This window comes from Miscanthus floridulus, chromosome 13, assembly GCF_019320115.1.
Source record: "Miscanthus floridulus cultivar M001 chromosome 13, ASM1932011v1, whole genome shotgun sequence".
Taxonomy (NCBI): Eukaryota; Viridiplantae; Streptophyta; class Magnoliopsida; order Poales; family Poaceae; genus Miscanthus; species Miscanthus floridulus.
The window spans coordinates 57212046-57283514 of record NC_089592.1 but is presented as its reverse complement, the minus strand read 5'-3'; the positions used below and the strand labels follow the sequence as shown (position 1 = coordinate 57283514).

General features: G+C 49.0%; 4 protein-coding genes across 4 annotated transcripts; all 4 read right to left on the bottom strand.

Moving 5' to 3' along the window:
• Window positions 1-26991: 26991 nt before the first annotated feature.
• On the bottom strand, window positions 26992-28981 carry LOC136499858 (uncharacterized). The gene is made up of 5 exons (XM_066495366.1): window positions 28444-28981; window positions 28179-28305; window positions 27877-28058; window positions 27378-27754; window positions 26992-27285 (listed from the first exon to the last, which is right to left on the bottom strand). The coding sequence occupies exons 1-5, from the start codon at window positions 28979-28981 to the stop codon at window positions 27091-27093; spliced, it is 1419 nt and encodes a 472-aa protein (XP_066351463.1). The 3' UTR covers window positions 26992-27090.
• Window positions 28982-46244: 17263 nt separating this feature from the next.
• Window positions 46245-48468, bottom strand: LOC136499857 (uncharacterized). Its single transcript, XM_066495365.1, has 5 exons — window positions 47697-48468; window positions 47432-47558; window positions 47130-47311; window positions 46631-47007; window positions 46245-46538 (listed from the first exon to the last, which is right to left on the bottom strand). Exons 1-5 carry the CDS (start codon window positions 48466-48468, stop codon window positions 46344-46346), a joined length of 1653 nt encoding a protein of 550 aa, XP_066351462.1. The 3' UTR covers window positions 46245-46343.
• A 187-nt stretch (window positions 48469-48655) lies between these two features.
• On the bottom strand, window positions 48656-49390 carry LOC136499856 (secreted RxLR effector protein 161-like). Its single transcript, XM_066495363.1, has one exon. The coding sequence runs from the start codon at window positions 49388-49390 to the stop codon at window positions 48656-48658; it is 735 nt and encodes a 244-aa protein (XP_066351460.1).
• Window positions 49391-56545: 7155 nt separating this feature from the next.
• Window positions 56546-61766, bottom strand: LOC136499855 (uncharacterized). Its single transcript, XM_066495362.1, has 2 exons — window positions 61226-61766; window positions 56546-56553 (listed from the first exon to the last, which is right to left on the bottom strand). The coding sequence occupies exons 1-2, from the start codon at window positions 61764-61766 to the stop codon at window positions 56546-56548; spliced, it is 549 nt and encodes a 182-aa protein (XP_066351459.1).
• Between the last annotated feature and the right edge of the window lie 9703 nt (window positions 61767-71469).

Below are 71469 nucleotides of genomic sequence, written 5' to 3'. Positions count from 1 at the left end.
ACAAAGTACATCCAGATCGCTCTCTCCAAAGAGATGATGTTGGACTTGTCCACCCTCACCATTGAGGATGTGACAGGCCATCTACGGGCGGTGGATGAGCGCCTAGAGCAGGCGACAGCAACAAAGGATAGCGGGAAACTCCTGCTGATGGAAAAGGAGTGGGCTACTCAAAGGAACTCCTGGGAAGGCAGCCTCCTCTAGCCATGGTGGCGATGGCAAGCGTCATGGTAAGGCTTCTTCGGAGAAGAAGCAGGTCGACCCCATTGCCTGCTGGTGTTGCGGGAAGATGGGCCATTGGGCATAGGAGTGCCCAAATTGCAAGCAGGAGAAGAAGGCTCAGGCTCATCCGGCACAAGCTGATGATGAGGATGAGGCCACTATCCTAATGGCGACGTTCTGTGCACTGCACGATGTCGAGGCCGAGGAGAGGGAAGAGGTGATGATGGTGGAAGGACCTGGGAAGGCCCTAAAGACCATCAACCTCGACGAACCATGCGCCCAAGTTCACCTCGGACGTGTGGGCGCTGACCAGGAGCAGCGGTGGTATCTAGACTCTGGTGCCTATAACCACATGACAGGCTCCAGGGCATCCTTCTCCAAGCTCGACTAGTGATGTTACCGGTACGGTGAAGTTTGGTGATGGCTCAAGGGTGGCTATCCAAGGGCACGGCACCATTATCTTCAGATGCCAGAATGGGGAGCACCGCGCGCTAACGGATGTATATTACATCCTGCAGCTGCGTTCTAGTATCATCAGCATTAGTCAGCTGGATGAGCGCGATAGCGAGGTACTGATCAAGGACGGAGTCCTTAGGATCAGGGACCGGGAGTAGTGACTTCTTGCCAAGGTGAAGAGGTCCCTGAACCGGTTGTACCTACTCAACCTGAAGGTAGAGCAGCCGATGTGCCTGACAGCAAGGCACACCGAGGAACCATGGATGTGGCATGCCCGGTTCGGACATCTCAGCTTCGACACGCTTGGTTGGCTAGAGAAGATGGTCCGAGGGCTACCCCACATCAAGCACGAAGGCGAGCTGTGTGATAGCTGCCTGGCCAGGAAGCAGAGGAGGCCCAAAGGCGGCCAAGTATTGTGCGAAGGACGCTCTTGAGCTCGTTCACAGCAACCTCTGCTGGCCGATCACGCCTGCTACAAACGGTGTTCGGCGGTACTTTCTCCTGCTCTTGGATGATTGTAGTCGCTAAATGTGGCTACAACTCCTGACGGGACAAGGATGAAGCAGCGGTGGCGATCAAGAAGTTCAAGACACGTGCAGAGGCCGAGAGCGGCAAGAAGCTCCGTGTGCTGAGGACTGATCGCGGCGGACGAATTCACTTCGGTAGAGTTCGCTGCGTACTACGTGGATCAGGGTGTGGGGCAACACCACACCGCGTCGTACTCGCCACAACAGAATGGCGTGGTGGAGCGACAGAACCAGACGGTGGTCGGCATGGCCCGATCCATGATGAAGGCCAAAGGCATGCCAGCAAGGTTCTAGGGGGAGGCGGTAACCACGGTGGTGTTCATCCTCAACCGCGCTCCGACCAAGGCCCTAACGGGCAAGACGCCGTTCAAAGCTTGGTATGGGCGCAAGCCGAGCGTGTCCTTCCTCCAGACATTTGGCTGCATCGGCCACATCAGGAAGACAAAGCCGAACCTCACCTAGCTGGAGGACAGGAGCACACCCATGGTGTTTCTAGGCTATGCGGAGGGTACCAAGGTGTACCGGCACTATGACCCAAGCGGAGACAAGGTGCTTGTCTCGAGCGACATCGTGTTCGACGAGGAGGCAGCTTGGGACTGGAGCAGTCCAAGCACAGGGGAAGCTGGCAGCTTCACGAACACCTTCGTCGTCGAGCACTTGGTCATCCACGGTGGTGGAGACGCTAGGGAAGAGGTGCCGAGCACTTCGAGGAGGAGTGTCAAGCACTTCTGGAGGGATGCTGAGCATGTCAGGAGTGGTGCCGGGAGGTTCTACAGTGGTGGCGACCACTCCTAGACGGGTGCCGAGCACTCCCATGGTAGAGCCAAGACATCTTACAGTGGTGTCGACCACTCCAAGACTGAGGCAGGGCACTCCTATAGTGTGGCCAAACACTACAGGAGTTATGACGAGCTGTCCAGAAGTATTGCCGAGCACTCAAGGTGCTATGCCAAGCACTCTGGTGGAACAGGGAACTCCATCGACGCCGATCGAGTTCGCCTCACCTCCAAGTGACATCACAGAGTTCATGGATGCCTTCCACGAAGGTGAGGAGGTGTGGTTCCGCAGGCTAGACGACATCGTCGGCTGGCACAGGTCCCTCAAGTCTGGCGGGTAGGCTGATCAATGGCGTAGAGCTACTACTCGTCAGTGCTGAGGAAGCACCCACATTCGCGCTTGCCGAGCATGATGGAAACTGGCGATGGGCGATGCTGGAGGAGATGAAGGCGATCGAGGAAAATGAGACTTGGTAGCTCGTCGATCCACCTCCAAGATGCCGTCCGATCAGCCTGAAGTGGGTGTACAAGGTCACGCGGTACGAGCTCGGTGCCATTGTCAAGCACAAGGTGTGTCTTGTCGCTCGAGGCTTTGTTCAGTGTGAGGGCATAGACTTCGAGGAGGTCTTTGCGCCAGTAGCGCACATGGAGTCAGTTCGTTTGCTACTAGCTTTGGCAGCAGCAAAGAACTGGTGCGTCCATCACCTGGACATTAAATCGGCCTTCCTCAACTGGCGAACTGGCGGAAATGGTCTTCATCAGGCAACCTCCAGGTTTCACCGTCAATGGAGAGGAGCATAGGGTGCTCCGACTGCGCAAGGCGCTCTATAGGTTGCGGCAAGCCCCTCGAGCATGGAACGCCAAGCTTGACGCCACGCTGGGTGAGTTTGGGTTTCAAAAGTGCGCAACCGAGCACGCACTCTACACGCGACGATAGGGGAAGGAGGAGCTCATCGTCGGCCTATATGTGAATGACTTAATCATCACCGGCGCGCACACGGAGTACATCAACAGCTTCAAGCATGAGATGGCGCTCATTTTCGAATGAGCGATCTCGACGCACTCTCCTACTGCCTCGGCATTGAGGTGAGACAGGGGAAGGAGGAACTCACGCTCGATCAGAGTGCGTATGCCTCCAAGCTATTGGAGAGGAGCGGCATGGCTGAGTGCAAGCCATGTGTGATTCCAAGAGAGGAGCGGCTGAAGCTGACGAAGGCCAGCACCGTGGCGAAGGTGGATGCGACACTCTAGCCGGAGCATCATCGGCGGTCTACGCTACCTAGTCCACACGAGGTCGGACATTGCGTTCGTCGTGGGCTACGTCAGTCGGTTCATGGAGGATCCCAGAGAGGATCACTGGGCTACGGTGAAGCGGCTACTGCGCTACGTCAAGAGGACGGTGGATCATGGGATCATCTTCCTAATGACCGGTGAGAGTAGTCTGCAGCTCACTGTGTTCAACGATGCAGACATGGCGGGGGACATCGATGGACGACGGAGCACCTCGGGTGTGCTCGTTTTCCTCGGGTCGGCCCCTAATTTCATGGCTGTCACTGAAACAGAAGGTGGTGGCACTATCTACGTGCGAGGCAGAGTATGTAGCAGGCGGTCACAATGACTTGTCAAGTTGTGTGGCTACGCCGGCTGCTGGGCGAGCTGACTGGCGTGGAAGCTCACCCACCAGCACTGATGGTGGACAACCAGCCCGCCATCGCCCTCGTGAAGAATCTAGTTCTGCATGACCAGAGTAAACACATCAACGTGGCGTTCCACTTCCTCAGGGACTGTGTCGATGGAGGGCAGATTATCATCGAGTTCGTCGAAACTGGTCGGCAACTCGCGGACGTCCTAACCAAGCCGCTCGGACGTCTTCGACTCACGGAGCTGAATGAGATGATCGGCATGGAGGGGTACAAGGGTTAGCAGTAGGATTAGGGGAAGATTGTTAGCTAATCTACTGCTACCTTGTGTGAACACAGCAAGGAAAGGCGGCGCCAAAAGACCCTCTGTTGTGATACTATAGCCGCTGCAGGTGTAGGCATCGTACGGCTCACCAGCAACACTGTAGGAACATGCAGTGGCCAGCGTAGAGTCAGCCCTGTTAGTGTTATCTAGTTACTGTTACAGCATGTACGCTGTACTAGGACTAGATAGATAGAGTCGAATAAATAGACATACACGGCAACTCAGTAAAGAGAATTCAGATTTGCCATCTCGCAGACAGGGCTTCGGCCAATGCTGGTGTCTTGTATTGTGTGTGCTTGCTCTGTTCTCCCTTCTTCTTCTAGCTCCAGCCATAGTGTGTGGGGACGGACAACGCTTGGAGGGCCGCCACAGCGAGATAGGTTCGCCAACTGAGGTTTGTTGAGTTCGATGTGTGGTTCCCTCCGAGGAGGGATGAGAGAGTAGTCCGAGGGGTTCTACACGCCGCTCCTGGAGGACTTCTATAATGCATATCTAAACAGTGGGGCAGTGTTCAGATCTTAGAGAGTCTACAGTTTAGAGTCTATTGTGGCAGCAGTCGGAGAGCACATCCGCCCCTACTTGTCATATTTGTCGGGGCTCATAGATCTGATTGGCCGAAACAGGAGTATATGTACCATCTTGGGTCCAGTAGTTTTATGCTTCACTCTACGTTGATCCGCATCACAACTTCATTCACTTTGCATTCAACGGCAGAGATTACAGGGTGATGAGTTTCAGGGCCTGGGAGATACTGAGGCTATAGGATCAGCCTGTCAAATTGCATGAGGTGTGTTATGGATAGCAGAAGCCTCCTAGGCAGTCCTCATGGAGGGTTGGTGCCTCCTACAGATCTGGTGCGACATTGCTTCAAGGAGCCCTTTGGTGAGGGGTCGAGTAGGAACCCCAGTGACTTGACTCCTACAGCTCGTGTGCTAGAGTCCATTATCAGGAGGACACTACTTCCTAGGTTGGGATATAGAGAGGGTCTGACTCGCCTACAGCTCTGGCTCCTTAATGCCCTAATGCAGCAGACCGTGTTCGACATTTGGGACCTCCTTCTATCAGAGATGGAGGATACTATTGCTGAGGGCTTCAAGGGTCGCAGACAGCTTCCTTATGCACATTGGGTCACATTCTTGATACTCAAGTGTGTGCAAGTCAGGACCCCTGAGTTAGTTGTAGAGTACAAGGCTGCCACCACAGAGTTTCCCGCATATAACATGGCATAGAGGATCAGGCACAGCACTCCACAGGCACCCACTCAGTCCAGTCATTGTCCAGATGTTCTAGAGTCAGCAGCTCAGCAGGACGAGATCATTAGAGGCATAGCCACTATAGAGGAGTAGCAGCTTGAGGCACATCAGGGGATGACCGAGTCCAGTGATAGCTCGGATGATGACTATCTGCCGATTCCTTAGATGCCTCCATGCAGACATGATGCAGAGGCCGGCAGTTCCAGCTCTGCTCCACCAGCACCGTAGACGGACCCCGCATTGATTGCCATTCTTGAGCGGATGTAGTAGGATCAGGCATGACAGGCACAAGAGACCGCTGCCAACTTCACATAGTTCCAGGCTCGTCAAGACGAGTTCCAGAGGCAGCAGCAGCTTCTCTAGTAGCAGCAGCAGCAGATGCATCAGCAGCAGATACTCATGCAGCAGTAGCTTATGGGCTTTATGCAGCATGTAGTGACAGCACTTGGAGCCCCACTGCCATAGCCTTCGCCCCAGATTGCTCCGCCTGCCTCCACCACGATGACTCCAGCTGTACAGCCCAGTGGGCTTCAGAGTCAGGGACTGCCTTCGGCTCCATTTGCTTCTCCTACAGTTCAGGTGTCCCAGTGGTTGTCCTCACCGGTGGTTGCCCCGCAGTTCACTCCATATCACATGGGTTTCTCATCGGAGCAGTCACCCTTGCTATTTGTGCCTGACACGTCAGTCTCCAGGAGTCTTGGAGCATCTTTCAGCGAGTTGACCGGCATGCCTACACCGCCTCATATGCATACCACCGGTCCTTCTACAGCAGCCCCAGTCGTAGTGACTACTCAGAGGCTCCCCTCGTCTGTCGCCTCTTCAGATCCTACGACAGATGTACCAGTAGCTTCACAGGTAGCACCTGCCCCAGCTCAGACCCAGACCGCTTTAGCTACACTTCCTGCTATAGAGGGTCAATCTATTCAGAGTTCAGGGTCAGATAATGATGGTGCCCAGTTCCAGCTTGCTCCATGTACGTCAGCGCCTGACTCATCCGCTGCAGCCCCGCCGACCGACCCTTAGGTTTTGGTGTTTGGCGCCAAAGGGGGAGAGGGTTCGAGTATGTAGACTCAGGGGGGAGCGAGTTTTAGGGGGAGCTAGTTATCTAGTATTAGCTTATTATATACATTTGGAGTTTTTATCTGTGTGATACTCTATTACTATTATGCATTCGTGTGTTACTTTCATGCATATTATTATATCTATGTGTATCTATGTGATTGTGATATATGACATGTGTGCTCTCTACTTTGCATTATTTATTTGTCATATCACTTGTGTAATGCTCATTTGCCTTTGCTTCCGCGTTTATACTCTGATGCAAATGAGCTTTGTTACTCGTACTCATGCTTAATTCATATCCTTTGAGTACATTGTGTTGGCTTGGGTCATATAAGCTTGACTAACACTTTTGTTCTTATCGACAAAAGCTTATATGAACCAAGCCCATCAAAAACCTCACTCTTTCACATACTCGAGGTGGTATTGTCATCAATCACCAAAAAGGGGGAGATTGAAAGCATCTAGGTCCCTAGTTGGGTTTCGGTGATTAATGACAATACAAGTTACTATGACTAACATGTGTTTTGCAGAGACAAGTAAGTTAGGTCATGGTAATGGAGATCAATTGGGCAATCAAGGTTGTCATGCCCCTACGATGGAAATCATTTCAGTTTTCAAAGGATGGACGAAAGGTTAAGGATGACTAGTTCTAAGTATCGATTGGAGTTGGAGAGACACTTAGAGTAGTTTAGGACTTTGTTTTTCCTTTGGCCGTACTATTAAGGGGTGTATGAACGGGTAGCTTGATCTAGTTGAGTCTAGTGAGTTAGGTTTGGTGCACACTTGTTAAACCTAGCTCTAGGTAGCTCCTATGAATGTCTAAGATCCTTTGGAGCAAACTTCATTCACATATGTTCGAGAATTGGAAGTGAATGGAGGGTCAAATGCCGACTAGACGCTGGCCCCGGTGCGACCGGACACTGGCCGCAGGGTCCAGTCAGTTCATTTGATCAGCAGTTAGTGTTCGGTGTGACCTAGCGCTGGAGAGGTCAAGTGACCAGACGCTGAGAGGCAGCGTCCGATCGACTCCAGTAAGGTTCTAGAGAAGGGAATCTGTGACTGGACGCGTCCGGTCAGTACTGACCGGACCCTGAGGGTTCAGTGTCTGGTCGAGTCCAGTAAGGTTCCAGTAAGGGTTTAATGTGACCAGACGCATCCGGTTAGTGCTGACCGGACCCTGCCAGCGTCTGGTCAACTTATTTTCACTGGTTCGCGGGTTGAACTGACCGAAGCGTCCGGTCAACACGACCGGAGCGTCCGGTCACCCCATAGAAGCTCATAACGGTTCATTTTTAGGCTGCCTTATAAATAGAAGCTCCACTCGTGTGTGGAGTTACTTTTGCTCATTCCAACAGCTGAGAAACACGTTTGTGAGTGCTAAGAAGAGCAAGGTCCTAGTGAGGTGATTGAGATTTGAGAATCCAAGAGAGTAGCCTCATTAGTGAATCAAGAGTAGCAAAGTGCACATCCATCTTCTCATTAGGCTTTGCATGGTCAAGTGAGAGTTCATGCTTGTTACTCTTGGTGATCACCATCACCTAGACAGCTTGGTAGTGGTTGGGAGCTTGGTGATCACCTGATGGAGCTTGTGGGTGACCCAACTCAAGTTGTGAGCGGTTTTGGGTGATTCGCCGTGACGGAGTGTCAAAGAATCAACCTGTAGAGAGCACTTGATCCTTGCGTGGATCAAGGGGGAGCTACACCCTTGCGCAGGTGCTCCAACGAGGACTAGTGGGGAGTGGTGACTCTCTGATACCTCGGCAAAACATCGTCGCGTTCCTCTCTCTCTTTACTTTGCGCATTTACTTTGAGTATTTACTTTGAGCAATTCAAAACTTGTCTTTACATTCATAGAATTGCCATGCTAGAGTAAGTTTGGAACATAGGTTGCAAGTCATTTGTGCGTTAGTTTGATAGAAACACTTTTCTAGGTACAAGGGGTTAATTGGGCTATCCGTAGGATTTGATTATTGCAAGAAAATTTAGAATTAGCCCAATTCACCCCCCCTCTTGGGCATCTTGATCCTTTCAACTAGGACTAGATAGATAGAGTTGTATAAATAGACATACACGGCAACTCAGTAAAGAGAGTTTAGATTTGCCATCTCGCAGATAGGGCTTCGGCCAACGCTGGTGTCTTGTATTGTGTGTGCTTGCTCTGTTTTCCCTTCTTCTTCTAGCTCCAGCCATAGTGTGTGGGGACGGACAATGCTTGTTCATGGTCGGCATGACTAGTGGGTGCTCGGCAATACTAGCGGGTGCTCGGCAAGACTGGTGAGTGGTTCACTCACCAGAGCCGGTGATCCTGTGGGCCAACAAGTGGTATCAGAGCCGTACAAGCGCCGTCGCCAGACTAACCATTGGCGATGACGGGTGGTTCGGAGATGGTCGACAGCAGTGGCACTGCTGTGGCTGCCCAGCCATGATAGGAGGTCGTTGTTCGCACGGTGCGGGAGGTCAGCGGCACCAGTTGGCCGACACTGACTCGCATCAACTATGGAGAGTGGTCGGTGACCATGAAGGTAAAGCTTAGAGCCCAACGGCTCTGAAATGCTGTTGACAAGGGCACCGACAATGAAGAAGATGAGATGTCAGCGCTGGAGGCTATCCTCGCTGCTGTACCAGCAGAGTACAGGGAGCCATTGGGGACGAAAAGCTCGGCTAAGAAGGCGTGGGAGGCTATTGCGGCGATGCACGTCGGTTCTGACCATGCAAAGTAGGCGATGACCTAGCTTCTAAAGCAGGAGTACGCTAACCTCAAGTTCAAGGATGGTGAAATGGTGGAGGACTTCTCCCTCTGCCTGTAGACGCTCATTAGCAAGCTGAAGAGCCACGGTGTCACCATCGACGAAGAGGAGGCGGTCTCCAAGTACCTCCACTCTGTGCTGACAAAGTACATCCAGATCGCTCTCTCCAAAGAGATGATGTTGGACTTGTCCACCCTCACCATTGAGGATGTGACAGGCCATCTACGGGCGGTGGATGAGCGCCTAGAGCAGGCGACAGCAACAAAGGATAGCGGGAAACTCCTGCTGATGGAAAAGGAGTGGGCTACTCAAAGGAACTCCGGGAAGGCAGCCTCCTCTAGCCATGGTGGCGATGGCAAGCGTCATGGTAAGGCTTCTTCGGAGAAGAAGCAGGTCGACCCCATTGCCTGCTGGTGTTGCGGGAAGATGGGCCATTGGGCATAGGAGTGCCCAAATTGCAAGCAGGAGAAGAAGGCTCAGGCTCATCCGGCACAAGCTGATGATGAGGATGAGGCCACTATCCTAATGGCGACGTTCTGTGCACTGCACGATGTCGAGGCCGAGGAGAGGGAAGAGGTGATGATGGTGGAAGGACCTGGGAAGGCCCTAAAGACCATCAACCTCGACGAACCATGCGCCCAAGTTCACCTCGGACGTGTGGGCGCTGACCAGGAGCAGCGGTGGTATCTAGACTCTGGTGCCTGTAACCACATGACGGGCTCCAGGGCATCCTTCTCCAAGCTCGACAGTGATGTTACCGGTACGGTGAAGTTTGGTGATGGCTCAAGGGTGGCTATCCAAGGGCACGGCACCATTATCTTCAGATGCCAGAATGGGGAGCACCGCGCGCTAACGGATGTATATTACATCCTGCAGCTGCGTTCCAGTATCATCAGCATTAGTCAGCTGGATGAGCGCGATAGCGAGGTACTGATCAAGGACGGAGTCCTTAGGATCAGGGACCGGGAGTAGTGACTTCTTGCCAAGGTGAAGAGGTCCCTGAACCGGTTGTACCTACTCAACCTGAAGGTAGAGCAGCCGATGTGCCTGACAGCAAGGCACACCGAGGAACCATGGATGTGGCATGCCCGGTTCGGACATCTCAGCTTCGACACGCTTGGTTGGCTAGAGAAGATGGTCCGAGGGCTACCCCACATCAAGCACGAAGGCGAGCTGTGTGATAGCTGCCTGGCCAGGAAGCAGAGGAGGCCCAAAGGCGGCCAAGTATTGTGCGAAGGACGCTCTTGAGCTCGTTCACAGCAACCTCTGCTGGCCGATCACGCCTGCTACAAACGGTGTTCGGCGGTACTTTCTCCTGCTCTTGGATGATTGTAGTCGCTAAATGTGGCTACAACTCCTGACGGGACAAGGATGAAGCAGCGGTGGCGATCAAGAAGTTCAAGACACGTGCAGAGGCCGAGAGCGGCAAGAAGCTCCGTGTGCTGAGGACTGATCGCGGCGGCGAATTCACTTCGGTAGAGTTCGCTGCGTACTACGTGGATCAGGGTGTGGGGCAACACCACACCGCGTCGTACTCGCCACAACAGAATGGCGTGGTGGAGCGACAGAACCAGACGGTGGTCGGCATGGCCCGATCCATGATGAAGGCCAAAGGCATGCCAGCAAGGTTCTAGGGGGAGGCGGTAACCACGGTGGTGTTCATCCTCAACCGCGCTCCGACCAAGGCCCTAACGGGCAAGACGCCGTTCAAAGCTTGGTATGGGCGCAAGCCGAGCGTGTCCTTCCTCCAGACATTTGGCTGCATCGGCCACATCAGGAAGACAAAGCCGAACCTCACCTAGCTGGAGGACAGGAGCACACCCATGGTGTTTCTAGGCTATGCGGAGGGTACCAAGGTGTACCGGCACTATGACCCAAGCGGAGACAAGGTGCTTGTCTCGAGCGACATCGTGTTCGACGAGGAGGCAGCTTGGGACTGGAGCAGTCCAAGCACAGGGGAAGCTGGCAGCTTCACGAACACCTTCGTCGTCGAGCACTTGGTCATCCACGGTGGTGGAGACGCTAGGGAAGAGGTGCCGAGCACTTCGGGAGGAGTGTCGAGCACTTCTGGAGGGATGCTGAGCATGTCAGGAGTGGTGCCGGGAGGTTCTACAGTGGTGGCGACCACTCCTAGACGGGTGCCGAGCACTCCCATGGTAGAGCCAAGACGTCTTACAGTGGTGTCGACCACTCCAAGACTGAGGCAGGGCACTCCTATAGTGTGGCCAAACACTACAGGAGTTATGACGAGCTGTCCAGAAGTATTGCCGAGCACTCAAGGTGCTATGCCAAGCACTCCGGTGGAACAGGGAACTCCATCGACGCCGATCGAGTTCGCCTCACCTCCAAGTGACATCACAGAGTTCATGGATGCCTTCCACGAAGGTGAGGAGGTGTGGTTCCGCAGGCTAGACGACATCGTCGGTGGCACAGGTCCCTCAAGTCTGGCGGGTAGGCTGATCAATGGCGTAGAGCTACTACTCGTCAGTGCTGAGGAAGCACCCACATTCGCGCTTGCCGAGCATGATGGAAACTGGCGATGGGCGATGCTGGAGGAGATGAAGGCGATCGAGGAAAATGAGACTTGGTAGCTCGTCGATCCACCTCCAAGATGCCGTCCGATCAGCCTGAAGTGGGTGTACAAGGTCACGCGGTACGAGCTCGGTGCCATTGTCAAGCACAAGGTGTGTCTTGTCGCTCGAGGCTTTGTTCAGTGTGAGGGCATAGACTTCGAGGAGGTCTTTGCGCCAGTAGCGCACATGGAGTCAGTTCGTTTGCTACTAGCTTTGGCAGCAGCAAAGAACTGGTGCGTCCATCACCTGGACATTAAATCGGCCTTCCTCAACGGCGAACTGGCGGAAATGGTCTTCATCAGGCAACCTCCAGGTTTCACCGTCAATGGAGAGGAGCATAGGGTGCTCCGACTGCGCAAGGCGCTCTATAGGTTGCGGCAAGCCCCTCGAGCATGGAACGCCAAGCTTGACGCCACGCTGGGTGAGTTTGGGTTTCAAAAGTGCGCAACCGAGCACGCGCTCTACACGCGACGATAGGGGAAGGAGGAGCTCATCGTCGGCCTATATGTGAATGACTTAATCATCACCGGCGCGCACACGGAGTACATCAACAGCTTCAAGCATGAGATGGCGCTCATTTTCGAATGAGCGATCTCGACGCACTCTCCTACTGCCTCGGCATTGAGGTGAGACAGGGGAAGGAGGAACTCACGCTCGATCAGAGTGCGTATGCCTCCAAGCTATTGGAGAGGAGCGGCATGGCTGAGTGCAAGCCATGTGTGATTCCAAGAGAGGAGCGGCTGAAGCTGACGAAGGCCAGCACCGTGGCGAAGGTGGATGCGACACTCTAGCCGGAGCATCATCGGCGGTCTACGCTACCTAGTCCACACGAGGTCGGACATTGCGTTCGTCGTGGGCTACGTCAGTCGGTTCATGGAGGATCCCAGAGAGGATCACTGGGCTACGGTGAAGCGGCTACTGCGCTACGTCAAGAGGACGGTGGATCATGGGATCATCTTCCTAATGACCGGTGAGAGTAGTCTGCAGCTCACTGTGTTCAACGATGCAGACATGGCGGGGGACATCGATGGACGACGGAGCACCTCGGGTGTGCTCGTTTTCCTCGGGTCGGCCCCAATTTCATGGCTGTCACTGAAACAGAAGGTGGTGGCACTATCTACGTGCGAGGCAGAGTATGTAGCGGCGGTCACAATGACTTGTCAAGTTGTGTGGCTACGCCGGCTGCTGGGCGAGCTGACTGGCGTGGAAGCTCACCCACCAGCACTGATGGTGGACAACCAGCCCGCCATCGCCCTCGTGAAGAATCTAGTTCTGCATGACCAGAGTAAACACATCAACGTGGCGTTCCACTTCCTCAGGGACTGTGTCGATGGAGGGCAGATTATCATCGAGTTCGTCGAAACTGGTCGGCAACTCGCGGACGTCCTAACCAAGCCGCTCGGACGTCTTCGACTCACGGAGCTGAATGAGATGATCGGCATGGAGGGGTACAAGGGTTAGCAGTAGGATTAGGGGAAGATTGTTAGCTAATCTACTGCTACCTTGTGTGAACACAGCAAGGAAAGGCGGCGCCAAAAGACCCTCTGTTGTGATACTATAGCCGCTGCAGGTGTAGGCATCGTACGGCTCACCAGCAACACTGTAGGAACATGCAGTGGCCAGCGTAGAGTCAGCCCTGTTAGTGTTATCTAGTTACTGTTACAGCATGTACGCTGTACTAGGACTAGATAGATAGAGTCGAATAAATAGACATACACGGCAACTCAGTAAAGAGAATTCAGATTTGCCATCTCGCAGACAGGGCTTCGGCCAATGCTGGTGTCTTGTATTGTGTGTGCTTGCTCTGTTCTCCCTTCTTCTTCTAGCTCCAGCCATAGTGTGTGGGGACGGACAACGCTTGTTTGTGGTCGGCACGGCTAGTGGGTGCTCGGCAACACTAGCGGATGCTCGGCAAGACTGGTGAGCAGTTCACTCACCTGAGCCGGTGATCCTGTGGGCCAACACCGTTGTTGTTGCCTCACGAGACGCTAATGCCCTCTCTTCCTTCATTGATTCCTGTTCACGAGGGTTCTTTTTTGCAGATGTGGCGCTATGTAGACAGTTTCCACAACGCTTTGTATATACCCTTACAACATTTATAACATATAAAGTATTGCTATATACCATATGATACATGTTGTCCACGTATGTTCATCAACAAAAGAATTCAATTTTGAACTTGAAATTCTTGAACGTATATGAAATATAATAGGACTTAGACCAAGATGTTTTCATGTGGCCACTGCACTAGTATGTGGTAACCTGTGTAGCCTCATAAATAGGACATAAATTCAGAGCAAGGAAACCTCTTCACTGTAGTCTCTCTCCAACCATATATATATATACCTCCCCTCGTCGCTCCACCGTGTACCCTCCAGCTGATCACTTCTCTTCTCCCTCCCCATCACATAGTGCAATCGAGCACACGTGCATGGTGACCAGCTCCCTTTTCTGCGTCGACAATTATTCTCTCTTATGCAATCTCTGCGACCGCCGTATGGATGACCGCATCATCTACATGTACATGTAAGCCTCGATTTGAGCTTGCCGCGTGTTCTTTCTCATGTCCAAGGACATAATATATGCTAGGCATGACAGGTTTCAATCTTCTTTTCATTTGGTGCAGGAGCATGGGGTTCTGCACCGAAGAGTGCAGGAATGAGTATTTTCTGGAGTATAGGTATAGGCTCGCCATGGCCATGGAGGCTGAGAGCAGGAGGACCAGGAGCAAGGCAAGGAAGGCGCCGGTGGCGGAGGAAGAAGCAGCTGTCGGCTACAGGCGCATCTTCTTCATTTGTGCCGAGGTCGAGTCATTCCCTTAGGCTTAGCTTGAAACAACAACATCTCCTTGTCGCATGCTAATAAAGCGCCAGCTCTAGTCAAAATTCTGTGTAATCTTGCATTGTAAGATGAGTTTGGTAAGAGTTCATGGGTTTCAATCTTATTAGCTAAGAATTTCCTAATCTTTCTCTGTTACATCAATATATGCAACATGTCTATATTAATATAGACGCGTTATTGTAATTATGTCGTCATCACTCATATAACCTGCTAAATTCAACTAACATCGACCAAAGTCTGTTGGGCAAAAAGAAAAACTCAGCTCTAATTGAGCCAACTTTACAGCCAAGCTTTCACGTAAAAACAGACTGTCAAAAGGTAATTGACGTTATCTCATGTTTAGAACGTTTCTTTATATGCTTGTGGTCACAACTAACAACGAGCCATGAAATCGAGTTGTAGCCTAGCTAGCTATGCTTTACACGTCTAATGAGCACAGCACAACTGGCTACCAGCACTAACTGGGTTGCTCGTCGCGCGGCCGTGCCGCCATCTCTCCCCACACCGGCTGCGCCTGTCCGTGCAGCCCAGTGACCCTAGCACCGGCGCGGCGACCTACCGCGCTCCGGCGGCAGCATGCCCCGCGCACGCCCTTCCGTGTGTCCCAGCAATCATCCATACGACCTCCACGCATCCATAGTCCGCACGCTGCCGGTGGCGTCGTCCTCCCCACGCTGGCCTAAGAGGAAAAATGCGCCTATTACCATGCTCAGGGGCCCACCAGTCACTACCTGAGCCATTTTTTCCGTGACCGCCACAACCGTCAGGGAAAATGGCGGAAACCGTTAGGGAAGACTATCCGTGACGGTACCCATCAGGGTTGAGCCATCAGGGATAGACTGACAGGGAAAGTGGACCTTCCCTGATGGAAAACCGTCAATAACTATTCCCTGATGGCTTAAACCGTCAGGAAAGACCTAGCCTGACAGTTTCTGGACACCCGTCAGGAACTATTTCCTGTCGAGTACAAAACCGTAAGGGATGCTTCCAACTTTCCGTGTCGGTTACTTTACCGTCAGGATATATTCAAACTTTCCCTGTCGGACAGTAACCCATCAGGGAAAAAAAATGTCTTCCCCGTCAGTTACCTAGTGTCAAGGTAACTCTGGTAGGAAATGATCTGCCTGCCAATTTGCACATTCAAAAATTTGAGCCATTAAAATTACTGTTAACAGCAGCTCATTTAACCACTCAATGCAACAATATTATATAGCAAGTCATTCAACCATTCATCCATACTCAAGTAATATAAATATTACAGATGGTCTTAAAACATCATTCAAGTTGTTCATAACAAATACAACTCAATCCAAAGCTAAATTATAGTTACTGCCTGCTAGTTAGCCTTCTAGTTAGGTACCTAACAGCTAGCACAATTTCAAGTACGGTTCCTAGTTAGGTACCTAACAGTTCAAATGGCAGTTTCCTAACAGGCACCTATGAAGGCAATATCTAGCTCCCAACACAACTTGCTGCTGCACAAACACACATGCCTTCAATACGCAATCTGGCACCTATTGCTTCAAGATGACATGCCTTGACCCTTCAGGAGGCCATCTGCTGGTAGCTAGCAATCTACTGGTACCAGAATGCAGCTTTGATGGCAATATGTAGCTGTTTCTACACAAGCATGCATGCGGTGCATAGACAATATGTAGCTGCTACTTCACAACTAGCAGTCTAGAACACATGCCTTGAATAGCACAAATGTAGAAGCCACTTTTGTTGCGTGACGACCAAAATACTTCTTTGCACATCACATGCCCTTCCAACTTGCTAGTAGTAGCCATAACCTGTAGTCCGATGAAGATAAGACTACGGCCCACAAAATATTTCATGCCATCACACAAATGAGGCCATCCTAGTTGTCCAGGTTGGCTGAAGTATGAGAGGATCCATCTATAGCCCCTCCCTAGATGTTCACCAGCTAAGTCAACTAACATAGCATCCATCCGATCTGTCTCACCAAATCCCTCATGTTCTACCTCATAACCAATCTAAAGGTTCTGATTTCCCTGCCTCTCACCATGTTCTGTCCAAGTTTGGTAATTTTCCTTGAACCCATTGTGACACAAATGCAACTCTATCATAGGCCTTTTATGCCTGAAAAAATTCCGACATATGGAACAAGGGCATCTAATTGTATCAGACTCAACTAATTCAGGGATTGAGAAGACATGATCCAAAAACTGTTGTTTTGTCAACCCATTCATTTGATAAGCCTACCACGCTTCCAACCACTATACATCCACCCACGATCTGTCATATCTTATCTGCCGACTTGAGTCAGAAAATAGGAGCTAACTAGTAGCTAGCAGAGTCACAGTAGTTATCCAAGACTTCGAGGCCAGCTCACAGACAGAACCAAATAAAGCAGCAACAGGCAACCAGATCACAGTGAGGAATTTGTTACCAATTCAGACATAACACAAATTACTTCAGTCAAACAAAATAAAAATTGATATACAGCTAGTAATAGAACACTAAAAGACATAATAACAAATTTCTATCCAGCTACTACACCATAACTAGTGAATCACAATGCAAAAATAGAGCAGCAAAAGCAAAATTAGTCACTGGAATTTTTGTTATATCTAAATTTGCGCAAAATATAGCAGATCACAACAGCTAGCAACCAAATAGCAGCTAATTCACCACAGCAAGGCTATCACAAATGAAGAAGATATATGCTAGATAATAATTCGTGTAGGGAGAAAGGAAACCAGGAAGGAGAGACAAGGCGTGGTTTGACCTTATTGTTCGACAATGATAGGAGAGTTCTTCCAGATGGAGGTGCCAGATCTGAGTTGGTAGTCCAGGTTGCTCCCGCTAGACGTCCACTGCTGCAAGAACAAATAAGCCCTGAAGCGAGCAGACAAAATGGCCGGAGGCAAAATCAAGTCAGATGAGAGCTCAATCAACAAGGGCGGAAGCAACTTAATTACAAGATGTAAAATTGATTTTTTATCTAAATAGGGAAAATCGAAGGAGGAAGAAATTGAAATCGAAATCGACACAGCACCTTGTGGCGTCGGAGGGAGCTGCTGCCTGAGGCCCACGGCGTGTGGTCATGCTACTGGCTGAGGCGGACAGCGTGGTGGATGGGAGCAGCGGCGGCACTGCTGGTTGCTCAGGTGCGGCGGGGTTGCTAGCCACCGGGCAGCAATGTCGTGCGGTGCAGGTCGCTAGGGCGGCGGCGGTCAGCTGGAGGCTTAGGCGGCACATGGCGCAGGTCGCCGGGCGGCCGCGCACAGCGCAGGTGGCTGGGCGGCGGCGCTGGAGACTGGCGGCAGCGCCTAGTGGTTGCGTGAGGAGAGAGAGGATTTGGGGGAAGAATAGAAGATAAGGTCGCACCGTTGCGGGAGTGAAGCTGAGGGTCACGGACACCGGGCGTGGGGCGAAATAATTTTGCTGCATGCGCCTCTCTCTGTTTGGTGGGCCAGATGAGTTCGCAGCAGTGTGCCCACCCAATTTCTGCGCGCAAAAGGCACCAGGAAGCGTGCGCGAGTCCAGTTGCTGCCTGCAAAAAGCGCCAGAGCATCTCCGTGATGGTGCCCCACCGACGGGAGACACCTCTCCAGATGGTTTGGCTGCCACGCCAGGGATGCTTCAGTGCTGCTGACGGAGGACGCGGAACCGAGGGGAAAGGGCTGGACCGACGGGAGAAAACGCAGCTGGGGTAGTGAGTGTCCTAGCAAGCCGGGTGAAGATGGGTTTTTTCAGCTTTACCTGCGTTCATTCCTCTGTCAGAGCGTGTTTTCGGGGACTTCTCCAACGAAGCTGAGTGGCTGAGGAAAGTTTGCTGCTGCTCACGTGATGCTGCTTGTGAAGCGGCTCACAAAGCACTACCAAACGGCCATTCGGAGTCAGGCTCAGGCTCAGTTCGTAGTCAACATGAATGCAAACAAAGTAGCACAAGAGTGGCAGCTGGATTCGGAGTCATCAGGTTCGGTTCGGAGTCAACATGCAAACAAAGGAGCACAAAAGCAACGACTGTCCGCGAGAAAGGATTCCGTCCACCCCGGGCTTCGTGTGCGCACTACGATGGGCGGGCCTCCGTCGCAAACCAGGCGACCAAAGCCCGCGAGCACCCCGCGCCCTTCTCGGTTGCCTTATCGTCAGATCTAGCATTACAATACAACACACTGTGTTAGATTTAGCATTCGGCGCCCGGACGTCCGATCTGGATGCTTAGCGTAGGATAGTGCAAATTCCTACTGAAACATTAATATGCGAATAAAAAATCCCGCACCATGCTTATCTTCATGCCGCTTCCCTTCCTATGGATTCAGCATAGTCTTATCCTCTCCCCTGCTATCGTTTCGCAAACGCAACATTATCCTGTGCCTTAGCCGCTGAGATTGGCCATTGGTAGCAGACGTTGCCTGTGGCGCGGAGGCAAAGGGACTCGTCTAGCCACTCGTGCCCGTGCTCAAGATGCGCAACCGTCAGAGAGCGTGGCAAAGGATCCAGCGGACGGCGGATGGTTCAATGACAGTGGGGCCTGTGCGCTCAACGGTTGGCTCCGTAGTGGCTTGGAGGATCCTCATGTCACAAGTGATTCCACCAAAAAGTGACTTTGCAACACGGAGCAATGCGAGATGCAACATCAAAATTTATTGTTTGCATCAACGAGAAATATATGATAAGAATGACATCATCTGATCCCATGAGATTATAAGAAAAACGAATTCCTGTTGGAACAAACGGAGATGGTTCATGTAACATTTGATCGGAATCCCTTTTTTCCTGTAAGAGGGAGACGTTGGAATTCGACTATGGAAACATCCAACTCATGCAACAACAACAAAATTCTAATGCAAGAACTATTATTTGTTGCAACATGAGAACAAAGTCTACTACAACCCTCATTAAGCTGCAACATGAAAGCAATGCCTTCACGAAGTCAGTTGTCGAGGAAGAAGGATACCCCCCATGCTAACACCAATTCCCACCTTAACATCTCAAAATTAACCATTGCAACATGCAAAATCAAACATATATGGGGGGCCTGGTTGACGGCAGCGGCGAAGCAGTAGAGGAAGAGTGGCGATAGGATGGCGTGCAAGTGAGGAGGTGACTAAGCAGGGGCAAGGGCGGCGCTGAGCAGGGAGGACCGTGTCTCTAACACCGGCGAGCTCACTCTGAGGAGGGACGGCCGCAGGTGACGACGAGGTCGCGTAGCGTGCGGGAGGCAGCTGCGAGCGCCGCCATAGATGGCGATGAGGCAGCGCGGGGAGGGAGTTGGGAGGGGTAAGCACCACCACCGATGAGGCATTTGCGAGCGCCGCTGTGGAGAGAGAGGGCCACCACGGATAAAGAGAGAGGGGGTGAAAAGGATGAGTGGCGTGGGTAGGAAGAGGATAGATGCATGCGGTGGCAGGGCAAGTTTTTATTTGGGGGGACGCGTGGGCGTGGGCGGTGGGCCTGCGGGAGCATCCGACGATTTGTGCTCGCATCGGACAGTTAGGACCCGTAGCATTACCATTTAGCATTCACTACTACAGGAATGATTTGTAGGGGCGGCTGATGAGGCTTTGTAGAGGCGGCTTGGCCAGCCACCCCTATCAGTACTGTCTCTACAAATCATGTATTTGTAGGGGCAGGTTTCTAGACCACCCTTAGAAATCGATTTTGTAGAGGCGGCTGGTGTTACCAGCCACCCCTATAAATCGATTTGTAGGGGCGGCCGTAGTACCAGCTGCCCCTATAATACCTGTTTGTAGGAGCGGTTCAGTTTAGAACCGCCCCTACAGTATATTTTTTCGCCAAAAAAAATTCAAATTTACAATTCAAATTAATATATATATATATATATATATGCATATATAATTCAAATCTCACCGGAACATATATAATTCAAATCTGACCACAAGCACAAGAGCATTATATAAACTACCATTACAAGTCCAATTTACATAGAACCTGAGTGCCCTATTCGAATTATTTTAGCAATGCAACTTGTTAGTATCCAAAAGTGAACGTTACAAGTATGTATACAAACATATAAGCTAATGAGGATTGTCGATATGTATACGTCTTGAGAACCGATATCAACGCCTATACAAATCCAGTGGTTGCTGTGTGAATTTAATACGGCAAGCACATTTATACTATGTAAATATGTCATGTCAATAGGACAACAAGAAATCAACAAATATTTAATCAACTAAACATATGAAGGTAGGAAGGTACGCAGTCACACAGCTTGGAAGGCTGCAGATGCAGTTTTGTGGAAACACACAACAACCTAATAATTCACATGATTTGGCTCCGTTTCAAATACTATGAATGAATCTAAGACTGCGTAGGCTCGCCATACATGGTCACATGTTTGGGCAAATAAAAAAGCACAGAGAAAGGAAACTGGATAGGCACGAGATAACACCTCACCTGGAGTATAGTAAATTGGTTTTTTATGCTTCGAAATTCCAATTCCAATACTTTATCCTGCATTTATAACAAACAGCAATAGCAATAAAATGGACCAATCAAATTTAAGCAAAAACAAAGGAAGATGTAGCAGAAAAGGCACATTATATACTAACCTCGAAATTGTACTGACCAACAGGCGCAATGTAGCCTAAGCCCAAATGTATTATTTGATGGACCAGAAGAATAGGACCGAAACATATAAGGAAAAAAACAAAGAAGATAGATATGTAGCAAACTGAAACAGAGGCACCTATTGCAGCCACCCAACCATGAATATATGCTGAGTAAATACATCATTGGCAATGGGGTGTGCTCAGTAACATAACAACCAGGGAATTATGTGAACTAAAGACATCATTGACAATGGACCTGTGCTCAGCAACAAATGAACAAAAGCATAGCAACTAATGAAAACAAAACAACACATGCAAAAGAGAACTGCTAGGCCATAATGACATTGTAGATATGAATATAGCTGCATATATATAACTGTATATATGAGTATAGAATTATAGATGGCATATGAGAAGCTAAAGCCAAAGGACCGGAATAATTAGCCTCTCTGAAACACTGTGTAGCGAGGCACTTTAACTCTGAATATTGCTCGGAAAAATTCATGGCCATATAAATAGTCATGTGGCCCCCAAATTTGGCTAAACAAATTGGTTTCAAAAGCTAATTGGATCGAACTTTAGAATGGGAGCCATCAATCCGTGCGATTAGTAATCTTTTCTTGCACAAATTTTGCCATAACAATAGAAAAGTCCACTACTCTCCAATCCTAGTTTTTTGGTAACATTCAAAATACAAGAAAGGAAAATGGAGAGGGGAAGTACCTAGAGGGCATCACGAAGGAGACCTGGGTTCAAAAGGGGTGCATTCATGGGACTGCTTGATTCATAGGGTGCAACTCCGCTTGCCAATCGGTGCCCTGCACGAGGGATGTGAGGAATATGAGCTACAAAGTTAAGATATGGTAAGACGACATAAAATTTTTGAAGCAAAAAATTATAGAGGTGCTGCACATAGCCATGCTCTGAACATTACCGTCGCCATGTAACTTGAGTGCCCTTCATTTCTGTAAAGATATTGTAGCGAGCAGCCACCCTTGCCAGCGGCACCCAATTACCTGCACAAAGAGGGAAAATGGAAAGATAGATGATCTAGGGGAGGAGAATGAGACGCAGGAGAACGGGATGAGGCACTACCACATCCAGCAGCCGAGCTGAGCTGCGAGCGCTGCCGGCGAGGAAGAGGCCACCTGCAGCCAGGGTCGGCCGTGCTGTGTGGTCCGTGGCTCGTGATGTAGCTGGTTTCGTCGAGCAGAGGCAGCTAGGGTTTAGTGAAGCATTGGAACACATGCGAATCGGTGGAATGAGGCAGCGGCGGGTGGCACCCGCGCCTGGTGCAAGGGGGGCGTGGAGGAGGAGAAGGACGGCCGCCGCCGCGCCGAGGGCAGGCCACCATGGAGGCCCATCCGCGCCGCCACCGTGCTGCGTCGGGAGAGATTGGGAGAGAGAGGGACGGGAAGAGAAGAGACTGTCGAGACTCACCCGCGAGGGGAACGGATGGGGGAGGAGGCCGCCGGTGTGGACTCACCGGCGAGGGGAACGGAGGGCGAGGGGTGGTGGGTGTGCCGCCCTTTGGGGCGCCGTCGCCTCGGCAGACCGAGAGAGATATGATGGGGCGAGTTCTGTTTTTTTTGTTATGAGGAAGGGAGCGGGCTGATATTTTTGTGGAGGGGGATTTCGGGTGACGTGGCCCACTCCTGTCCAAGTAAGCGAATTTGAGGCGGCTGGTAATACCCGCCCCTACAAATCGACGCAGCCGCCCCTATTGTGCCATTTGTAGGGGCGGCTACTGTGCTGGAGCCCGAGCACGTCACTGTAGGGGCTGCTCCAATGTCAGCCGTCCCTAAAAAAAAACTCCGTTGCTACAAACTATTTTTCACGTTGTGATTTTATCTACTTAGAGCCCAGTAACTCAAATGTCAAGTCAAAAGAAATACATAACGCTAACTTGTAGGATTTCTCTGACCCTCCAAACGGTACCAGACAATAAGCATTATTTGTCAGCTTGGGGAAAACACATACTTCACAGTCGTTCTCCTACTGAATACATGAAAGAGTTTCCATGCCACAAGTTGCAGATTAGGGAATTAATACAAATTCCATGAGCAGCAGGTTGAAAGGTTAAGCAATACAAAAAAAGAACTATATCTTTTTCTCTTGATGAAAAACTAAACGAGAACAAATTAGCTAAGCAAATAAAACTAGCTACATAACTAAACAACTAACACTACTACTCTAGTGAGCTATTGAAGCAAGTACCATACACAAGCACAATATATGAATGTAAATACAAATGTGAGTAGTAGCAAACCACCGAGGGCAAGAGAAGTACACAAGTTTATCGCCGTGGTTCGGTTAGTTGCCGACAACCCACATCCATGTTGTCGCGAGTCTCCAAGTGATGATGTGAGTGCTAACTAACCACTTAAGCTAGACCCATAATTTGGGTGTCGAGAATCAAGCACAAGACGCACTCCAAGTAGCCATGAGCATTCCACTAGAGTTGTTGTTTACAATCTCCCATGGGAACAAGCAAAAGAGCCCATTATAATCACTTGATCAGATGTAGCAACAATCACCAACAGCCCCTCAACGATCTCCACACCACCGAGCTAAGTGGTAGCGACCACCAAGAGTAATAAGGAAACTAAGGCTCAATAGATGGATTAGTGCCACTAGATGCAAAATCAATAAAGCAAATGCACTACATCCCTCTCTCAATCTCTGTTTGGATCAATCACAAGCAAGGAGATGAATGGGAGGTGTTCTTGGAGGATTGCACAAGTGTTATAATGTTTAGAATGCCAAGAGAGCTCACCAAGGGCTGGCCAACACGTTTATATAGAAGTCCCCCAAAAAAAACTAGCCATTGAAAAGAAGCTGGTGGGTTGTGTACGTAGGCACCGGACTGGTCTAGTACCCACCGGACCAGCACCACAGTATCAATTTTCCATTGAATCCGATGGCTCAAATTTAATCTAGTCTAGAATTTAAACTAGCACATAGTCTGGTGGTACCTCAGGGCACCACAACGGACTAATCTGTGCTCGATCATAGCCAAACTAGACGTTAGGTCCTCTAATGGCTACTCTAACACATAGTTCGGTGCTGCACAGAGGCCACACACCGGACTAATCCGACACTCACCGAAGAGGTCCAAAACTTAAGTTTTGGCCATCAGATTGACCCAGTGCTTCACGCTGGATCAATTGGTGCACCCCGTTGAAAACACCCCACTGTGAATAGTGCTAACCTATCGTCTGGTGTAGTTAGTGGTTAACCACTGGACTAATCTTGTGGCTAACCCTAGGGACTGTTAAGTCCTGACCGTGCACCTCATAGTCCAGCGACTTCCTAAGGGGGCACCGGATCAATCTGGTGAGTGCTGAAAATCAACACAAAGTCACGAACATCGCAAGCGTTTCAAATGCACTAACTCAAATATGTTCCAACATGTACATCTTCACCTTAGGTGCTGAGTTAGTTTTTTCAAAAACATCTTTTACTTGCATCTCACTATGTCCCTAGGTCCAATGCTGAATTATACAAGATATATAGCAGAAAAAAAATATTTTTTTCTCAGCATACCATTATTGTTTACCGAGTGTTTTTAGGAATTACACTCGGCAAACCTATTTTCCAAAGAAATTTTTTTTTTCTCAGCATATTTCATTCACCTTGAAACTGAGGAAGGCCATCACTAAAAAGAATGCACTCCATGTTATATTCATGCAGTTTAACATCGTATGTCCTCCAACAACATAATATTTTGTTCATCCAATGAAATGATCCATAGTTTTGCCAAGAAAGGTATAATGTAGTTAACCAGGAAATTTAATAAAAGGGATGACCAGGCAACTATTCCCCTAAGGACAAGAAGCACAATATAGCTGAGGTAGTAAAGAAGGAAGGTTGAGACAAACATTTGACATACTGTTTGTGATGTTTCTATCATGGGGAATGGACAGTTTCATTCTTATAGGAGCAGGTACTTCCATCTATATATTATCAGAAGGAATGTGAGTGACAGGTGATCTAGACATCCAATTGGCAAAGGCCCAATTAGCTATTTAACTCGATCATGTGAAAAGCTAAGAAATTGCCGTAGCCCAATATTATAACCAAGTACTCAACAAAAAACTACTTGATGCAATGCATGAAAAGATTACACGAGTCAAAAACCATAGTAAGGCAATGATAATTTCAGTGTAGCTGCAACCTATTAATGTAAAATCCAGACTGTACTAAACCGACAAGAACAAAGATTCTGGATCTAATTTGGCTGGAAGGTGGCCATGGCAACTAAAATTTGTTATGTCTTTGTATGAGGATGTGTTACCTGAAAGATGAGGTGATCAGAATTGGCAAGAGGGAGGGGTGTGTGCCAAACTGCCCCGAAACTGAACTATAGAATATGAGGTGATCAGAATCGGCAAGAGGAAAAATTCAAATGTAGACATGTAAGGAGAAGGTAAAAATATAGAACATATTGCACTCAGCCTAAAGTCTGCATGAGAAAACAAACAGAACAGGCACTTTGGAAGCCAAAAAATCAATAATTGAAATGTGGAAAAATAACCAAGTTTCAGACGGCAGGTACACTCAGTATTGTCTGTAAAGAAGGACATTAGAATTTTGAACCTAAAGAACCCAAAGGTAGCGCTCGATGAGAGGGACTGCAGATTTGAACTATAGTATTTTCCCAGCCTAGGAGAGCAGCAGCACAAAAAGCACCAGGTATCAAAAAAAAAAAAAAGATATGTCCAACATCACAACATACCCATGGACACCGAAACTGAACTATTATAATTTCCTGTAAAGAGATTCCTGTAAAAATTGATCCATATGAAAAATAGCAAAATATCTCAATAGAAGCAGTAATGCGATGAAGCATTGAAATATCAATTAGAAGGTGAAAATGAAAGGCAGGAACCGTTGATTAGATTTTCCACTGCCATTTTTGTCAGAGGTAGCAGCTGGTCACCATATTGCCAAAAGAATAATTTTATCAGGCGTAGCATATCATCCAACAAAATAGTGAATAAATTTTAAGTATGACATGAATCTGAATTTTCTGAACGTAGCAATCTGTATACTATGCACTAAAAAATTTGTTGTTACAAATGTGGCATGAAGCAAGTCACAAACCTCAAAATCAAGGACCATGTGATTCTTACTCCTCACTCAGTTTTGTCGATGCAATCAAATGGATTGCGCAGCTACGTGGAGAAGTGAAACCACATTTAGGGATGTAGGAGAAAAGATCACCAGCCCACTGCAGTGACTACACATAGCAATAGTTCTGAAATCTGAGCCAAAAATAGCCGCCGGTGAGGGAGGGAAGGGGCGGGGCAGCGGATCCGGTGGAGGGGCGCCGCCGGTGAGGGAGGGGAGGGGCGGCAGATCCGGGGGAGGGGCGCCGTCGGTGAGGGAGGAGAGGGGCAGGGCGGTGGATCCGGGGGAGGGGTGCCGCCGGTGAGGGAGGGGAGGGGCGGGGTGGCAGATCCGGGGGAGGGGCGCCGCCGGTGAGGGAGGGGCCGGCCGCCGGCGGGAGGAGGGGAGGCGCTGGCCGCACGTAGGAGAGGATGGGAGGGAGCGAGCTGGGAAGGAGCCCGCCGGTGAGGGAGGGGAGGGGGTGTGGGTGTGTGCGTGAGGGAGGGGAGGGGCAGGGCGGGTGGGGTTTTTTTTCTTTATTTTTTTTCTTTGCCGAGTGTTGGTTTTGGACACTCGCAAATCTTTCTTTTTGCCGAGTGTTTTTTTTTATACTTGATAAAACCCCTGTTTGCCGAGGTATTCTTGTTTGACACTCGGCAAACCCCCCTATTTGCCGAGTGTTTTTTTTTTTGCCGAGTATTTTTAGGATAGCACTCGGCAAAGAATTTATTTGCCGAGTGTCCGAGGGAATGCACTCGGCAAACATAAAAACACTCGGTAAATTTGAGGTTTCCGGTAGTGATAGCAGAGTTTTACCAAACATGCTGCCAAAAAGAAGTGCTGAGATGCGATTATTAGTGACTGTGTGTTGACCACGAATTGTTACAGACGATCGACATAACATGACAGAGATAAACATAGTAGCATGCGCTGACAAAGTTTAATTATTCAACCACTCACAGTCTCACACTCAGCGTCCGTTTTTCTTCGATTATTAATTTCGACTAGTTATCAACCACTGCTGCCACCAGCACCGTCGTTATGCTTCTGGGTCTCCTGGATAACCTTCAAGACGGAGGTATAAACCTGTGCCTTCTCATACTTCAGCATTTCCATCTTTTCCTTAATCGCCAGCAGGCCTCTCGTCCCAACATTTCTCAGTGCAGCTTGCTCGAGCTTCTTGATCTGACTGTCTAGTGAATTGATCTGGGGCAACAACGTTATAAGTGAAACACGTGGTCGGGCATGTTTGCGAAAAAGATATGAGTGACATGCAATCGTTTCGATCGATTGTGTACCTTGCGAGCTGGCCAGCGGTCAGTGTTGTTCTTCCGGCAGAGCCGCTTGAGAGATGTGACTGAAATATTCATTTCCTTGGCGGCATCTTTCTTGCTCATGTGCATTAAGTTGGCTATGTCTTTCATGGTCAACTGGGAGATTGTTCGGCGCTGCTTTGCTAGCAGACTTTCGTAGCCTGTAGCACTGGCATCACTGGACCACGACATTCCATGTTGAACACTAACTTCTGAAGATTCAAGTATTGCAGGAGAAAACACAGGCCAATTAGCAGCGTTAATAAGCACTGTGTCATCAGCATTATTGGTGTTTTCATCTGCCCGCGTGACTGTTTGATGAGGACCTTTAGGACCTGACTGAGAGAGGCCTACTGCTTCAGCTGCGAATGCAATAACGATGTGTCAGTGCGCTACGAATCTTTAGATATTGAGTTTCATGAACATGTGTACCTAGAATCCTAGAAGACTAATTGTGTTCAAATTAATAAATAAACGTCCTTACTATTAGAGGAAGGTGCGGAAAGTATTTCCTTCAGCATATCGATCTCTAGCTGTATGTGCATGGCGTTATTTGCCTGAGATGTTGAACAAGAGTCCGTTAGCTGCCCACTGGTGTCATTCTTGAGCATTTCCACACTGTTTGCGATGAAGTTCCGCACACACCCATGCGTGCGCTCGCGGAGACTGTGGAAAGAAATTCACCAGAAGGAATTAGCACTGCCGTATCAACCGTATCCATGTGTGTGTTGCTGTGATATATGCACACACATTCTCTACATGCTTGCTTAAGAATCAGTCACTTACTCAACATACATGAGCTCGTTCAGTATGGTTTGGCCACTGGCATTGATATACGCGCGATCAATGATCGCGTGTTGGAATGTTCCAGCAGGGTCCCCGACGTGCACAACAAAATAGAGCTTGTGATTCGCTGCACAAGTGTAGAAACATGAAATATGTGTAAACTACTAAACTCTAGTAGCGAGTATATAATGTATGCATGTACGCACCCAATTAGCGCAAAGTTATGTATATAATATATTTCAGATATATAGCGTGGTCTTATTACCGCTTTCATGGAGCACCTCCCTGACCGATCGGCACTTGGAGCAATCCAGTTGGCCGCGAACGAACGGCACCACGAAGGTTAGGCCTTCCTCAACAGGGAACACGGCGTGCTCTGCCACGGCGCTGCTGTCATTGTTGCCGGCGTCCTCGGCGCTCTTGAAGAGAGCGTCAACACTGTAGTCTTCGTCATCCATGGAATAATGGTCGTACAGTGACAAGGTTCCTAGTAGTTCCGGAAGGACGCTGTGTCCGTCATCAAGACCCTGACCCTGCAGCGGCTGCACGTCCACTGTCATCGCATGCTGGTTCTGGACATCGTCGTCGTTGCCGAACGCCATAGACATGTTCAGCGGCGGCGGCAGTGCCGTTGGTAAGGCCACGCCCCCTTGAACGGGCGGCACATGCTGTGGCGCCCCGACGTGCGTTGCCACGGGCTCACCGTCAGGCACTGCGAGCACATGAGAATCCAGCGACGGGGTCTGCAGGTAGCGGCTGATGTCGCCGTCCGCGTCGTAGACTCTGGTGCCTAGTAACCACATGACGGGCTCCAGGGCATCCTTCTCACAGCTCGACAGTGATGTTACCGGTACGGTGAAGTTGGTGATGGCTCAAGGGTGGCTATCCAAGGGCACGGCACCATTATCTTCAGATGCCAGAATGGGGAGCACCGCGCGCTAACGGATGTATATTACATCCTGCAGCTGAGTCGTTCTGTATCATCAGCATTAGTCAGCTGGATGAGCGCGATAGCGAGGTACTGATCAAGGACGGTCCTTAGGATCAGGGACCGGGAGTAGTGACTTCTTGCCAAGGTGAAGAGGTCCCTGAACCGGTTGTACCTACTCAACCTGAAGGTAGAGCAGCCGATGTGCCTGACAGCAAGGCACACCGAGGAACATGGATGTGGCATGCCCTGGTTCGGACATCATCTAAGCTTCGACCGCTTGGTTGGCTAGAGAAGATGGTCCGAGGGCTACCCCACACAAGCACGAAGGCGAGCTGTGTGATAGCTGCCTGGCCAGGAAGCAGAGGAGGCCCAAAGGCGGCCAGTATTGTGCGAAGGACGCTCTTGAGCTCGTTCACAGCAACCTCTGCTGGCCGATCACGCTGCTACAAACGGTGTTCGGCGGTACTTTCTCCTGCTCTTGGATGATTGTAGTCGCTAAATGTGGCTACAACTCCTGACGGGACAAGGATGAAGCAGCGGTGGCGATCAAGAAGTTCAAGACACGTGGAGGCCGAGAGCGGCAAGAAGCTCCGTGTGCTGAGACTGATCGCGGCGGCGAATTCACTTCGGTAGAGTTCGCTGCGTACTACGTGGATCAGGGTGTGGGGGCAACACCACACCGCGTCGTACTCGCCACAACAGAATGGCGTGGTGGAGCGACAGAACCAGACGGTGGTCGGCATGGCCCGATCCATGATGAAGGCCAAAGGCATGCCAGCAAAGGTTCTAGGGGGAGGCGGTAACCACGGTGGTGTTCATCCTCAACCGCGCTCCGACCAAGGCCCTAACGGGCAAGACGCCGTTCAAAGCTTGGTATGGGCGCAAGCCGAGCGTGTCCTTCCTCCAGACATTTGGCTGCATCGGCCACATCAGGAAGACAAAGCCGAACCTCACCTAGCTGGAGGACAGGAGCACACCCATGGTGTTTCTAGGCTATGCGGAGGGTACCAAGGTGTTTACCGGCACTATGACCCAAGCGGAGACAAGGTGCTTGTCTCGAGCGACATCGTGTTCGACGAGGAGGCAGCTTGGGACTGGAGCAGTCCAAGCACAGGGGAAGCTGGCAGCTTCACGAACCCTTCGTCGTCGAGCACTTGGTCATCACGGTGGTGGAGACGCTAGGGAAGAGGTGCCGAGCACTTCGGAGGAGTGTCGAGCACTTCTGGAGGGATGCTGAGCATGTCAGGAGTGGTGCCGGGAGGTTCTACAGTGGTGGCGACCACTCCTAGACGGGTGCCGAGCACTCCCATGGTAGAGCCAAGACGTCTTACAGTGGTGTCGACCACTCCAAGACTGAGGCAGGGCACTCCTATAGTGTGGCCAAACCTACAGGAGTTATGACGAGCTGTCCAGAAGTATTGCCGAGCACTCAAGGTGCTATGCCAAGCACTCCGGTGGAACAGGGAACTCCATCGACGCCGATCGAGTTCGCCTCACCTCCAAGTGACATCACAGAGTTCATGGATGCCTTCCACGAAGGTGAGGAGGTGTGGTTCCGCAGGCTAGACGACATCGTCGGTGGCACAGGTCCCTCAAGTCTGGCGGGTAGGCTGATCAATGGCGTAGAGCTACTACTCGTCAGTGCTGAGGAAGCACCCACATTCGCGCTTGCCGAGCATGATGGAAACTGGCGATGGGCGATGCTGGAGGAGATGAAGGCGATCGAGGAAAATGAGACTTGGTAGCTCGTCGATCCACCTCCAAGATGCCGTCCGATCAGCCTGAAGTGGGTGTACAAGGTCACGCGGTACGAGCTCGGTGCCATTGTCAAGCACAAGGTGTGTCTTGTCGCTCGAGGCTTTGTTCAGTGTGAGGGCATAGACTTCGAGGAGGTCTTTGCGCCAGTAGCGCACATGGAGTCAGTTCGTTTGCTACTAGCTTTGGCAGCAGCAAAGAACTGGTGCGTCCATCACCTGGACATTAAATCGGCCTTCCTCAACGGCGAACTGGCGGAAATGGTCTTCATCAGGCAACCTCCAGGTTTCACCGTCAATGGAGAGGAGCATAGGGTGCTCCGACTGCGCGCAAGGCGCTCTATAGGTTGCGGCAAGCCCCTCGAGCATGGAACGCCAAGCTTGACGCCACGCTGGGTGAGTTTGGGTTTCAAAAGTGCGCAACCGAGCACGCGCTCTACACGCGACGATAGGGGAAGGAGGAGCTCATCGTCGGCCTATATGTGAATGACTTAATCATCACCGGCGCGCACACGGAGTACATCAACAGCTTCAAGCATGAGATGGCGCTCATTTTCGAATGAGCGATCTCGCGCATCTCGACGCACTCTCCTACGCCTCGGCATGAGGTGACAGGGGAAGGAGGAACTCACGCTCGATCAGAGTGCGTATGCCTCCAAGCTATTGGAGAGGAGCGGCATGGCTGAGTGCAAGCCATGTGTGATTCCAAGAGAGGAGCGGCTGAAGCTGACGAAGGCCAGCACCGTGGCGAAGGTGGATGCGACACTCTGCCGGAGCATCATCGGGCGGTCTACGCTACCTAGTCCACACGAGGTCGGACATTGCGTTCGTCGTGGGCTACGTCAGTCGGTTCATGGAGGATCCCAGAGAGGATCACTGGGCTACGGTGAAGCGGCTACTGCGCTACGTCAAGAGGACGGTGGATCATGGGATCATCTTCCTAATGACCGGTGAGAGTAGTCTGCAGCTCACTGTGTTCAACGATGCAGACATGGCGGGGGACATCGATGGACGACGGAGCACCTCGGGTGTGCTCGTTTTCCTCGGGTCGGCCCAATTTCATGGCTGTCACTGAAACAGAAGGTGGTGGCACTATCTACGTGCGGGCAGAGTATGTAGCGGCGGTCACAATGACTTGTCAAGTTGTGTGGCTACGCCGGCTGCTGGGCGAGCTGACTGGCGTGGAAGCTCACCCACCAGCACTGATGGTGGACAACCAGCCCGCCATCGCCCTCGTGAAGAATCTAGTTCTGCATGACCAGAGTAAACACATCAACGTGGCGTTCCACTTCCTCAGGGACTGTGTCGATGGAGGGCAGATTATCATCGAGTTCGTCGAAACTGGTCGGCAACTCGCGGACGTCCTAACCAAGCCGCTCGGACGTCTTCGACTCACGGAGCTGAATGAGATGATCGGCATGGAGGGGTACAAGGGTTAGCAGTAGGATTAGGGGAAGATTGTTAGCTAATCTACTGCTACCTTGTGTGAACACAGCAAGGAAAGGCGGCGCCAAAAGACCCTCTGTTGTGATACTATAGCCGCTGCAGGTGTAGGCATCGTACGGCTCACCAGCAACACTGTAGGAACATGCAGTGGCCAGCGTAGAGTCAGCCCTGTTAGTGTTATCTAGTTACTGTTACAGCATGTACGCTGTACTAGGACTAGATAGATAGAGTCGAATAAATAGACATACACGGCAACTCAGTAAAGAGAATTCAGATTTGCCATCTCGCAGACAGGGCTTCGGCCAATGCTGGTGTCTTGTATTGTGTGTGCTTGCTCTGTTCTCCCTTCTTCTTCTAGCTCCAGCCATAGTGTGTGGGGACGGACAACGCTTGTTTGTGGTCGGCACGGCTAGTGGGTGCTCGGCAACACTAGCGGATGCTCGGCAAGACTGGTGAGCAGTTCACTCACCTGAGCCGGTGATCCTGTGGGCCAACACCGTTGTTGTTGCCTCACGAGACGCTAATGCCCTCTCTTCCTTCATTGATTCCTGTTCACGAGGGTTCTTTTTTGCAGATGTGGCGCTATGTAGACAGTTTCCACAACGCTTTGTATATACCCTTACAACATTTATAACATATAAAGTATTGCTATATACCATATGATACATGTTGTCCACGTATGTTCATCAACAAAGAATTCAATTTTGAACTTGAAATTCTTGAACGTATATGAAATATAATAGGACTTAGACCAAGATGTTTTCATGTGGCCACTGCACTAGTATGTGGTAACCTGTGTAGCCTCATAAATAGGACATAAATTCAGAGCAAGGAAACTCTTCACTGTAGTCTCTCTCCAACCATATATATATATACCTCCCCTCGTCGCTCCACCGTGTACCCTCCAGCTGATCACTTCTCTTCTCCCTCCCCATCACATAGTGCAATCGAGCACACGTGCATGGTGACCAGCTCCCTTTCTGCGTCGACAATTATTCTCTCTTATGCAATCTCTGCGACCGCCGTATGGATGACCGCATCATCTACATGTACATGTAAGCCTCGATTTGAGCTTGCCGCGTGTTCTTTCTCATGTCCAAGGACATAATATATGCTAGGCATGACAGGTTTCAATCTTCTTTTCATTTGGTGCAGGAGCATGGGGTTCTGCACCGAAGAGTGCAGGAATGAGTATTTTCTGGAGTATAGGTATAGGCTCGCCATGGCCATGGAGGCTGAGAGCAGGAGGACCAGGAGCAAGGCAAGGAAGGCGCCGGTGGCGGAGGAAGAAGCAGCTGTCGGCTACAGGCGCATCTTCTTCATTTGTGCCGAGGTCGAGTCATTCCCTTAGGCTTAGCTTGAAACAACAACATCTCCTTGTCGCATGCTAATAAAGCGCCAGCTCTAGTCAAAATTCTGTGTAATCTTGCATTGTAAGATGAGTTTGGTAAGAGTTCATGGGTTTCAATCTTATTAGCTAAGAATTTCCTAATCTTTCTCTGTTACATCAATATATGCAACATGTCTATATTAATATAGACGCGTTATTGTAATTATGTCGTCATCACTCATATAACCTGCTAAATTCAACTAACATCGACCAAAGTCTGTTGGGCAAAAAGGAAAAACTCAGCTCTAATTGAGCCAACTTTACAGCCAAGCTTTCACGTAAAAACAGACTGTCAAAAGGTAATTGACGTTATCTCATGTTTAGAACGTTTCTTTATATGCTTGTGGTCACAACTAACAACGAGCCATGAAATCGAGTTGTAGCCTAGCTAGCTATGCTTTACACGTCTAATGAGCACCGCACAACTGGCTACCAGCACTAACTGGGTTGCTCGTCGCGCGGCCGTGCCGCCATCTCTCCCCACACGGCTGCGCCTGTCCGTGCAGCCCAGTGACCCTAGCACCGGCGCGGCGACCTACTACGCGCTCCGGCGGCAGCATGCCCGCGCACGCCCTTCCGTGTGTCCCAGCAATCATCCATACGACCTCCACGCATCCATAGTCCGCACGCTGCCGGTGGCGTCGTCCTCCCCACGCTGGCCTAAGAGGAAAAATGCGCCTATTACCATGCTCAGGGGCCCACCAGTCACTACCTGAGCCATTTTTTCCGTGACCGCCACAACCGTCAGGGAAAATGGCGGAAACCGTTAGGGAAGACTATCCGTGACGGTACCCATCAGGGTTGAGCCATCAGGGATAGACTGACAGGGAAAGTGGACCTTCCCTGATGGAAAACCGTCAATAACTATTCCCTGATGGCTTAAACCGTCAGGAAAGACCTAGCCTGACAGTTTCTGGACACCCGTCAGGAACTATTTCCTGTCGAGTACAAAACCGTAAGGGATGCTTCCAACTTTCCGTGTCGGTTACTTTACCGTCAGGATATATTCAAACTTTCCCTGTCGGACAGTAACCCATCAGGGAAAAAAAATGTCTTCCCCGTCAGTTACCTAGTGTCAAGGTAACTCTGGTAGGAAATGATCTGCCTGCCAATTTGCACATTCAAAAATTTGAGCCATTAAAATTACTGTTAACAGCAGCTCATTTAACCACTCAATGCAACAATATTATATAGCAAGTCATTCAACCATTCATCCATACTCAAGTAATATAAATATTACAGATGGTCTTAAAACATCATTCAAGTTGTTCATAACAAATACAACTCAATCCAAAGCTAAATTATAGTTACTGCCTGCTAGTTAGCCTTCTAGTTAGGTACCTAACAGCTAGCACAATTTCAAGTACGGTTCCTAGTTAGGTACCTAACAGTTCAAATGGCAGTTTCCTAACAGGCACCTATGAAGGCAATATCTAGCTCCCAACACAACTTGCTGCTGCACAAACACACATGCCTTCAATACGCAATCTGGCACCTATTGCTTCAAGATGACATGCCTTGACCCTTCAGGAGGCCATCTGCTGGTAGCTAGCAATCTACTGGTACCAGAATGCAGCTTTGATGGCAATATGTAGCTGTTTCTACACAAGCATGCATGCGGTGCATAGACAATATGTAGCTGCTACTTCACAACTAGCAGTCTAGAACACATGCCTTGAATAGCACAAATGTAGAAGCCACTTTTGTTGCGTGACGACCAAAATACTTCTTTGCACATCACATGCCCTTCCAACTTGCTAGTAGTAGCCATAACCTGTAGTCCGATGAAGATAAGACTACGGCCCACAAAATATTTCATGCCATCACACAAATGAGGCCATCCTAGTTGTCCAGGTTGGCTGAAGTATGAGAGGATCCATCTATAGCCCCTCCCTAGATGTTCACCAGCTAAGTCAACTAACATAGCATCCATCCGATCTGTCTCACCAAATCCCTCATGTTCTACCTCATAACCAATCTAAAGGTTCTGATTTCCCTGCCTCTCACCATGTTCTGTCCAAGTTTGGTAATTTTCCTTGAACCCATTGTGACACAAATGCAACTCTATCATAGGCCTTTTATGCCTGAAAAAATTCCGACATATGGAACAAGGGCATCTAATTGTATCAGACTCAACTAATTCAGGGATTGAGAAGACATGATCCAAAAACTGTTGTTTTGTCAACCCATTCATTTGATAGCCTACCACGCTTCCAACCACTATACATCCACCCACGATCTGTCATATCTTATCTGCCGACTTGAGTCAGAAAATAGGAGCTAACTAGTAGCTAGCAGAGTCACAGTAGTTATCCAAGACTTCGAGGCCAGCTCACAGACAGAACCAAATAAAGCAGCAACAGGCAACCAGATCACAGTGAGGAATTTGTTACCAATTCAGACATAACACAAATTACTTCAGTCAAACAAAATAAAAATTGATATACAGCTAGTAATAGAACACTAAAAGACATAATAACAAATTTCTATCCAGCTACTACACCATAACTAGTGAATCACAATGCAAAAATAGAGCAGCAAAAGCAAAATTAGTCACTGGAATTTTTGTTATATCTAAATTTGCGCAAAATATAGCAGATCACAACAGCTAGCAACCAAATAGCAGCTAATTCACCACAGCAAGGCTATCACAAATGAAGAAGATATATGCTAGATAATAATTCGTGTAGGGAGAAAGGAAACCAGGAAGGAGAGACAAGGCGTGGTTTGACCTTATTGTTCGACAATGATAGGAGAGTTCTTCCAGATGGAGGTGCCAGATCTGAGTTGGTAGTCCAGGTTGCTCCCGCTAGACGTCCACTGCTGCAAGAACAAATAAGCCCTGAAGCGAGTAGACAAAAATGGCCGGAGGCAAAATCAAGTCAGATGAGAGCTCAATCAACAAGGGCGGAAGCAACTTAATTACAAGATGTAAAATTGATTTTTTATCTAAATAGGGAAAATCGAAGGAGGAAGAAATTGAAATCGAAATCGACACAGCACCTTGTGGCGTCGGAGGGAGCTGCTGCCTGAGGCCCACGGCGTGTGGTCATGCTACTGGCTGAGGCGGACAGCGTGGTGGATGGGAGCAGCGGCGGCACTGCTGGTTGCTCAGTGCGGCGGGGTTGCTAGCCACCGGGCAGCAATGTCGTGCGGTGCAGGTCGCTAGGGCGGCGGCGGTCGCTGGAGGCTTAGGCGGCACATGGCGCAGGTCGCCGGGCGGCCGCGCACAGCGCAGGTGGCTGGGCGGCGGCGCTGGAGACTGGCGGCAGCGCCTAGTGGTTGCGTGAGGAGAGAGAGGATTTGGGGGAAGAATAGAAGATAAGGTCGCACCGTTGCGGGAGTGAAGCTGAGGGTCACGGACACCGGGCGTGGGGCGAAATAATTTTGCTGCATGCGCCTCTCTCTGTTTGGTGGGCCAGATGAGTTCGCAGCAGTGTGCCCACCCAATTTCTGCGCGCAAAAGGCACCAGGAAGCGTGCGCGAGTCCAGTTGCTGCCTGCAAAAAGCGCCAGAGCATCTCCGTGATGGTGCCCCACCGACGGGAGACACCTCTCCAGATGGTTTGGCTGCCACGCCAGGGATGCTTCAGTGCTGCTGACGGAGGACGCGGAACCGAGGGGAAAGGGCTGGACCGACGGGAGAAAACGCAGCTGGGGTAGTGAGTGTCCTAGCAAGCCGGGTGAAGATGGGTTTTTTCAGCTTTACCTGCGTTCATTCCTCTGTCAGAGCGTGTTTTCGGGGACTTCTCCAACGAAGCTGAGTGGCTGAGGAAAGTTTGCTGCTGCTCACGTGATGCTGCTTGTGAAGCGGCTCACAAAGCACTACCAAACGGCCATTCGGAGTCAGGCTCAGGCTCAGTTCGTAGTCAACATGAATGCAAACAAAGTAGCACAAGAGTGGCAGCTGGATTCGGAGTCATCAGGTTCGGTTCGGAGTCAACATGCAAACAAAGGAGCACAAAAGCAACGACTGTCCGCGAGAAAGGATTCCGTCCACCCCGGGCTTCGTGTGCGCACTACGATGGGCGGGCCTCCGTCGCAAACCAGGCGACCAAAGCCCGCGAGCACCCCGCGCCCTTCTCGGTTGCCTTATCGTCAGATCTAGCATTACAATACAACACACTGTGTTAGATTTAGCATTCGGCGCCCGGACGTCCGATCTGGATGCTTAGCGTAGGATAGTGCAAATTCCTACTGAAACATTAATATGCGAATAAAAAATCCCGCACCATGCTTATCTTCATGCCGCTTCCCTTCCTATGGATTCAGCATAGTCTTATCCTCTCCCCTGCTATCGTTTCGCAAACGCAACATTATCCTGTGCCTTAGCCGCTGAGATTGGCCATTGGTAGCAGACGTTGCCTGTGGCGCGGAGGCAAAGGGACTCGTCTAGCCACTCGTGCCCGTGCTCAAGATGCGCAACCGTCAGAGAGCGTGGCAAAGGATCCAGCGGACGGCGGATGGTTCAATGACAGTGGGGCCTGTGCGCTCAACGGTTGGCTCCGTAGTGGCTTGGAGGATCCTCATGTCACAAGTGATTCCACCAAAAAGTGACTTTGCAACACGGAGCAATGCGAGATGCAACATCAAAATTTATTGTTTGCATCAACGAGAAATATATGATAAGAATGACATCATCTGATCCCATGAGATTATAAGAAAAACGAATTCCTGTTGGAACAAACGGAGATGGTTCATGTAACATTTGATCGGAATCCCTTTTTTCCTGTAAGAGGGAGACGTTGGAATTCGACTATGGAAACATCCAACTCATGCAACAACAACAAAATTCTAATGCAAGAACTATTATTTGTTGCAACATGAGAACAAAGTCTACTACAACCCTCATTAAGCTGCAACATGAAAGCAATGCCTTCACGAAGTCAGTTGTCGAGGAAGAAGGATACCCCCCATGCTAACACCAATTCCCACCTTAACATCTCAAAATTAACCATTGCAACATGCAAAATCAAACATATATGGGGGGCCTGGTTGACGGCAGCGGCGAAGCAGTAGAGGAAGAGTGGCGATAGGATGGCGTGCAAGTGAGGAGGTGACTAAGCAGGGGCAAGGGCGGCGCTGAGCAGGGAGGACCGTGTCTCTAACACCGGCGAGCTCACTCTGAGGAGGGACGGCCGCAGGTGACGACGAGGTCGCGTAGCGTGCGGGAGGCAGCTGCGAGCGCCGCCATAGATGGCGATGAGGCAGCGCGGGGAGGGAGTTGGGAGGGGTAAGCACCACCACCGATGAGGCATTTGCGAGCGCCGCTGTGGAGAGAGAGGGCCACCACGGATAAAGAGAGAGGGGGTGAAAAGGATGAGTGGCGTGGGTAGGAAGAGGATAGATGCATGCGGTGGCAGGGCAAGTTTTTTATTTGGGGGGACGCGTGGGCGTGGGCGGTGGGCCTGCGGGAGCATCCGACGATTTGTGCTCGCATCGGACATTAGGACCCGTAGCATTACCATTTAGCATTCACTACTACAGGAATGATTTGTAGGGGCGGCTGATGAGGCTTTGTAGAGGCGGCTTGGCCAGCCACCCCTATCATACTGTCTCTACAAATCATGTATTTGTAGGGGCAGTTTCCAGACCACCCTTAGAAATCGATTTTGTAGAGGCGGCTGGTGTTACCAGCCACCCCTATAAATCGATTTGTAGGGGCGGCCGTAGTACCAGCTGCCCCTATAATACCTGTTTGTAGGAGCGGTTCAGTTTAGAACCGCCCCTACAGTATATTTTTTCGCCAAAAAAAAATTCAAATTTACAATTCAAATTAATATATATATATATATATATATGCATATATAATTCAAATCTCACCGGAACATATATAATTCAAATCTGACCACAAGCACAAGAGCATTATATAAACTACCATTACAAGTCCAATTTACATAGAACCTGAGTGCCCTATTCGAATTATTTTAGCAATGCAACTTGTTAGTATCCAAAAGTGAACGTTACAAGTATGTATACAAACATATAAGCTAAGGAGGATTGTCGATATGTATACGTCTTGAGAACCGATATCAACGCCTATACAAATCCAGTGGTTGCTGTGTGAATTTAATACGGCAAGCACATTTATACTATGTAAATATGTCATGTCAATAGGCAACAAGAAATCAACAAATATTTAATCAACTAAACATATGAAGGTAGGAAGGTACGCAGTCACACAGCTTGGAAGGCTGCAGATGCAGTTTTGTGGAAACACACAACAACCTAATAATTCACATGATTTGGCTCCGTTTCAAATACTATGAATGAATCTAAGACTGCGTAGGCTCGCCATACATGGTCACATGTTTGGGCAAATAAAAAAGCACAGAGAAAGGAAACTGGATAGGCACGAGATAACACCTCACCTGGAGTATAGTAAATTGGTTTTTTATGCTTCGAAATTCCAATTCCAATACTTTATCCTGCATTTATAACAAACAGCAATAGCAATAAAATGGACCAATCAAATTTAAGCAAAAACAAAGGAAGATGTAGCAGAAAAGGCACATTATATACTAACCTCGAAATTGTACTGACCAACAGGCGCAATGTAGCCTAAGCCCAAATGTATTATTTGATGGACCAGAAGAATAGGACCGAAACATATAAGGAAAAAAACAAAGAAGATAGATATGTAGCAAACTGAAACAGAGGCACCTATTGCAGCCACCCAACCATGAATATATGCTGAGTAAATACATCATTGGCAATGGGGTGTGCTCAGTAACATAACAACCAGGGAATTATGTGAACTAAAGACATCATTGACAATGGACCTGTGCTCAGCAACAAATGAACAAAAGCATAGCAACTAATGAAAACAAAACAACACATGCAAAAGAGAACTGCTAGGCCATAATGACATTGTAGATATGAATATAGCTGCATATATATAACTGTATATATGAGTATAGAATTATAGATGGCATATGAGAAGCTAAAGCCAAAGGACCGGAATAATTAGCCTCTCTGAAACACTGTGTAGCGAGGCACTTTAACTCTGAATATTGCTCGGAAAAATTCATGGCCATATAAATAGTCATGTGGCCCCCAAATTTGGCTAAACAAATTGGTTTCAAAAGCTAATGGATCGAACTTTAGAATGGGAGCCATCAATCCGTGCGATTAGTAATCTTTTCTTGCACAAATTTTGCCATAACAATAGAAAAGTCCACTACTCTCCAATCCTAGTTTTTTGGTAACATTCAAAATACAAGAAAGGAAAATGGAGAGGGGAAGTACCTAGAGGGCATCACGAAGGAGACCTGGGTTCAAAAGGGGTGCATTCATGGGACTGCTTGATTCATAGGTGCAACTCCGCTTGCCAATCGGTGCCCTGCACGAGGGATGTGAGGAATATGAGCTACAAAGTTAAGATATGGTAAGACGACATAAAATTTTTGAAGCAAAAAATTATAGAGGTGCTGCACATAGCCATGCTCTGAACATTACCGTCGCCATGTAACTTGAGTGCCCTTCATTTCTGTAAAGATATTGTAGCGAGCAGCCACCCTTGCCAGCGGCACCCAATTACCTGCACAAAGGGGAAAATGGAAAGATAGATGATCTAGGGGAGGAGAATGAGACGCAGGAGAACGGGATGAGGCACTACCACATCCAGCAGCCGAGCTGAGCTGCGAGCGCTGCCGGCGAGGAAGAGGCCACCTGCAGCCAGGGTCGGCCGTGCTGTGTGGTCCGTGGCTCGTGATGTAGCTGGTTTCGTCGAGCAGAGGCAGCTAGGGTTTAGTGAAGCATTGGAACACATGCGAATCGGTGGAATGAGGCAGCGGCGGGTGGCACCCGCGCCTGGTGCAAGGGGGGCGTGGAGGAGGAGAAGGACGGCCGCCGCCGCGCCGAGGGCAGGCCACCATGGAGGCCCATCCGCGCCGCCACCGTGCTGCGTCGGGAGAGATTGGGAGAGAGAGGGACGGGAAGAGAAGAGACTGTCGAGACTCACCCGCGAGGGGAACGGATGGGGGAGGAGGCCGCCGGTGTGGACTCACCGGCGAGGGGAACGGAGGGCGAGGGGTGGTGGGTGTGCCGCCCTTTGGGGCGCCGTCGCCTCGGCAGACCGAGAGAGATATGATGGGGCGAGTTCTGTTTTTTTTGTTATGAGGAAGGGAGCGGGCTGATATTTTTGTGGAGGGGGATTTCGGGTGACGTGGCCCACTCCTGTCCAAGTAAGCGAATTTGAGGCGGCTGGTAATACCCGCCCCTACAAATCGACGCAGCCGCCCCTATTGTGCCATTTGTAGGGGCGGCTACTGTGCTGGAGCCCGAGCACGTCACTGTAGGGGCTGCTCCAATGTCAGCCGTCCCTAAAAAAAAACTCCGTTGCTACAAACTGTTTTTCACGTTGTGATTTTATCTACTTAGAGCCCAGTAACTCAAATGTCAAGTCAAAAGAAATACATAACGCTAACTTGTAGGATTTCTCTGACCCTCCAAACGGTACCAGACAATAAGCATTATTTGTCAGCTTGGGGAAAACACATACTTCACAGTCGTTCTCCTACTGAATACATGAAAGAGTTTCCATGCCACAAGTTGCAGATTAGGGAATTAATACAAATTCCATGAGCAGCAGGTTGAAAGGTTAAGCAATACAAAAAAAGAACTATATCTTTTTCTCTTGATGAAAAACTAAACGAGAACAAATTAGCTAAGCAAATAAAACTAGCTACATAACTAAACAACTAACACTACTACTCTAGTGAGCTATTGAAGCAAGTACCATACACAAGCACAATATATGAATGTAAATACAAATGTGAGTAGTAGCAAACCACCGAGGGCAAGAGAAGTACACAAGTTTATCGCCGTGGTTCGGTTAGTTGCCGACAACCCACATCCATGTTGTCGCGAGTCTCCAAGTGATGATGTGAGTGCTAACTAACCACTTAAGCTAGACCCATAATTTGGGTGTCGAGAATCAAGCACAAGACGCACTCCAAGTAGCCATGAGCATTCCACTAGAGTTGTTGTTTACAATCTCCCATGGGAACAAGCAAAAGAGCCCATTATAATCACTTGATCAGATGTAGCAACAATCACCAACAGCCCCTCAACGATCTCCACACCACCGAGCTAAGTGGTAGCGACCACCAAGAGTAATAAGGAAACTAAGGCTCAATAGATGGATTAGTGCCACTAGATGCAAAATCAATAAAGCAAATGCACTACATCCCTCTCTCAATCTCTGTTTGGATCAATCACAAGCAAGGAGATGAATGGGAGGTGTTCTTGGAGGATTGCACAAGTGTTATAATGTTTAGAATGCCAAGAGAGCTCACCAAGGGCTGGCCAACACGTTTATATAGAAGTCCCCCAAAAAAAACTAGCCATTGAAAAGAAGCTGGTGGGTTGTGTACGTAGGCACCGGACTGGTCTAGTACCCACCGGACCAGCACCACAGTATCAATTTTCCATTGAATCCGATGGCTCAAATTTAATCTAGTCTAGAATTTAAACTAGCACATAGTCTGGTGGTACCTCAGGGCACCACAACGGACTAATCTGTGCTCGATCATAGCCAAACTAGACGTTAGGTCCTCTAATGGCTACTCTAACACATAGTTCGGTGCTGCACAGAGGCCACACACCGGACTAATCCGACACTCACCGAAGAGGTCCAAAACTTAAGTTTTGGCCATCAGATTGACCCAGTGCTTCACGCTGGATCAATTGGTGCACCCCGTTGAAAACACCCCACTGTGAATAGTGCTAACCTATCGTCTGGTGTAGTTAGTGGTTAACCACTGGACTAATCTTGTGGCTAACCCTAGGGACTGTTAAGTCCTGACCGTGCACCTCATAGTCCAGCGACTTCCTAAGGGGGCACCGGATCAATCTGGTGAGTGCTGAAAATCAACACAAAGTCACGAACATCGCAAGCGTTTCAAATGCACTAACTCAAATATGTTCCAACATGTACATCTTCACCTTAGGTGCTAAGTTAGTTTTTTCAAAAACATCTTTTACTTGCATCTCACTATGTCCCTAGGTCCAATGCTGAATTATACAAGATATATAGCAGAAAAAAAATATTTTTTTCTCAGCATACCATTATTGTTTACCGAGTGTTTTTAGGAATTACACTCGGCAAACCTATTTTCCAAAGAAATTTTTTTTTTCTCAGCATATTTCATTCACCTTGAAACTGAGGAAGGCCATCACTAAAAAGAATGCACTCCATGTTATATTCATGCAGTTTAACATCGTATGTCCTCCAACAACATAATATTTTGTTCATCCAATGAAATGATCCATAGTTTTGCCAAGAAAGGTATAATGTAGTTAACCAGGAAATTTAATAAAAGGGATGACCAGGCAACTATTCCCCTAAGGACAAGAAGCACAATATAGCTGAGGTAGTAAAGAAGGAAGGTTGAGACAAACATTTGACATACTGTTTGTGATGTTTCTATCATGGGGAATGGACAGTTTCATTCTTATAGGAGCAGGTACTTCCATCTATATATTATCAGAAGGAATGTGAGTGACAGGTGATCTAGACATCCAATTGGCAAAGGCCCAATTAGCTATTTAACTCGATCATGTGAAGCTAAGAAATTGCCGTAGCCCAATATTATAACCAAGTACTCAACAAAAAACTACTTGATGCAATGCATGAAAAGATTACACGAGTCAAAAACCATAGTAAGGCAATGATAATTTCAGTGTAGCTGCAACCTATTAATGTAAAATCCAGACTGTACTAAACCGACAAGAACAAAGATTCTGGATCTAATTTGGCTGGAAGGTGGCCATGGCAACTAAAATTTGTTATGTCTTTGTATGAGGATGTGTTACCTGAAAGATGAGGTGATCAGAATTGGCAAGAGGGAGGGGTGTGTGCCAAACTGCCCCGAAACTGAACTATAGAATATGAGGTGATCAGAATCGGCAAGAGGAAAAATTCAAATGTAGACATGTAAGGAGAAGGTAAAAATATAGAACATATTGCACTCAGCCTAAAGTCTGCATGAGAAAACAAACAGAACAGGCACTTTGGAAGCCAAAAAATCAATAATTGAAATGTGGAAAAATAACCAAGTTTCAGACGGCAGGTACACTCAGTATTGTCTGTAAAGAAGGACATTAGAATTTTGAACCTAAAGAACCCAAAGGTAGCGCTCGATGAGAGGGACTGCAGATTTGAACTATAGTATTTTCCCAGCCTAGGAGAGCAGCAGCACAAAAAGCACCAGGTATCAAAAAAAAAAAAAAGATAGGTCCAACATCACAACATACCCATGGACACCGAAACTGAACTATTATAATTTCCTGTAAAGAGATTCCTGTAAAAATTGATCCATATGAAAAATAGCAAAATATCTCAATAGAAGCAGTAATGCGATGAAGCATTGAAATATCAATTAGAAGGTGAAAATGAAAGGCAGGAACCGTTGATTAGATTTTCCACTGCCATTTTTGTCAGAGGTAGCAGCTGGTCACCATATTGCCAAAAGAATAATTTTATCAGGCGTAGCATATCATCCAACAAAATAGTGAATAAATTTTAAGTATGACATGAATCTGAATTTTCTGAACGTAGCAATCTGTATACTATGCACTAAAAAATTTGTTGTTACAAATGTGGCATGAAGCAAGTCACAAACCTCAAAATCAAGGACCATGTGATTCTTACTCCTCACTCAGTTTTGTCGATGCAATCAAATGGATTGCGCAGCTACGTGGAGAAGTGAAACCACATTTAGGGATGTAGGAGAAAAGATCACCAGCCCACTGCAGTGACTACACATAGCAATAGTTCTGAAATCTGAGCCAAAAATAGCCGCCGGTGAGGGAGGGAAGGGGCGGGGCAGCGGATCCGGTGGAGGGGCGCCGCCGGTGAGGGAGGGGAGGGGCGGCAGATCCGGGGGAGGGGCGCCGTCGGTGAGGGAGGAGAGGGGCAGGGCGGTGGATCCGGGGGAGGGGTGCCGCCGGTGAGGGAGGGGAGGGGCGGGGTGGCAGATCCGGGGGAGGGGCGCCGCCGGTGAGGGAGGGGCCGGCCGCCGGCGGGAGGAGGGGAGGCGCTGGCCGCACGTAGGAGAGGATGGGAGGGAGCGAGCTGGGAAGGAGCCCGCCGGTGAGGGAGGGGAGGGGGTGTGGGTGTGTGCGTGAGGGAGGGGAGGGGCAGGGCGGGTGGGGTTTTTTTTCTTTATTTTTTTTCTTTGCCGAGTGTTGGTTTTGGACACTCGCAAATCTTTCTTTTTGCCGAGTGTTTTTTTTTATACTTGATAAAACCCCTGTTTGCCGAGGTATTCTTGTTTGACACTCGGCAAACCCCCCTATTTGCCGAGTGTTTTTTTTTTTTGCCGAGTATTTTTAGGATAGCACTCGGCAAAGAATTTATTTGCCGAGTGTCCGAGGGAATGCACTCGGCAAACATAAAAACACTCGGTAAATTTGAGGTTTCCGGTAGTGATAGCAGAGTTTTACCAAACATGCTGCCAAAAAGAAGTGCTGAGATGCGATTATTAGTGACTGTGTGTTGACCACGAATTGTTACAGACGATCGACATAACATGACAGAGATAAACATAGTAGCATGCGCTGACAAAGTTTAATTATTCAACCACTCACAGTCTCACACTCAGCGTCCGTTTTTCTTCGATTATTAATTTCGACTAGTTATCAACCACTGCTGCCACCAGCACCGTCGTTATGCTTCTGGGTCTCCTGGATAACCTTCAAGACGGAGGTATAAACCTGTGCCTTCTCATACTTCAGCATTTCCATCTTTTCCTTAATCGCCAGCAGGCCTCTCGTCCCAACATTTCTCAGTGCAGCTTGCTCGAGCTTCTTGATCTGACTGTCTAGTGAATTGATCTGGGGCAACAACGTTATAAGTGAAACACGTGGTCGGGCATGTTTGCGAAAAAGATATGAGTGACATGCAATCGTTTCGATCGATTGTGTACCTTGCGAGCTGGCCAGCGGTCAGTGTTGTTCTTCCGGCAGAGCCGCTTGAGAGATGTGACTGAAATATTCATTTCCTTGGCGGCATCTTTCTTGCTCATGTGCATTAAGTTGGCTATGTCTTTCATGGTCAACTGGGAGATTGTTCGGCGCTGCTTTGCTAGCAGACTTTCGTAGCCTGTAGCACTGGCATCACTGGACCACGACATTCCATGTTGAACACTAACTTCTGAAGATTCAAGTATTGCAGGAGAAAACACAGGCCAATTAGCAGCGTTAATAAGCACTGTGTCATCAGCATTATTGGTGTTTTCATCTGCCCGCGTGACTGTTTGATGAGGACCTTTAGGACCTGACTGAGAGAGGCCTACTGCTTCAGCTGCGAATGCAATAACGATGTGTCAGTGCGCTACGAATCTTTAGATATTGAGTTTCATGAACATGTGTACCTAGAATCCTAGAAGACTAATTGTGTTCAAATTAATAAATAAACGTCCTTACTATTAGAGGAAGGTGCGGAAAGTATTTCCTTCAGCATATCGATCTCTAGCTGTATGTGCATGGCGTTATTTGCCTGAGATGTTGAACAAGAGTCCGTTAGCTGCCCACTGGTGTCATTCTTGAGCATTTCCACACTGTTTGCGATGAAGTTCCGCACACACCCATGCGTGCGCTCGCGGAGACTGTGGAAAGAAATTCACCAGAAGGAATTAGCACTGCCGTATCAACCGTATCCATGTGTGTGTTGCTGTGATATATGCACACACATTCTCTACATGCTTGCTTAAGAATCAGTCACTTACTCAACATACATGAGCTCGTTCAGTATGGTTTGGCCACTGGCATTGATATACGCGCGATCAATGATCGCGTGTTGGAATGTTCCAGCAGGGTCCCCGACGTGCACAACAAAATAGAGCTTGTGATTCGCTGCACAAGTGTAGAAACATGAAATATGTGTAAACTACTAAACTCTAGTAGCGAGTATATAATGTATGCATGTACGCACCCAATTAGCGCAAAGTTATGTATATAATATATTTCAGATATATAGCGTGGTCTTATTACCGCTTTCATGGAGCACCTCCCTGACCGATCGGCACTTGGAGCAATCCAGTTGGCCGCGAACGAACGGCACCACGAAGGTTAGGCCTTCCTCAACAGGGAACACGGCGTGCTCTGCCACGGCGCTGCTGTCATTGTTGCCGGCGTCCTCGGCGCTCTTGAAGAGAGCGTCAACACTGTAGTCTTCGTCATCCATGGAATAATGGTCGTACAGTGACAAGGTTCCTAGTAGTTCCGGAAGGACGCTGTGTCCGTCATCAAGACCCTGACCCTGCAGCGGCTGCACGTCCACTGTCATCGCATGCTGGTTCTGGACATCGTCGTCGTTGCCGAACGCCATAGACATGTTCAGCGGCGGCGGCAGTGCCGTTGGTAAGGCCACGCCCCCTTGAACGGGCGGCACATGCTGTGGCGCCCCGACGTGCGTTGCCACGGGCTCACCGTCAGGCACTGCGAGCACATGAGAATCCAGCGACGGGGTCTGCAGGTAGCGGCTGATGTCGCCGTCCGCGTCGTATGTTGGAGCCGGCGGTGTCCGCCGAACCCCTGCTGCTGACTGGAACGCCGGCGAACGCCGGAGCGCGATCACCGGGCGCACGCAACACACACAATGAACTGGACAATAGAATGCGATGGATTTTTTCCGCTGCACAACAGCCGCAGATTTTCGGGTTTTTTTCTTGCCTTTTATTATGCAGATACATGGGCCTGAGCCCGTCCCCCGCCACCACACGATCGCTGCTCGATCCGGTTTCTCTGCCACGCCGAGCGACATGCACGACGACCATGCAGTGGCGGTGACCACTTACCCGACTCACGCGGCCACGTCCTGGACTGGGCACATCTCCGCCCGGGACCGTGGTTCTACGCGCTAAACATGACACATGCAGAGTTACAACGGGATTACAACTGAAAGGAAAAAGAAACTCAACTAAACATGCTAAGTCTAACAAAACACCCCCCTAATCCTGTTGTATCTTAAGGATGCCCAGCTTCTGTCGCAGCTCCACGAACCTGATCCTGCTTAGTGCTTTTGTCAGTATGTCAGCCAACTGGTTGTCGGTTCTCACGTGTTCAACATCAACCTGCCCATTGCTGACACAATCTCTGATGTAATGGAAGCGAGTGTCAATGTGTTTACTTCTTTCGTGGAAGACAGGATTCTTGCATAGCTCTATGGCCGATTTGTTATCCACAAGAAGTTTGAACTTCTGAACTCTTCTTCCCATCAGTTCAGCTAAGAGCCTGCTAAGCCACACTCCCTGACAAGCACCTGCTCCTGCTGCCATGTACTCGGCCTCACACGAAGAGAGGGCAACAACTTTCTGTTTCTGTGAGGTCCATGTCACCAAATTTGATCCCAGGAAGAATACCATGCCAGTGGTGCTTCTGCGCAGCACGAGATCACCACCATGGTCACTGTCTGTGTATCCCAACAGGTTCAGACCTCCATCTCCCCCTGCACCATACTTGAGCCCATAGCTGATAGTTCCAGATATATATCTGACTATCCTTTTTACAGCACCCCAGTGCTCACTGTTTGGTGACTCCATGAAACGACTTGCTATCCCAACTGCATAAGCAATATCTGGTCTTGTGTTAACCAAGTATCTAAGACTCCCAATTATACTCCTATACCTGGTAGCATCAAGTACCTTTTCTGCAGTTCCTGATACAAGTTTCACACGCTGTTCCATTGGTGTATCTGTAGAATTACAGCCTGACAGACCACACTGATTCTACTATCTTGGTAGCATAGGCACTTTGGCAAATTGAAATCTCACCGTCCTTTTGAGTCACCTCCATCCCAAGGTAGTAACTTAGTAGGCCTAAGTCACTCATGCTGAAAAGCTTCTTCATCTGCTCCTTGAATCCACAGATCTTACTGCTATCTGGACCACAGATGATTAAATCATCTACATACACACCAACTATGAGGAATGAATCACCCTCACTTCTTCTGTACACAGCATGCTCTTCCTCACTCCTTCTGAAACCGAGTTTGTACAGCTCTTGATCAAGTTTTGCATTCCATGCTCTTGGAGCCTGCTTCAACCCATATAAGGCCTTATTCAACTTAAGCACCAACCCTGCATTGTCTGGATCTTTAAATCCTGGTGGCTGATGAACATACACCTCTTCTAGGAGATCCCCATTTAGAAAAGCAGATTTAACATCCATATGATGGACCTCCCAGCCCCCATTTGCAGCTAGAGCCAAAAGTAATCTTACTGTTTCTAGTCTGGCCACAGGTGCAAAGACTTCATCAAAATCCACCCCTTGTTTTTGTGCATACCCCTTTGCCACAAGTCGAGCCTTGTGTTTGACAATGTTACCAGCTGCATCTTTTTTCACTTTAAACACCCACTTGAGACCTATAGCTCGCTGACCTTTTGGTAGCTCTGTCAGTCTCCAAGTGCTGTTGTCACTGATGGATTGCAGTTCTGCATTCATTGCATCCCTCCAACATTTTTCTTCCAAAGCCTCCTCAACACTTGCTGGTTCATCAGCTGCAAGCAAGCATAATCCACTATATTCATAGTCATGTATCTCCTCAGTGGCATCAAACAAATCAGTCAAGGACCTGAACCTGACTGGACCCTGAACAGAGTCTGAGCTACCTGCAGAGTTCGACCCAGTGGCATTAGAGCCTGCTGCAGAATTATTTGGTGTCGATGGGGACCCTGGTAATGCTGGTAATGATGCCTGGGGTGACAGTTCGTGACCCTGTTCCCCCTGATCCTGCTGACTGCCTTCACCCTCTTCAAATACAGCTGCAGGTTGCATTGTCGGTTCTGCTACAGTAGGCTGAAGATCAATAATAAAGCTTTCAGTTTCAGCCTGGCCTGAGCTTCTTGGGGTATCCCAATTCCATTTCTCTTGCTCCTCGAACACAACATCTCGGCTCACATGTAGTTGGTTGTTTACAGGATCAAACACCCGATACCCTTTTGTTCCTGACTCATACCCGAGGAAAACCATTTTGGTTGATCTGTCAGACAATTTTGTGATACCAGGCCCAACTTTCTTTACATGTGCTACACACCCAAAAGTTTTCATATGATCCACCCTGGGTTTCTTTCCATGCCAAGCTTCATATGGTGTCATGTTCTGAAGGCTTTTGGTTGGAGCTCGATTTAATATGAACACTGCAGTTACAACAGCTTCACCCCAGAACCTTGGTGGCACATCTTTTGACTTTAACAGGCATCTAGCCATCTCCACTATGGTTTGATTACGACGCTCCACTACTCCATTTTGCTGTGGAGAGTAAGCAGTAGTAGTGTAATGCTTGATGCCTGTATTATTGGTGAAGACAGTGAATAGGTTTGAGTTAAACTCTCCCCCTCTGTCAGTTCTCATTGCCTTCATCCTCTTGCCACATTCTAATTCAGCTTGCTGTTTAATTTTCTTGAAGTATTGCAGTGCTTCATCTTTAGCTTTCAACAACTCCACCCACATGTATCTGCTGTGGTCATCTACCACAAGCAGAAAATACTGTTTCCCACCTGGGGTTGGTGGGCTGATCTTTCCACACAAGTCAGCATGAACCAATTCTAAGCCCTGACTTGCTCTGAATGAGGATTGCTGAGGGAATGGTTTTCTGTGCTGCTTTCCCAATGTGCAGCCATCACAAACCTGTTCGACTCGATCTATCTCTGGCAGGCCTTCCACCATCCCCTTACTGCCTAGATCTCGAAGTGCTCTAAAATTCAGGTGACCAAACCTTGCATGCCACACCCAAGTTGGATCTGCTAAGTTCATGTGCAAACAAACAGGGGGTACTACTGCATTCTTCAGGGTATAGAGCCTGTTACTAGTGCGTGAGACATTGATCACTAGTTTACCCTCAGTATCAACAACTGTAAGTCTGCCATTTTTCATTAACACTTCACACCCAGCCTCCTCCAATTGGCCTAAGCTGATGATGTTACTCTGTAACTTGGGAATGTAATACACGTTGGTCAGTACCTTGTGTTGGCGATCTCGTCCCTCCATGACGATTGAGCCGAGCCCCTTGATCTCAACGCAGGAGCCGTCGCCGAAACGAACAGTACCTGACACCTCCTCGTCAAGGTGTGTCAGTGCTTCCCGCGTTCCCGTCATGTGGTTGCTGGCTCCTGTGTCCAGCACCCACACGCCGTCATCGCAGTGGATGGGAGCCACCTTCTTCTCCGCCAGATGTACGAACTTGGTGGCCTTGTGCACGATCTCGCTTGCCGACGCCATGAACAACGCCGGCTGTGCATCAGCGACAGCCACGTTCGCCGCCTCCTTCTTCTCCTCATTTTTCTTTTCCTTCTTGGGCCTCTTGCAGTCTTCGGCCCAGTGGCCATAGATGCCGCAGTTGCGACACCTACCTTTACGCCGAGGAGTGCCCTCCGACGTGAGCTTGACGGCCTTCTGGCCACCAGTTCCACCGCCGCCATCATGCTTCACCGGCGATTTGCCCTTGTACTGACCGCCACTGCCACTGCTTTCTTTGAGTGAGTTGGACTGAAGGCGATGTTTGTATTTCGCGATCCAGTCCTCCTCGGCCAGAAGCAATCGACCAGCTTTGTCCACGATCTGTTCTACCTTCTCCTCCATGCGTTCCTCCGCCGCACGCAGCCTCCCCACCAGTTCTTCGACCGTCATGGTTTTCAGATCACAGAACATTTCGATCGAAACCACAACCGGCGCGAATTTTGCGGGGATGACTCGGAGAAATTTCTTCACGACTCGGGGCTCATCCACCGTCTCCCCGAGGGCTTTAAGGTTGGCGACAAGATTGTTAATCCTCATGCCGAAATCGTCGACTGTCTCCCCATCCTTGAAGCTGATGTTCTCAAATTCTTGTAACAGCTTCTGGGCATTGACTTCCTTGACACGATCAGCACCGAGTCGCATCGTCTTGACCGCCTCCCACGCCTCCTTGACGGTGTTCTTTCTTCCCAACGTCGTCCACATCTCCTGTGGCACAGATCGGTTCAGGCAGCTCATCGCCTGACGATCCTTGGAACGCTTGACGTTCGTCCCCGGATCGATGGTGTACCAGATCTCCAGCGCTTCATAGTTGCATTGCATCAGCATGGACCATTCGGAGTAGTTCGTGCGCGTGAGCATCGGCCACATGAGCGAGCTCTCGCGAACGCCACTTCCCGCCTCGGTGCTCGTCGACGTCTCGTCACCCATCTTCGCCGCCGCCGCCGCCTTGCACGGGATCACGAACTTCTTCCGAGGGGGCTCTCGCGGTGGGCTAACAGACCCACTGTAGAACATACACCTATGCTCTGGTACCACTTGTTGGAGCCGGCGGTGTCCGCCGAACCCCTGCTGCTGACTGGAACGCCGGCGAACGCCGGAGCACGATCACCGGGCGCACGCAACACACACAATGAACTGGACAACTAGAATGCGATGGATTTTTCCGCTGCACAACAGCCGCAGCTTTTCGGGTTTTTTTTCTTGCCTTTTATTATGCAGATACATGGGCCTGAGCCCGTCCCCCGCCACCACACGATCGCTGCTCGATCCGGTTTCTCTGCCACGCCGAGCGACATGCACGACGACCATGCAGTGGCGGTGACCACTTACCCGACTCACGCGGCCACGTCCTGGACTGGGCACATCTCCGCCCGGGACCGTGGTTCTACGCGCTAAACATGACACATGCAGAGTTACAACGGGATTACAACTGAAAGGAAAAAGAAACTCAACTAAACATGCTAAGTCTAACATCGTACACCTCGTCGGACATGGCTGCCGCAGCGTTAACTGTCGGGAGTGTGGCAATGCCCCAATGCGTGCAGTGTGCGGCATTGTCACCGCGACGAGGCTTTCTTAAGTACCGCGCGAAGGGACGGAGGTTGGAGGAGGAGTTACGCGTGTACATTGCCCGCGAGCGGACGCGACGGTTGACGCCGGCCAGAGTCACAGTCACACGGAACGCGGTTCGGGACGAAGCGGTACGAGCGACGGATCGATGCCTGGGACGCGCCCCGGATCGCGAGCGATGGATCGATGCATGGATGCTGGCCGACGGATCGATCCATACTTGGATGCTGGGCGGCGGCGAGCGTGCGTACGTTTGTTGTACGCTGGTTGGAGACCTAATACGTTGGCAAATGGGCCTTAGCCCACACGTCGCAGGCCCATGGGACATAACATATAATTTTTTAAAAAAATTCATAACATTTATTTTATATATATACATCAAGGAGAAAACGACATGAAAAAACACCAAGGATTGAACCTCTTTTATACAATAGAATAGAATAAATTGTCCTGATTCCTGGGATCATGATCCTCATTCTATAGGTACGTTCCAGATACGTCCCAATTATCCATGGATCACGATCCCTGTCATCGAACCAATCGCCCAGAGGGAGGTATATCACCTAATGATTTGGGAACTTGAAAGTATCGATCCGCGTCCCACATACCACGTCCTTGTACGTGGGACACGGCCGGTCTTGCGCGACTGCCGTTGGCTGATGTGTATTGCGGAAGGCATACTATATGTGCCGATTCACTACTGGATTCAGGTTTTTTGTCGAGTGCCTGAGACACTCGGCAAAGCCTTTGCCGAGTGCAACACTCGGCAAAAAACACACGGCAAAAAATTGATCGGCAAAGCCCTCTTTGCCGAGTGTTGGCACTCGGCAAAGGCTTTGTCAAGTGCCCCAGGGACACTCGGCAAAAAAAAGCAACCGTCACGGCGCCGGTCCAGTTGACGGTCACTTTGCCGAGTGCCAACCCGGTAGGCACTCGGCAAAGATTTTTTATTTTTTTTAAAAAAAATTCTTTGCCGGGTGCCAACCCTTCAGGCACTCCGCAAAGAGTTTTTATTTTTTTACACAATTTCTTTGCCGAGTGCCAACCTTCAGGCACGCGGCAAAGATTTTTTTTTAAATTTCTTTGCCGAGTGCCCCCTGTCTGGCACTCGGCAAAGTTTGATTTTTTTTAATTTCTTTGCCGAGTGCCCTTTGCCCGGCACTCGACAAAGTTTGAATTTTTTTTAATTTCTTTGCTGAGTGCCCTCTGTCCGACACTCGGCAAAGTTTGATTTTTTTTTTAAATTCCTTTGCCGAGTGTCCTCTGTCCGGCACTCGGCAAAGTTTGAATTTTTTTTAAAAAAATTCTTTGCCGAGTGCCCTCTGTCCGGCACTCGGCAAAGTTTGAATTTTTTTTAGCAAAGTTTGATTTTTTTTTTAAATTTCTTTGCCGAGTGCTCTCTGTTCGGCACTCGGCAAAGTTTGAATTTTTTTAAAAAAAATTTCTTTGCCGAGTGTTATGGTCATAGCACTCGGCAAAGCTGGAAAAATGGTTTCCTGGACACCAATTTTTCTAGATTTGCCGAGTGCTGTGACCATTGCACTCGGCAAAAGGGTCCTTTGCCGAGTGCAACACTCGGCAAAGTGACCCAAAATTACAATTTTTTTTACATTCCATCATGACAAATAAATTCATACAAACATATATCACATATATATCTCATCCATCACATATATATCTCATCCATCACATATATATCTCATCCATCCACACATCCATCTGCACATATCACATCCATCACAATATATATCACATATATAATAATAAGTGCTCAAGTTCATCCAAATAAATACACAAGTCCATCAAAGTCCACAAGTGCATCACAAGTATATCACAAAGTGAACAACAAATGAAAAAAATATAACGTGCACTCATCTCGGCCAAGGCGACTATGGTGAAGGCCCAGCTCCATCATTCGGAGGTGCATGAGGTGGATTATTCGAACCACCATCAGATGGAGACTACACAAAGGAGAAAAGATTACATGTGAGACAAAATTATTTGGATAGCTAATCTAGGAAGGTAGAGGCCATACAAGCAAAGCACAAGCGAAAGTAAAAAACTTTCATACTCACAGGAGTAGTTGTAGCTACAGGACGCGGAGGCGGAGGTGGAACCAACAGCCCAGGTGGCAGAGAGAAGTCCTTGTAGGAACTCCGTAATGTCCGTCAGCCTCTGCGCTTGGGCCTACCGCTCAGCCTCCAGCTGGGCTGCCATCCTCATGATGCATGTCAGAGATGAGTTTTTTACAGGCTTTGGTAGTCACCTGCTCCGCCCTGGCCTCAAATCCCTCCTCGCATCTGTAATAAGTCTGCATACAAAAGCAATGTATCCATTCATTATTTCAAGAAAAGTCTGCAATGTTGTGTGAGGGAGACTTACCCAAAGCTCTGCCTTCACCCGCGCCGCCTTGTTGGGGTACTCTGCATCGGTGGCGACGGCGTAGTGGTCAAACGAGTAGGCCGGCTCCGTCTTCGATGCATACGTGACAATGTCGGGGAAGTGTTGCCTGCACAGAAGACCCAAGATGCCGTTGACTAGCCGTGCGTTACAACCCGACACAACCACCCAGTTCCTACACAAGTGATTAAGAAAAATTATTAGTTTTTTTGTATCATATCATATGAAGTAGTGGTGATAACATATAAAGTTACTTACTTTTGCCCTTCAGGGCGAATCACTGGGCATTGGTGAGGAAGCGGAACATGTGGAAGGCTCGCGGGACCTCGCAAGTAGACACTCGAAGAGGAGTCGGAGGAAATAGAACCCGTGCCTGCCGCCTCCAAGTCGTCGTCCTTGTGCGGCCCCTCCTCGTCCGTCTGCCGAACTAGATCGTCCGACTCGTCCACGGGGGCCACCTCCTCCTCCGGCTCCTCCTCACGTGGCGTGGGAGGAGATGGCCCCCTCCTACGTCTGGCAATCCTCCTCCTCCTACTGTCTGATCCCTCCGCCACCCCCTTCGCCTCCTCCTGTAGACGGCGTTGTCTTTGGTATATCGAGTTCACGGACCTATGACGGTCGTCCGCCATCTTTGTTCAATCACCTGCAACAAAAAATAAAAAACAAGACGTAATTAGAAATAGGTGAAAAAATAAACAAAACATAATTACAAAAAACATAGTAATACATGTATTAGAAATGTTTGCAAAAAATGAACAAAACATAATTACAAAAAACATAGTATTACATGTATTAGAAATAATCTTCGTGATTGAGATTAGCTGGATCATAGGTCTTGTCATCACTATCAACATTGTCCAACTCATCAACACTATCCGAAGGAGGAATGTTGTCTTCATTGTCATTGCCTAAACGTAATCGCTCAAGCATTTGTATGTCCCTCAGATTTTGCACCTCGTCTCCAGCGTCCTCGTCATCATCCCTTTCATTGTCTACTTCCATTCCTATCTCTTCGGTTAAGTCTATGTCAAACCTTCCTTGTAGTCCCTCTTCTTGATAGAACTCTCCATCATATGTGTTTGGGTTGAAGTTGTAATCTTCATCGTTTGGGACAGGTAGTTTACCATGTGGCGATACCTTGTGCACAATAGACCAACCCTTAAGATGCTCAGCGTCTTTGCACGCGTATGACATATAATAAACCTGGACGGCCTGTTGAGCCACAATGTAGACATCTTTTCCTGGATAGACGGAATCCTATCGAATCTCGACTAGCCCAAGCTTAGGGGTCCGTCTCGTTACTCCAGGATGAAACCAGTGGCATTTGAATATGACAGGAGTAAGAGGTTTGGAACCATAGAATAATAGTTCATAGATTTCTTCAATTCTTCCATAATAGTCGAGTCCATCAGTGCCGGACATAACAACTCCGCTATTTGTGGTTTTTTGATTTGACCGACTCTGTTCGTAGCTTGCTGTGTGAAGGTAAATGACTTGACCCTAACGGCACAGCCGTTTGCAACCTGTCTCAGCTCGTCACTTCTAGACGCATCAGTTTGGGCTTTCTGTTTGAACCAACAAATGAAATCGGGGCTCCCTGGTCCTGCACCCCATGAAAGAAGGGTATCATTTTCTTGCGGGGTAGGTTGCCTTGATCCATGCCAGGACTGATGAAGAAATTCCCTGTACCAACGAGAAATAAGGGGGTTGGACGAAGAAACAAGGACATACAACGAAATGAAACAAGTTCGTTCAGAACTTACCCAATGAACGGTTGCACCTCGACAAGGTTGGTCAACACATATAGCATGATACTACGCCGCACTTCATTTTTCAATTGCTTAGTGGTCGATGCACTTGCGCTTCCGAGTTGCCCTTGGAAAAGGCTGAGGTTCAATTCATTTTCGCCAGCATTGTAACGAGGGGGTGGATTATAAACGCTAGGAAGTTTCTCAGTGTAGTATTTATCTATGAAGTTCGACACCTCCTCTAGAATGTATGCCTCTGCAATTGAAGCCTCAATTTTAGCTTTATTTCTACATTTTTTGCGAAGAGTCTTCAGACATCTCTCGATTGGATAGCACCAATGGTTCTGCACAGGCCCCCCCATCCGTGCCTCATATGGGAGGTGCACAATCAAATGCTGCATCGGCAAGAAGAAGCCAGGTGGAAAGATCTTCTCCAACTTACAAAGCAACACGGGTGCCGCTTTTTCCAAGTCATCAATGACGGTCCGAGAGAGCTCCTTGGCACAAAGCTGGCGGAATAAGTAGCTCAACTCTGCCAGCACTTGCCAGACATGCTCCGGGACATAGCCTCGAACCATCGCCGGAAGAAGCCGCTCAATCCATATGTGGTAGTCATGACTCTTCATCCCGTTTACTCGCAGAGTGCCTAAGTTCACTCCCCTCTTTAGATTCGCTGCATACCCATCAGGGAACATTAGCGTCTTGATCCATTCAAGTACTTCCCTCCTTTGGTCCTTTTTCAAGACAAAATCGGCCTTAGGCCTTCTCCAGGTCTTACCACGACTAGGAGGCTGCATCTCTTGATTTGGTCTATCGCACAATGTTGCTAGGTCCACTCTAGCCTTAGGGTTGTCCTTAGACTTTTCAGTGTCCATGAGTGTTGCCCAAAGTGCCTCGGCGACATTCTTTTCAGTGTGCATTACATCAATGTTATGTGGTAGAAGAAGGTCATCGAAATAGGGGAGCCTCGTCATGCCCGAGATATGAGTCCACATATGTTGCTCACCATATCCCACAAAACCACCTTCATTAGGCACAAGAGCATCTATCTGAGCATGAACCTCGGCACCAGTCATCATCCGCGGTGCAGAGTTTGTCACTTTGACACCTTTCATAAAGTTCTTAATGTCTTGTCTGAATGGATGGTCAAGAGGTAGGAATTGACAATGTCTGTCGAACGATGAATACTTGCCACCCTTCTGCAACCAAATGAACCTCACACCTTCCTTGCATATTGGGCATGGGAACTTCCCATAAACACACTAGGCGCAGAATATCCCATACGCCAGGAAGTCATGCAGGGAGTAGTGGTACCAAACATTTATTTTAAAGGTTGTCTTTGTAGCTCGATCGTATGTCCATACCCCTTCGTCCCAAGCATGGACCAATTCATCCAACACGGGCTCCATGAACACACCCATATTACTCCCTGGGTGTCCAGAAATTATCAACGACAAGAATACGTTATGTCGTTGAAAGGAGACACCGAGGGGGAGATTAAGGGGGATAACGAAGATGGGCCAACATGTGTATGGGGCAGCCATCATTCCATAAGGATTGAACCCATCTGTTGCCAACGCAACACATACATTATGAGCCTCATCTGCTTTGTCACGATGTTTGTCATTAAAGCGGATCCAAGCTTCACCATCAGATGGATGTACCATCTTGTCAGGATTGTACTGTTTGCCATTTTTGTGCTATGTCATCTGTTTCACGGATTCCTCTATCATGTATAGCCATTGGATCCTCGATAGGAACAGAAGGTACCATAGGATTTTCACGGGGATTGTAAGTTGCCTCTTCTGGCCATCATCAGAGTCTACCTCCAGGTACCTAGAGGATTTGCACTTTGGACAGAACTTTGCATGCTCGTGTTCTTTCCTAAACAGGACGCACCCCTTTGGACAAGCATGTATCTGCTCATACGACATCTTAAGTGCTCGAAGGAGTTTCTGTGACTCGTACATGCTCTTTGGCAGAATGTGGCCCTCTGGAAGCAGGATGCCAATCATGGCCAACATCTTATCGAAGCCTTCTCGACTCAAGTTTAACTCAGACTTCAACCCCATTAAGCATCCAATGGCATCTAGTTGAGAAACTGTTGACTGATCGTGAAGGGGTTTCTGTGCCGAGTCTATCATGTTGTAGAACGCTTGTGCGACTGCCTCCATCTCCTCCTTCTCACGTCCCTCATTGAACTATCCTTGGTGAAATTCATCTAACATGTCTGGTATCCCTGGCATCAGCATCAAAAGCCTCCACCCATGGTCTCACCACCTCCTCTCTCATATGATGGGCTTCACCATGGTGGACCCACCGGGTGTAGTCCGGCGTACGTAAATCCATTCTTCACAAGATGTTTACCTATTTCCACCTTGTTTACCCTCCTCCTGTTTCCACATTTGCTGCAGGGACGCAAAACTAGGCAATGTCCTTTAGCAGCCTTGCCAAATGCACTGTTCAAGAAAGCATCGGTCTTGTTCATCCATTCTGTGGTGTAATCACTCTGACTTCTCCAGCCCATGTACATCCACTAACGGTCATCCATCCTCTAACATATGTATTAGTGAGTAATGTAACCATCAATTGCATCTACATGGTGTTCCTACTAACTAATAGGTGAGGATAGGTCCTAATCCCACCCGTGGATGCGTAGATGAGGTTAGTTTCCATGCTCTACTCCTATCCGAGATAGAATTTCGACATCACCTCCCCGCTGTTCTCCAGATACACATCCTGCCAAAGAAGAGTGCGTATTTGGAGAACAATAGGGAGGTGATGCCAAAACTCTGTTTTAGATTGGAGCAGACCATGGAAACTAACCCATCTATGCATCAATGGGCTGTCCAAAAAACGTGGACAATCCAAAACAGATACGGTCATAGATATGCAAGGATCTGCATACCTCCAACCGTATCTCTTTCGAACGGCTGTCCAAAAAACGTGGACAATCCAAAATAGATACGGCTGATGCATACCTTCAACCGTATCTCCAAACAGATACGGTCATAGACATGTGGAGATGTCTGGGTTTCAGGCATTCGACGTCGCAACTCGCTCGAAACCTTCTCAATTTTTTACCATAGCCTACACATGTGATAACATGACATCTCGCTAAGTTTCGTGATTTTTGGACTTCGTATGGATTTTATATAATTTTAAAACACTTTTTTCGGCAAGTCGGTCGTCATGTTACGCGAACAAGATGCGCGAAATTTGATGCGAGTTCATGGATAGGGACTCAACATGCACCAATTAACATGAATAACATTTTTTGAAACACTACATTGCAATATTCCATGCACCTACAGTTCAAATTTGACATATTTGAAAAAAATCAAAGAATCGAAATAAATTAAGGAAATATACAAAACAAAATCAAAATGGCCTAAATTTTAAAATTGAGTTCAAAACAATGTATTGTAGCACCACAAAAAAACTGGGCTAAAAAAACCAAAAAAAATTGCCGAGGGCCTGGCCCGTGGCCCTCGGCAAAGAATTAAAAAAAAATAAAAAATCTTTGCCGAGGGCCCTGGATCTGGGCCCTCGGCAAAGGACCGAAACCTAAATCGGGCCGCAGCCCAAATTCCTGATCGGAATCTTGTGAAAAAAAATCCCGCTCGACCATCTCCCTCCCCACGCGCCCGCTCGTGGCCGGCCCCCGCGCGTCCACCACCGCCTCCGCGCACCCCGCCGCCGTGCGCCCCACCTTCACGCGCGCACCCCGACCGCCCCGCGCCTCCACCAGCGCCGCCACTAGCCCCGCCGCCACGCACCCGCTGCTGCGCGCGCCGGCAGCCTCGAGCTCAGCCGCCCCACGCGCCCCACCTTCGCGTGCGCACCCCGGCCGCCCCATGCCTCCACCACTGCCGTCGCTAGCCCCGCCGCCGCGCGCCCGCCGCTGCGCGCCCGGCCGCCCCGAGCCCGGCAGCCCCGCGCGCCCCACCGCCACGCGTGCACCCCAGTCGCCCCGCGCCTCCACCACCGCCGCCGCGCGCCCGCTGCCGCGCGCCCACCGCCGCGCGCCCACCGCCGCGCGCCCAGCCACCCCGTGCACCCCACTGCCCCACGCTCGGCCGCCTAGCGCGCCCCGGTGCCCCACCATCGTGCCCCGCCGCCCCACCATGCCCAGTGGCGGCCGAGGTCACGCCCTGCCTCCGTTCCCCGTCTCCGTTGAGCAAGGGGAGGTCGACCGCCCCGGCCAGCCCTCCGGCGGCTCCCCCTCGCCGGCCTTCCCACCCCGACCCTAGCCCCCAGGCCGCCCCCATCGCCGGCTACTGTTGGAGGGGAGGAGGCAGAGGGTGAAGTTGGAGGAAGAAGAGAAGGAGAAGAGGAGAAGGAGGAAGGGGAAGAAAAGGAGAAGAGGAGGAGGAAGGGGAAGAGAAGGAGAAGAAGGGGAAAAGGAGAGAAGAAAGGGAAGAGGGGGAGAGGAGTACTCCAACGCCGCTCGACCTCGCCGAAGAAGAAAGTGACCCCCAGACCACGATGCCCGACTCCACCACAACCCTAGGTAAAACTCTCGTTGTCGGCCTTCGTGCCGTATGTGGTTGTGTGGGCCTTCATGCCGTAAGTTGATATGAGGGCCTTCGTGCCATTGTGGTTGTTGGCCTTTGTGCCATTATGAATGTCGACCATCGTGTCGTTTTTTGCAGGTTTTGGAAACCTCCCCGTTCAGGGGAGGTGCTGCCGAAATTTTGAACAAAAAATAACCTATTGTCTTTTTATGCAGGAGAAGAGTACGTCGGAGGGGACCCGGAGGACCCCGATCGTCTTCGTCGACGTCGTGGTTCTGCCTGCACTGTGTCGCCTCGCCACTGCGTCGATTCGCCACTACCCCGCTAGCCTTACTTCACCGACACCCTAGGTATAAATAACCTCTTTTTGCGCATGTCTGTCGTAGCCCATGCGTAACCCAGTTAGGCGTCTCCCGTCCGAAAGAGATACGGTCGTAGGTATGCGGATCTTTGCGTATCTGCGACCGTATCTGTTTCGAATTGTCCACGTTTTTTGGACAGCCCATGGATGCGTAGATGGGTTAGTTTCCATGGTCCGCTCCGGTCCGAGAAGGAGTTTCGGCAACACCTCCCTGTTGTTCTCCGGATACACACTCTCCCTTGCAGGACGTGTATCGGGAGAACAACGGGGAGGTGCTGCCGAAATTCTATCTTAGAGAGGAGCGAAGCATGGAAACTGACCTCATCTACGCATCCGCGGGTGGGATTAGGACCTATCCTCACCTATTAGACAGTAGGAACACCGCGTAGATGCAATTGATGGTCACAATACTCTATGCTGTAAATGTTAAAGGATGGAGGACCGTCAGTGGATGTACACGGGCTGGAGAAGCAGGAGTGACTATGACTATGAATGGGTGAAGGGGACAAATGGTTTCTTGAAACATGCATTTGGCCCAGGAGTAGGAGGACATTCTCTAGTTTGGTGTCCCTGTAGCAAATGTGAAAACAGGAGAAAAGTAGATGAGAAGACCATGGGTAGACATCTTGTGTTCAATGGTTATACGCCTGGCTACCAGCAGTGGATCTACCATGGTAAAGCAGATCGTATAAGAGCAGAGGTGGTGAGACCACGCCTCGAGGCTTTTGATGATGATGCCGGGGTAGCAGACATGCTAGATGACGCCCACCAAGCTCACTTCGCTGAACGACGTGAGAAGGAGGAGATGGAGGAATCCGTAAAGGACTTCTACAAAATGTTAGACTCGGCACAGAAACCCCTTCATGAGCGTACAATGATTTCTCAGCTAGATGCGATTAGACGCGTAATGGGGTTGAAGGCCGAGTTAAACCTGAGTCGAGAAGGCTTCGATAAGATGTTGGCCGTGTTTGGCACCATGCTACCGGAGAAGCACACTTTGCCAATGAACTTGTACGAGGCCGAGAAACTCCTTCGTATGCTTAAGATGCCGTATGACAAGATACATGTTTGTCCGAAGGGGTGCGTCCTATTTAGGAAAGAACACAAGGATGCAAATTACTATCCGAAGTGTAAATCCTCCAGGTACCTAGAGGTAGACTCTAGTGATGGTCAGAAGAAGCAGCTTCTGATCCCCGTGAGAGTGCTACGTCACCTTCCTTTCCTACCGAGGATCCAATGGCTATTCATGACTGAGGAATCCGCGAAACAGATGACATGGCACAAAGATGGCAAACGGTACAATCCTGGGAAGATGGTACATCCGTCTGATGCTGAAGCATGGACATATTTCAAAGACAAACATCGTGACAAAGCAGCTGAGGCCCGTAATGTACGTGTCACGCTGGCAACAGATGGGTTCAATCCTTATGGAATGATGGCTGCCCCATACACATGCTGGCCCATTTTTGTTATCCCCCTCAATCTCCCTCCCGGCATCTCCTTTCAACGGCATAACGTATTCTTGTCGTTGATAATTCCTAGACACCCGGGGAGTAATATGGGTGTGTTCATGGAGCCTGTGATTGATGAATTGATCCACGCTTGGGAGAAGGGGGTATGGACATACGATCGAGCTACAAAGACAAGCTTCAAAATGCATGTTTGGTACCACTACTCCCTGCATGACTTCCTGGCGTATGGGTTATTCACCGCCTGGTGTGTTCACGGGAAGTTCCCATGGCCAGTATGCAAGGAAGCTGTGAGGTTCATTTGGTTGAAGAAGGGTGGCAAGTATTCGTCGTTCAACCAACATCGTCAGTTCCTCCCTCTAAACCATGAATTTAGAGAAGACATCAAGAGCTTTACGAAAGGTGTCAAAGTGACAGACCCTAAACCGCACTTGAGGACTGGTGCCGAGGTTCGTGTTCAGATAGATGCTCTCGTGCCCAATGAAGAAGGTGGTTTTGTGGGATATGGTGAGGAACATATATGGACTCATAAATCCAGCTTGACGAGGCTCCCCTATTTCAATGACCTTCTTCTGCCACATAACATTGATGTAATGCACACTGAAAAGAATATCACCGAGGCACTTTGGGGAACTCTCATGGACACTGACAAGTCTAAGGACAACATTAAGGCTAGAGTGGACCTAGCGACATTGTGCGATAGACCGAATCAAGCGATGTAGCCTCCTAGTGACCGAAACAAGAACTGGAAAAAGACCTAAGGTCAATTTCATCTTGCAAATCAATCAAAGGAGGGAGGTACTAAAATGGATGCAGATGTTAATGTTTCTAGATGGATATGCAGCGAATCTTAGCAGGGGAGTGAACTTAGGCACTCTGTGAGTCAACGGGATGAAGAGTCATGACTACCACATATGGATTGAGCGGCTTCTTCCAGCGATGGTCCGAGGCTATGTCCCTGAGCATGTCTGGCAAGTGCTGGCAGAGTTGAGCTTTTTCTTCCGCCAGCTTTGTGCCAAGGAGATATCTCAGACCGTCGCTCAGGACTTGGAAAAAGTGGCACCTGTGTTGCTCTATAAGCTAGAGAAGATCTTTCCACCCGGCTTCTTCTTGCCGATGCAACATCTGATTATGCACCTCCCATCCGAGGCATGTTTGGGGGGCCCATGTAGGCCCGTTGGTGCTATCCAATTGAGAGATGTCTAAAGACTCTTCGCAAAAAATGTACAAATAAAGCCAAAATTGAGGCTTCCATTGCAGAGGCATGCCTTTGAGAGGAGGTGGCAAACTTCACAATACTATACTACAAGCCGAACCTTCCTAGCAATCATAATCCACCCCCTCGTTACAATACTGGCGAAAATGAATCTACCCTAAGCCTTTTCCAAGGCTAACTCGGCAGCACAAGTGGATCAACCCCAAAGCTATTGGGAAATGAAGAGTGGCGCAGTATCATGCTATATGTGTTGAATAACCTTACCGAGGTGCAGCCGTTCATCAAGTAAGTTCTCAATGAACTTATTTCAATATGCCGTCACTATTCTGCATCCAACCCCATTGATTCTTGTTCGGACAGGGAATTTGTTCATGAATTCTGGCATCAATCAAGGGATCCTACCTCGCATGAACAAGACACCCTTGTTTCGTGGGGTGCGGGAGCGGGGAGGCCTGATTTCATTTCTTGGTTCAAACAAAAGGTAATGTCCAATTTAGCTCGTATGTTCGATCATCCAAGGTGATCGTATGTTTGATTAATATAACGATCTATCATGATTCACCTTGTAGGCCCAGACCGATTTGTCCATGAGCGACGAGTTGAAACAGGTTGCAAACGGCTGTGATGTTAGGGTGAAGTCATTTACCGGCTATGACGTGAACGGATATCGCTTCCACACAACAAGTTACGAGCAGATTCGGCCCAAACGAAAAACCACAAATAGCGGAGTTTGTATGCCCAGCACTGATGGCCTCGACTATCATGGTAGAGTTGAGGAAATCTATGAACTCTCATTTCATGGAGACGAACCTCTTAAACCTGTCATGTTCAAATGCCACTAGTTTAATCCTCGATCAATGAGACGAACCCCTCATCTTGGGCTAGTGGAGATTCGAGAAGATTCCATCTATCCTGGAAAAGATGTCTACATTGTGGCTCAACAGGCCGTGCAGGTGTATTATACTTGATACGCCAACTAAGACAAAGAGGATCTTAAGGGTTGGGCTATTGTGCACCAGGTATCTCCACATGGTAAACTACCTGCCCCAAACGATGATGATTACAACTTCAACGCAAACACATATGATGGACAGTTCTATCAAGAAGATGGGCTACCAGGCACGTTTGAGATAGTCTTAGCCGAAGCAATCGAAATGGAAGTAGACAACGAAATGGTTGATGATGAGGTCGATGGAGATGTGGTGGTAAATGCCAAGGACATAGCAATGCTTGAGCGATTACTTCTAGGCAATGACGACGATGACAACATAGAACCTTCGGATAGTGTTGCCCATTTGGACAATTTTGACAGTGATGATGAGACCTATGATCCCAATCATGAAGATTATTCCTAATACATGTAATACTATGGTTTTTTAATTTGTGTTTTGTTTATATATTTTGAATCTATTTCTAATATATGTACTAATTAGTCTTGTTCATTCTTTGTGATTGCAAGTGATTGGACAAAGATGGCGAGCAGACGTCCACTGCCGTGGCACGCCCTCGGTTTACGGGACAGACCACCCTCTCCTTCGAGGTGAGGGGTCGTCAGTCTAGGGTAGCGTCCGCAGGAGGTGACGAGAGGAGGACCAGGGGCAGCCACTATAGGAGGCAGCGGTCTCCTCCCTCGACACGTGACGAGGTGCTAGAGGAGGAGCATGTGACGGCCATGGCCTCGTCCTCGTCGAAGGACGAGAGGGCTCAGCAGACGGGTGAGGGAGACGAGGCGCTCGAGGGTGAGGGAGGCGAGGCACTCGAGGGCGAGGGAGAGGGTACCGCTACACGGACTCTCTACGAGCGAGGTCCCACGAGCCTCCCTCCGGTTCCGCTTCCTCACAACCGCCCAGTGATTCGGCCTATGGCAAAGAGGTAAGTAACTATGGATGTTATCACAACTACTTCATAAGATATGTTGGAAATCTTAAGAGAAACTGATAAATTTTCTTAATCACTTGTGCAGGGTCTGGTTGGTTTTGTCAGGTACTCCTAGCACGCACCCCCGTGAGCATCCTTGGTGTTTTGTGCAGGAAATGGTACCCCAGCATTGTGCAACTGTCCGAAGAGCCGGTGGTGCGGGAGCTGGCCTCCAACTAGGACAGGTACGCGCTGGTCACAGATGACACTTACCGCAACAAGCAGGAGCGAGTATTGGCGGAGTTTTGGGTAAGTCTCTCTTGCACAACATTGCTTAATACATCGCATTCATTGGTTAAATCTTTTATTGAAATAATGAATGGATACATCCGTTTTGTATGCAGAAATATTTCAAGGCCGAAGAAGGACTTGAGGCCCAGGCGGATCGAGCGGCTGCCACAGCTTGTAGGAAGTACGTCATCGAGATGCACCACCATGGGCGCATCCAGGCCCACATAGACTACTACAGGTCGATACTTAGGCAGTCCCTCCCCAAGCCTCAAGCAAGATGGATTACGCTGACCCGGGACCAGTACCTTGAGGTAGGCGAATAACATTCATAATGATTCATTTTGATATTAAGTAGGTTCAATTTCATCTTCTGATATGTCAAATACTCGATGACTTGTAGGTGATTCCCTGGTGGTGCTGATCGTATCCCGAGTGCTGGGCCATGATCATGGACAAGTGGTTATCACAGGACTTTGTTGACACGCACGAGAGGCAGCGGGAACAGCGTCTGATGAGGCAAGGTCCAACTCACCATCAAGGCAGCCGTAGCCTCCCCGGATACAAACAAGCATACGTAAGTGATTTCTTTCATTTATTTTGATGCTCAATTCTGCTTGATTTCTCACCATCTTCCCATCTTTCTCCCAGGAGGCTGCGCACCCGGGCGAGGAGGTCTTGGAGTTCTCTGCGTGGGCTATGTCCCACATGGGCGGGGCGTCATCCTCTGTCTCCTTCGACCCGGCTGCCCCGCCCCTAGGCGTACTCCGACCCGAACGTGTACACTAAAGTCCAAGAGTACACGTCAATGGTAAGGGAGATCTATGGGGAAGATTACAATATGCGCACTGAGCCCATTGATGCAGAGGCGATCATGAGGCTCGGAGGAGGCAAGAAGCATGGGTGGCTGTGGATTGCAGACGGTGCCATCGACTCCACCACTGTTCCCTCCCTCGACGCTATCCGAGCACGGAGCACGAGCTTGAGCCAGCCCATATGTCCACAGCCTTCTCTAGCACTGCAGCAGGTCCAAGCACTCCAGGTAATTCCTGCTTTACTCGTCGTACGTAGATATTTACACACCTAAATTAGATTTGCATTACTGATACATTGGAGTGAAATATTGCAGGCCGAGCTACAAGAAACAAGAAGGCAAAGTCAAGAGCAGAACGCGGAGCTGACCGCACAGCTGCAGGCCCAGAAGGTCGCGTTCGAGGCTGCGCAGAAGCAGATGGCAGGAGATGATGGTGATCATGCAAAGTCTTGGGCAAGCATCAGGTGTACCTGTGCAGTTTTTAGCTCCTCCACCTCCTACTCCTGTAGCTACTCCTGTAAGTATGAAAGTTCACTTTTCGCTTGTGCTTTGCATGTATGTCGGCCTTCGTGCCGTTGTGGATGTCAGCGTTCGTGCCATTGTGGATGTCGGCGTTCGTGCCGTCGTTTCTTGCAGGTTTTGGAAACCTCCCCGTGCAGGGGAGGTGCTGCCAAAATTTTCAATTGAGTCTAATCTTTTTATATTCCTAGATTACTAGATGCAATCTCTAAGTTCCAAAACTGTTTTCCCGGATTACTCACACATGCAATCTCTGCTCCTTTGTGCAGCTTCCGTCCGCGGGTTCCAATCAACCCGCTAGTGCGTCACCGGGTGATCCTGCTTTTCCTTCACCATCGTCTCATAGGCTAGCTTGATGAGGACTCGTGCTAGGTGATGTGGTTGGACTTTAGCGTGATTTGTGATTTATGGTTGTGACTTGTGCTGGATTTCATTAACTTGTCGTAATAAACATGTGAATGATGATGAACATGTGACTTGTCGTTGTAATATATTGTGACTTATGGTTCACAATTATGGTTGTGATATATTGTGAGAAAATGGGTTCTGTGTGATATATATATGAAATGCTTGTGTCGATGGAATGCAAAAAACAAAAAAAAATAAATTTCTGTCTCTTTGTCGAGGGCAATGACCAAGGCCCTCGGCAAAGAAGGGTCCTTTGCCGAGGGCCCTAGCAATAGCCCTCGGCAAAGATTTTTTTTTAAAATCCTGAAAATTTCTTTGCCGAGGGCCAGGGACCAGGCCCTCGGCAAAGTTTTTTTTTAAAAAAAATTTCAAAAAAAAAACTATTTCTTTGCCAAGGGCCGGCCCTCGGTAAACAATTTTTTTTTAAAAAAAACCTTTGCCGAGGGCCCTTGCAATAGCCCTCGGCAAAGGTTTTTTGGGAAAAATCCTGAAAATTTCTTTGCCGAGGGCCAGGGAGGAGGCCCTTGGCAAATATTTTAAAAAAAAATTTCTTTGCCGAGGGCCGGCCCTCGGCAAAAAAAATTCAAAAAAAAAATCATTTCTTTGCCGAGGGTCGGCCCTCGGCAAAGAAACCGCCAACGGCGCCGGCGCGTGATGGCTTCTTTTCTTTGCCGAGGGCCGTCCTGGCCCTCGGCAAAGGCTTTGCCGAGTGCCCGATAAAGGGCCCTCGGCAAAGACCCCTTCACCGTCTAAAAATTCCCCGAGCGGTCTTTGCCGAGGGTAGCCCTCGGCAAAGCCTTTGCCGAGGGTTTCTGGTCCTTTGCCAAGGGCCAGAGGCCCTCGGCAAAGCATGCGAGTCCAGTAGTGTTTAGATCAACATGATCTTGATATCGGCACTTAAAACCCTAATTGTTGAAATTAAACTATAGTTTGGCCAAAAAAATAATATCTCTTAGAACCAATGACAAACAAAAACTATATAACATTGGACTTGAAAAGCAAATATGTATTATAAGTTCGAGAATATGAAGATAAGGTCACACTTCAATGAAGTATTCAAACCTAGTATGGTTAATTATAATGTCTTACCCAAATGTAACTTCTGCCCCCCAAATTTCTAGGTTAACCTTTAACAGGGATAGTGTAAGTCATTGTGAGCTATCAAACAATATATCCCAACTGATGTTTCCAAACCTAGGTAGACCCTCACTATTATAGAAAGTTCATCACCACCAGTTCCAAATCCCCGTTCACCGCTGGTTGTGGCCGTCTTTGGTGAAAGTTCTTGGTGATAGCCTCGTTGATCACCGCTGGTTCAAAACCGACGGTGGCATGCTTCATCGCAGCCAGATCGGTGTTCAATCCAGCGGTGTTGCTGTTACCTTCACCGCTGCGTCGAAGTTTGATCCACTGGCAATTGGTTGAATACAACCACCGGTTTGGCAAATGATCCAGAGGTTATGATGGAGACATCAACATCGGTTGAATGTACCATCCGGCAGCGATGAACGAGACATCAACTTTGGTCTGGCTTATGATCTGGCATTGATGTAGGTACCAACACAGCCAGTCAGCATTTGATTCGGCAGTGTTGATGGCGATATCAACGTCAGCCTAGCATACTATCCGGCGGTGATGTCTTGTCCACCACTATCGCGCTTGGGTTTGATCTGGCAGTGATGTCATGTCCATCTATCACCGCTGGTGCGACATTTTCTTTGGCTATGTTGTCACTATCATCACTGCTGTTGTTTCCATATTACCAACGAGTTGGATAGTATATCACAATACAACTGTAATATATTATAATAATAATATAAATAGTATTTGAATTACATTAGACCCAGTATATATATATATATATATATATATATATACACACACACACACACACACACAATGTATCAAAATATACGTCACCACAAAGACACGATTCCATAAAACAAATCTAACCACAATGACATATGTTTGAAAACACAAACAAACATATATACAATCATCTATAATGAAACTGGCATTACTAGATGAGGAACATTAGCACATTGATTAGATAAGGCAATGGCCTCCATCCGGATTCATGACTTGGTCCATAATGAAACCAGCAAGCTGTTCTTGCAATCCAGATATCTACTTGACCCTAGTTTCTACAACACTGGAAAAAGGTGAAACACAATTAAGATATGTATTGCTATACACTCAAATTAGGTTGCTAGATCATCAATTGACTAAGGGGGAACAAACTGTGCGCCAGAGTAACAAAATCTTGGATGAGGATGCGCATGTAATGCATGACATAGAGCCCGCATTGATCCAGCCCAAGGGATGCATTGCGATTGAATCGGCCTCTTGTATAGTGAACCTA

Excerpts from the sequence above, each read along its gene's own strand:
- LOC136499858 (XM_066495366.1), bottom strand. The coding sequence starts at position 28,981 with ATGTGGTTACTAGGCACCAGAGTCTACGACGCGGACGGCGACATCAGC. Across the intron at positions 28,306-28,443 it reads GGAGGTGCTCCATGAAAGCG|CGAATCACAAGCTCTATTTT; the intron begins GTAATAAGACCA and ends ACACTTGTGCAG. Across the intron at positions 27,286-27,377 it reads ACCGCTGGCCAGCTCGCAAG|ATCAATTCACTAGACAGTCA; the intron begins GTACACAATCGA and ends TTGTTGCCCCAG.
- LOC136499857 (XM_066495365.1), bottom strand. The coding sequence starts at position 48,468 with ATGTCGCTCGGCGTGGCAGAGAAACCGGATCGAGCAGCGATCGTGTGG. Across the intron at positions 47,312-47,431 it reads AACGAGCTCATGTATGTTGA|TCTCCGCGAGCGCACGCATG; the intron begins GTAAGTGACTGA and ends TTCTTTCCACAG. Across the intron at positions 46,539-46,630 it reads ACCGCTGGCCAGCTCGCAAG|ATCAATTCACTAGACAGTCA; the intron begins GTACACAATCGA and ends TTGTTGCCCCAG.
- LOC136499856 (XM_066495363.1), bottom strand. The coding sequence starts at position 49,390 with ATGGAACAGCGTGTGAAACTTGTATCAGGAACTGCAGAAAAGGTACTT.
- LOC136499855 (XM_066495362.1), bottom strand. The coding sequence starts at position 61,766 with ATGGTGGGGCACCGGGGCGCGCTAGGCGGCCGAGCGTGGGGCAGTGGG.